Below are 70,069 nucleotides of genomic sequence, written 5' to 3'. Positions count from 1 at the left end.
CACGGAACCTTGCGGATGGAAGTGAATTTGCTATGAATGGGACCGAGGTCATCTGTGACAAGCTACTGAAGACCACCAGTCCTGTTTCTAGTGTCCTTCGAGACCCTATCCTAACAGTCTTGAAATCTCACCCTGACCCTGGGGTTCCTAATGAAGTCCCACTCCTCAGACTCCCTAAACTCAAGGACAGAAAGAACCATAATCCAGCCCCCTCTGCTCTCTCCAGGGTCCCAGGATACCAGTCGAGTGAATGCTGCTCCTGGTGAGGAGGTGATAGAGCCGAGGGCCAGGGAGACTGAGAACAAAGTCATTCAGGGTCCCAGCCTTTTTGCAGAGGAAAGAGCAGTGAAGGATATTGGAGATCCAGCTGGTGGGAGCGGAGCACCTGCAGATCCCGGCAGGTGAGGAGGGATTTGGGGATCCCCACCTGGAGAACATTCTGGAGACCGAGGACCTGAGGTTGGTCCACCAGGCCCAAGGAGGAGAGCCTGTCCGCTTCTTGACAGCAGAGGCAGCCCTCACTGCCTCGGTCTGTGCTCTCTGCCCTTCTCCCGCGACCAGTGCGGTGCTCACCATTCAGTTCAATTTCCCAGTCCGGGGATGCAGGCAAGGCCCGGTCCTCAGCTTTGTCCTGTCTAGGAGGGCTTCTTAGAAGAACAGAGCTCGGGCGGCTGTATCAGGAGGACGCAGTGGATTAACCAGGAAGGAAGAACTGGCTGGAGACAACCGGCCAGCACCTCCTGGGATCCCCAATGTCCCTTGCAGGGACTAACTAAATTAATGCTCCCTCCAGCTCTGCAGAACAAGGTGGGAGCTCCAAAGTGCTGTTCTCCACCCTGGTGCCCCTGGCCCTGGTGCTGGCTGCAGGGGCCGTAGCGATTGCGGTGGTCAGAGCCCGACACAGGAAGAATGTCGGTGAGTCCCGGGGTGCTCCCTGCCCCCCACCTCCAACCCTGAGCCTCAGTCCTGGCTCAGAGGCGCTGAGGGGAGTTGCCATGATCTGTTCCCTTTTATCAGCTCAAAGGAAGGGTCCAGGAAAGTGAGGTGGGGAATAATAAACCCACACATGCTCAAAACTTACAGCAAGTGCTGTGGTCCAAATGCCGTCATCTCTGCTGGAAGTCCATCTTCAATTGCTGCGGGTCTAAATTCAGAGGCATAGCTGCTGGGAAGAGGAGGGCAGGGTGCTGGGAAACCTGGGCTTCCAGCCTGGTGTGAGGACCAGTCAGCTGTGTGACTCGGGGTGTCCCAGTTTCATACCTCTGGTTTCCTCACGGCTCAAGACGGGGGTAAGAATAACCATCTCTGAGGACAAAACAAGGTCCTGGGCATTGCAAGTTTGCAGAGTGATGAAGAGAGGTCAGTGACTGTTGAGTCTAGATTGTCTGTGAAAAGGGACTGGGGAGGAGACTCGGGTCACTTCTAATCTGCCTTGGGTCCTAGTCAGAGACGAGCAGCAAAGAACTTGCCCCCCTTCAGCTCTCCTGTGGGGCTCCCTTGGGGACGCCCCGGCCCCCATCTCTACACCAACTCCTCTTTGCCCCCTGACAGACCGGATTTCAATCAGAAGCTACAGGACGGACATTAGCATGTCAGACTTTGAGAACTCCAGGGATTTTGGAGCCCATGACAACATGGGAGCCTCTCCAGACACTCAGGAGACAACTCTCGGAGGAAAAGACGGTACATCCCTCACTCAAGGGAATGCCCAGTCCCTGGGGAACAAGAATTAGCCCTGACTCCGCATCTGGGACGGGAATAGGAGGCCGGGGAGGGCTGACCCACCCTCCCCTGCTCTTCACACAGAGTTCGCCACCACTACCGAGGATGCCGTGGAGAAGGAAGAACCCAGGAAGGCGAAAAGGGTGAGAGCAAGGAGGGAGAAGGAGGCCTCACGTGGGTGATGAGGAAATGCAGCATGAGGGACTGCAGTTAGACATCAGGAAAAGCCACCTCAGAGTGGGGCTGGCACCAGAGTAGGGAAGGGGGTGTAAACAGTATTTGGAAAGTGCATCTTTCTGGTTGTGGTGTTGACCTGGCTGAGGCCCAGGCAGGAGGTAAGCTGTGTTTATAGGCTGTAAACTGGCAGGAGGGAGGGAGACGGCAGTGGGGGGGCAGGGGGCAGGGGGAGTGGTTGGCAGGGGATGAGGAAGGCAAATGCATTAAAGATTCAGCCACAGGGTGGGCAGGTCAAGTGTCAAACGCTGGCCATGGGACCCATAGACTCAGGTCACCACTCTCACTTGAGGGTTTGCGGGGACCAGCATTTTCCCTGGGCCTGGAAGACATTTGCTCGTGGGAGGCACTGATAGCCACTAGAGGCCCCTTCCCACCCCAACCAAGTGCCATGTTACTTGAAATCCTGCCTGCCTTTGGGTCACATGTTACCCTCTCCTCGTACTTCCCTGATCCCAAGGCACTAACGCTTGTTATCATATCTACTCTCCCTGGCGGCAGCAGAGATCCCAGCACTGGGAACAATTAGGGGAATGAGTCAGTCCTGGAGACAGCCTTCCCCTCCAGCCTGGTGTTGTGTCTCTGAACTGGTAGAGAAAGAAAAATGTAAACCTTGTAGCTGACGCCAGCCTAGGCCACCTTGGCCGTGACCGGGGGCAGGGCTTCCGGGGACTGGTCCAGGCAACAGAGGTGGTTCCACTCCATGTGTTGGAAGGAGGTAGTGAGACAGAGGGAGATATTTTTAGAAGCTGCAACTTTCCATTTCTCAAAATTAGTCCCTCTTGGTGAGCACGGTGGCCGGAATGAGGACAGTGAGTGAACAGAGTCTTGGGTTGTTTAGGCCAAGATTATGAATTTAGGATACTTAGTGCATCCCCTCCCTCCGACCCCCACCCTCTGAGCCAACGCCCCAAACACTGACCCCTCTCCTGTTGCCCCCTAGTCATCCAAGGAGGAAGCCGACATGGCCTTCACCACCTTCCTGCTCCAGACCAACAACATGGCCGCCGCCACCCAGAACGGCCCCAGAGAAGCCTAGACAGAGCCCTGGTTGCACCCATCCCTCCGCACGTGGCAATCACGTTCTGAATCACGTTGATCCTCAGGGCCCTCAGCTCCGGGCCTCCACTCCCTGCACTCACACCCCACCTAGGCTTTTCCTACCTGTCCTCAGAGGGTATGTTGGTCCCTTCTCGGTGGCATCCAAGCCTGGCTTACTTGTTCCTGTTGGGGGTGAGGTGACGTGAGGCATTCCCACCTACAGCTTATTCCTAATGAAAGAACTAAGATGTGGAAGGAGAATTACGATCTAAGGGGACCTCTCAGAAAGAAAAGGGACCACAGTGGGTGGAGAGACAATTTCAGAAAGCCATTCAGGGCTTCTCTGCACCCTTGTTTTGGGATGTCAGTGGGATTCTCCCTTCCACTCCATCCCCGAGTCTCCCAATCCCCCACTCCCTTCCATCTTCTCTTCTTCTTTCCCTCATTAAAAATACGCATTTGGATACTCACTAGATTCCACGTGCTCTGCTAGACACCGGGACACATAGGCCACAAACCCGGCTAGCAACCTTTCTAAAAACATCACTGAAAAAAAAAAAAAATCACTGAATCCCTGGAAGACACAGCATCTCTGTGTATTTACACTCACTAAAATCCCCATCAGGTATTCTCACCTCTGCCTATATTGGGAGAAACCATAAAAGGTCTGGAGTCCTGAGGCTTTGGGGATTATGTAACATGGGCATACATACAAGGAATCAAAAACACATTCTTACCATTTTACAGGTGAGAAAATTGAGGTCCTAAGAGGTGAAGAATTTTGTCCAAGGGCAAAAAATGATATACACTAGTGTCAAAGCTAGATTTCGCATCTCCTGTCTCCACATAAGAGCCTCTGCTCTCCTGATGGAGACAGAATTCTACAGGAAGGAGGAAGAGGAGGAGAAAAATGTAAATAGCGACTTTCACAAGCCCCACCTCAGGGAAGACACCCCTTTCCCTTTTTGTCACTCACAGAGACCTAATAGTGTAAGAGAATGGTCAAACACTCATAACCCCTGTATTTGAAGAGTTCTGAGTGAAAGGGGAGAAAAGAGGGGGTTTGATGGTGCCAGGGAGGGGCTGATCTCCAAAGAGCTAAGGTTTTAAGGTCTTTTTCCCTCTAAGCTCTGCACTTCAACTAGCACCTACAAGCTGGCACTCGCTAACAAATCAAAAATGTGAATTAATTAATAATTAAAGACAGTGATTGCCACCAAGGAGGCTCAGACTGCATTTGTCCCCCATACCACTTGTTTCCCAGGCAACACTTTCAGAGCAGTTTGCTGTAGTCCCACTTTTAGACACCCCAGGACATGTATCTAAACCAGAGTTCCCCCCACCTCCAATGCTGGGCTGAGGGAGGCTAGGGGACAGCTTGCAGGTGGGACCAAGATTCTCTTCAATAAGAGAACACTTTGGGGTCTACACCAGTGGCCAAGATGCCAAAGCTCTGTAATGAAAGACTCTCTATGATGGAATAAACTGAAAGCAGATATAACCAGTGCTCCTCTTAGGCATTAAAAAAAATCTTGGTACAGCATCCATGGAACACCTGACCTTAAATCTCATACCTCCCTGGGGTATCCTCCAAGATCAAGAGGCTATTAATGAAAACTCAAGTAACCAAATGAATAGACTCCTTCCATAGCCTAGAGGCTAATTAGATGATGAGTTAGGTTTTAGAATAGTTGACCCAAAGCCTCTTGGGGGACAGTGATTAGGTAAAGGACCCCCTCGTCTCCTAAGGCCATTCCTAGGTTCTGCTAAACCTTGCCATATCTTATAAGCTTCCGTGCCACCCCTAGACTCTTCTTCAGGGTGTCAGTGTGTAGAGAGTTCTCTCTTGGAGAGAGTTCTTCCTGGCCGTCTAGCCCACCTGATGTGGGATAGAACCTATGTTTCTATCTGGGCCTTGAACATAATGCTTTCCATGCTATGTGCTTCCCCAGTCTGGATAGCAAAGCATTGCAGGAGAACCAAAACTACAAGGTATGTTAGAACCCATCACTGTTTTACCCTCAGGAAGCTGCTCTCTGACCCACCAAAGAGTCATGCCTGGGGCAGAGGAATTAAGATACAGCTTCTGTGTTAATGCAACAACCTACAAGCCAGTCCTGAACTTAGGCAGTCTATCCCAGTTCCTAGGATCAAAGGCCAAGAAATGTCACTAAAGCTGCAATCTTGTATTATTCTTAACTGACGTTGTCAATAGGTGATAGCAAGTTTAGTAATATGACCTGCCCCAAATCCACCTGCTCCGCATGCAGCATGTTGGACAGAAAAACACTCCTATGAAGAAGGAAGCTGGTCTATAGCCTAAATGGGATCTCTAATAAGTTAAAAAGTCACCAATTTGCGGGAGTATATTAATTTCCTAGGGCTACTCTAGGAAGTACCACAAACTGGGTGGTTTAAAATGACTGTAATTTATTTTTTCACCATTCAGGAGTTTAGAAGTCTGAAATCAAGATGTCAGCAGTGTTGGTTCATGTCAGCAGGGAATATCTGTTCATGTCTCTCTCCTGGCTTCTTGTAGTTGCCAGCAATCCTTGGCTTGTAGACGCATCACATGCATCTACAAGGATGCATCACATCCTTGGCTTGCCTCCATCATCGCATGGCCTTCTCCTTGTGTGTTGCCCTATGTCTTCACATGCTTTCTTATAAGGACACCAGTCATTGGGTGGAGGACCCACTCTAATCCAGTTTGACCCCATCTTAATGAATTACATCTGCAAAGTTACTGTTTTTAAATGAGGTCATGTTCTGAGGTTCCAGGTGGACATGAATTTTGGAGGGACACTATTCAGCCCAATATAGGGGAGTAACAATCAACTGTGAGGTTGATAATGATAAATCAAATAACAAGGATTAGTGTCCAGCAACCACGCAGAGAACTATTTCAATATTTCTGATGGCAAGAAAACCTTCCTCAAGTTCTTGAATTATCTTGATTTTTTTCTTTTTAAAAATCCATTATGTAACAATGATTACACATTACTAAGACCCAATAGTGGTTGAGAATCTGTTTATAGCAGTTGATTTTTGTTTGCAAAGCTAAATATGTATATATATATATATATATATATATATATATATATATATAATTTGTCCAAGACTTTCCCAAGACTCAGGACGGGTCATCTCTCCTAAAAACAGCAGACAGCAGAGAGGACCTGACTATGATATGGTCTGTGAAGCTTGTCCCCAAGGCAGAGAAACAAGTAGGGCTCCCCATCCCCAAGCTTCTCTGAAGTAACTCTATGATGGAGCCTGTACAATAAAAATTATGAGATCATCTCAGAAAGACTACATATCTAGACAGGGGCACACCGAGAGAGAAGATATAAAACTAAGATCAGCGGCCCCCAGCTGGACAGGAAGCTGAAGCAGGAAGGGAAGGAAGATAGTAGAGCTGTAAAATTCAAGGAGTTCTAGAAGCTTGTAAACCTCTCCTAAGGCTGATAAAGAAGTGGGTGGCCAATCCACCCTCACTAGAGCCAAAAGTCTTTGTTTAAGTGTATGAAGCTGAATATTCTAAAATCTAGGTCTTTGCGGACAAATCACATTAAAATTCATCCAAAATTTCCACATATTTGGGTTCTAACCTTAGAACACCAACAGGAACATGACCATATTCAGGAAAGAAATTTTACCCAAACTCCACCATTTCTTGTAGCAGAAAGTCACGAGTCTGTTTACCGTAAAGGTTAACCTTCCCAAAGGCCCATTCCTGGGGAGCAGCTCCCTCTGGGATGGGCAAGCCTGTGGTCGAAGTTCTCAGAAAGAGGAAACTGCAGGATGCCTGAGCCAGGTGCCTCTACCTGGGCGGGCTCCCCAGTGAGTCCAGGGGGCAGGGGACTCTCACGGTCTGTCTTTGGGGAGAGCAGTGCTGGGTCATAGTGAGGGCCACCCAAGGATCTCAGCCCTCTGTCTGGAAAGGTCAGGAGATGGCTCTTCAGAGCCTGGCCAAGGGGAAAGTCAAAGCAGGGTGATGCGATAACCAAGCAGAGCCGTAAGACAATGTCCCCCTTGATGACAAGGGCTAGTCTCCTCGGCGCTCACACTATATTCCAGCCCTAGGTAATGCCTGCCTTCTGCAGCCCTCACAAGAACTTTATGAGAAATGTTCTCACCCCATTTGTAACAGAGGTAGGATAATAAAACCTCAGCTATTATGGAGAGTAGATGAATTTACCTGAAGGACTTAGCACAGTTCCTGATCTATCTGGTATTATTTATTCCCTCCACCCGCCGGTCACTGGGCTCTGAATTTTTTCCATTGGGTTATCCCTTCTGGCCAAGCCTTGGCACGACATGAGGCCACGGAGTCCCCTGCCTGTCGGGGCGCTGCAGCTCCTCAGAGCTTCTCCTGTGAGTGGGGGCACCAGAGCCTTCCAGCAGCTCTGTCGGTCAGAAAGGAGAAATAGGGTATAGACGGGCAAAGAAAAGCGAGGGAGAAGACAGTGAGGATGGCTAACTTTTCCCACTTGGCAATTTAGCCAGGGGTCAGCCTTCCCCTGGGGCCACACCCCCAAGACCCGGAGGCAACATCTGAAGGTAGAGACTAGACGGCCCAGGTCTGCGAGCTTTAGTCCCTCAGACTCCAAACATTCACTTCCTCCCTGGCCATCCTCAGATCCCTAATATTCGCTCTTAAGAGCCCAATGTGATGTTGTTAAGAGTTTTATTTGGGCCACACATGATGTGAAACTCCCTCCTACACGCTCTTATCCCACACATCCCTGCACTACCTGGCAGACGCAGCCACAGCCCAGCCGACCCCTCGTCTTCATAGACACATTCACACACACAGCACGTTCACACTCACAGCCACGCACCCACACGCTCACAAGCACACACCACACACACACACTCACAACCACACATACATTCACACATCACACACACACATCATTACTCCACACACGCGCTCACACACTAACATCACACATAACACACTCCCGCACTGCTCCTCCCACTGTCACACACTCACACATTCCGGTCACATACCACTCACGCTCACACATCACACACCTCACACTGTCACACCCACAGTCACACACACACACACATTTCATTCATTCATTTATTCTGTCTCCCTCCAAGGCATCCCAGGCCTCGGGCCTGGCAATGCCAGAGCCCAGCTGTGCACCAGCTGCAGGGCTGGGAAGAGGCCTGAGTATAGGGAAAGGTGGAGGCTGACGGAAGACCCCCTAGAGTCACCCACTTGAACCAGAGCCCGGAGGCTGCTCTCGACACCTCGGCGGGGGCGGGGAAGATATCACAGCTGCAGCTGCTCTGGGCTGGTGGGGACCCAGCGCCCCGCCACCCACACTTCCTCTGCACCTGCTCCGAGCCTCACGCCCCACTTCCACTGCGGATGTTGTCTTCTGTGTTTTGGAGAGCGTGTGACAGACCTGTGTTGTGGGGGCAGGTGGGGCCTCCTGGAAAGGTATGGGGACAGCCAGAGTCCCCTGTGGGCACAGGAGGCTGCAGCGCCTGGAGGTGGGGGCCCTGGGAACCAACCTGTGGACAGGGATGAATCATCCAGGGATGAATGCTGAATCCTCCGATCAGTAGCATCCTCCACGCCTCCGCATGAGGGGCCCTAGAGACACCTGCCTGACCATGGCTTCTGCGGGGCCTCAGGCACACTGTGGGAGGGAGGCAGGGCAGGCACCATCCCATTTTATCCGTGGAAGAACTGAGGCCCACGCTAGAAAGTGCCAAGCCAGCAAGAGAATCCAGGGTTCTGACTGGAGCCCAAAGCTCCTTCCATGATGACTCTCAGTGTCCCGGCCACTGGCCCTCACCCTCGACCGTCAGGGTCCTGAAGGGTAGCTCTGCCAGGCTGCTGTGGCTCTAGGCAGAGTTGCCGTGTGACCTGTCACACCCTTTCCGGGCATTGCCCTTGTGGTCACTGGACTGTACCTGGGCCGCCGTGAGAGGGCAGCACCTTAGGGAAAGAGTCGGGGAAGATGAAGGGTGGCTGATCTGAGCTGCAGTTAAGACCCCAGGAATGATGTTCTGTGGGAGAGAATGCCAGTGATCATCTAGTCCCACCTTCATTTCCTAGATAGAGAAATGCAGGCTCAGAGAAAGGTAGTGAATTGCTCAAAATCCACAGTTGGTATTTCCACATAGTAGGTCTCCCAAAGCATTTGTCAAATGAGTTCAAGGGCTACAACCAGCACCTTCTGACTTCAAGCCCAAGCTTCTGTCCATACAGCTGTCCTCAGATGCAGAAAATTGGTAAGGAGGCTCTTTTATCCTGAAGACAGGCATAAGGGGAATGACTGTGGCGCACATAAAGCATGGGAGGACCCTCCAAGGCAAAGAAATAGCAGAACTGGTAGTTTCTAATAGTCTTTAGAAGCTGCCTCGAGGCACTTTGAACCCTGGTGACCTATTCTCACTGAACACAACATGTTTTCTCAGTTCCTGACTTCCTCTTTGGTTTGCTGGTATATTCTTTTTCATCTAAAACTAGCAAATAAGATAGGTTGTCATTTCCTCATTTTCAAGCCGTACGCCTTGTGGGGGCCAGAAATCTCTTTCAAGCATCAAACACTGAAGGGCTCCTGGGTGAGCAGTGGGTCTCTGTCCCCCTCTCCAGGGGCTCTTGGATGGGACCTTGGTCTGGAAGGAGCCATGGACCTCTGGTTTTGGTCGCTTTACTTCCTGCCAGGTAAGTGTTGTGGGGAAACACACTGGACGTTGTATGAGGGCTTAATTGGCCACAGGTAGGGGAGTTGCTGTGCATCTCCAGCTCTGAAGTTTCTGGATGGATTTAGTTGTAAACCGGTACCTAGGGCAGGACATGGATGGAGGCCCTCCCCACTCCCAGTTAGTGCACCTCCCTCTACTCCAGACATACCTCCTGCTCGCTCAGGAGTTGACTGGTAAGGGCTGAAGGGCCACCTCTCCAGACATATCGGCCTGTTAATATGGAATCTCAAAGCAAGTGCCTCCTAAGTTCTTTCTTCTCACTTCTACATTCTCTTTCTCTGGATCTCTTTAACGCCTGAATTTTCAAAGTTCCAATGTAAATGAAGTCTCCCTAACCCATTTGGTAGCCCTAATCCATTTCCTGAGCTCCATATCTCAAGTTATAGCTGTCTCCTGGGCACTCCCACTTCCATATCCCATCAAGATCAGAAAGGCAACAGGCCTAACACCTAACCTCAAATTCCTCACTGGTCACCACCCAAATCAGCTACTCTCTCTGTCTTAACTATCCCTGATATCAGCTGTAAAATGCCAAAATAGCTTTTTACCACCTCTTCCTATTTATCCCCAACCAGACTTTGACCTAATCAATGGCCAATTCACGTAGTTTCTAGATTCACATTTACAAGGATGAGAAGCCATGGCAGCCCCTACTAGAGACATAACAGAGGGAATGGACAGGAAGACCACAGGATCACCTCTTAACTATCTCTCCCACTTCCTCCAACCTGACCAGCCTGTAGCTCCAGATCAACCTTCCTTCATCTTGACTGTGATCATAGGATCATCCTTTCCAACAACCTTCCATGGCTCCCACTGCCTACTGAATCGAACTCCTTAAATACAAACTCCTCTCTTGGCCTCCCCCCTTTTTTTTTTTTTTTGGTGGTATGTGGGCCTCTCACTGCTGTGGTCTCTCCCGTTGTGGAGCACAGGCTCCGGACGCGCAGGCTCAGCGGCCATGGCTCACGGGCCCAGCCGCTCCGTGGCATGTGGGACCCTCCCGCACCGGGGCACGAACCCGTGTCCCCTGCATCGGCAGGCGGACTCTCAACCACTGCGCCATCAGGGAAGCCCTTGGCCTCCCCTTTTATACTCTGAGCTTATCATACTCCCCTGTACTTTCCTAACCTCCAGCCAATGGGACGCCTCTTTGAACACGTTCTAGACTTTCCTGCCACCATGCCCTTGCTCATGCCATTCCTGCTGCCGGGAATAGCCTTCCACTCACCTCCACCATTTATGGGTCCTTCAAATCCCATCTCAACCTCCACTTTCTCATACATGTTCCACAGGCCCCTCTTCTGAACCCCAGTAGCTGACCCCATTCTACCTTGTATTGTAGCTCAAGGTGTGTCCACCTTATTTTATTGATTCAATGGTAAGCTTCTTGGGGGTCAAAGTTGTTTTTTATTCATACTTGCTTTCTTTGTAATGGCTGGAGTTAGGAAGAAAGTCAGATCTTTGAATCAAATATTGGAAATCCCTAAAAACCCAAGGGAATGAAGTTTTAATGAAACAGACTCTGTGAGAGGTGGTAGGACATAGGTGATCACAGTGGATGGTTAACTAAACTTAGACCTGAGAGGGAAGAGGGATTGGGTAGACGTGGAAAATGTCTAGGAGTGAAGGGTACCTAAATTGTACCCCTGCAGTCTGTCCTGAGCAATACGACCCTTCTAGCCAGAGGTGTCCTTGCTCTGGGCCTGGTCCTTCTCCACTTGTGCCCATCTCCACAGGGTGAGGCGTTCAAGGCCCAAAAGGATGTGCCTACTCCAAGCCCACACCCACACCCCCTCTTCTAGACCTCAAACTCCCTGTCCAAATGTCTCTGGAACCACCTTCAATGACTGTGTGAGATTCTATCCTGGGTCTTCTGTCCTAGGGTGACCCCTTGACCTATAAAAGGGTGGCTACAGGTGGCTGTTTGGGAAGGAGATGGATGGAGCTTGTACACGCAAGCTGGGTCATCCCCCATGTATATACCAGGACCATTGTGGAGTGGGCAGGAGCCAGGGATGAGAACAGAAAGGAGAGAGGCCAGAGGATAGAGGCAGGAAACTTGGAGCCATTTTTCCCTGCACAGCCATGTATTAGAGTGGACATCCAAGGAGTGTGTAAATTGGTCAAGATAGGGGGATAATTTATTCAACAGTTTTTTAGCCTGATAATTAACTTTAAAATATTTAGACGTATGATATTTGGGTCTTATTTGTATTCCTGCCCCAGGTCCTGCAAATGTGGGGGTGGTCCTGATCCCAGAGCCCAGTGCATGAGGCACAGACTATAGGCCACATCGCCTGGGGCCCTAAGTGGAGTTCCGTAATAAAGCAAGGCAGTAGCATAGGGTATACACTTTCAAACTTTTTTTACCTTGACCCATAATAATAATGATACATACACTTGATGCTGTGACCCAGTACATATACGCATACCTAAAATTTATTCTTGATTCTTTAATATGGGGATGACTTTGGGGCTTCAGCACTTGGACAGATGTTGGTGCTATTTTTGGAGATGGGAACAGCTTGTGAAGGAACAGGCTTTGGAAGAGAAATCAAGAGGGTTTTGTTTGTTTGTTTTTGCCATTTAAGTCTGGAAAATATCTTATATGTTTGAGTGAAGTGCAAGAGCAGGTGTCAAAAAGGCAAGTCTGGAGCCCAGAGGTAAAGACAAGACTGGAGATCCATATTATGGTGAGATCTATATAGAGCTGGTATTAAAAGCCATGAAAGTAAATGAGCTAGTGTGGGGGGAAGCAAGGAGGACAGAGAAGAGAACAGGCCCAGCGTCAGGCCCAATGCTGATAGAGAAGGGGAAGGAAGGAAGGAAGGAGGAGGAGAACTAAAGTGAACAGATAAGGAGAGATAAGTCAGGAGATTGCAAAGGAACAGTCATTGAGAGTGTAATGTCGGGGAAGCCAGGAGAGGAAAGCATTTCAAGGCAGGAAGGCTCAATTCCACCAAATGCTCCCAGGAGAGCAAGAAAAAAAAGGATAAAGAAGTGACCATCCAACATGGCAACAAGGAAAGTTTTGGTGACCTTGACCGGAGCAGTTTCAGCAGAATACTGGAGCCATAATTCTGACAGGTATAGGTGGAAGAGGAATCGGGAGATGGAGGAGTGGATTCAGTGATTTTGAGAAAGTGAACAGAAGAGGGGTGGCAGCTGAAGGGGAGGGGAGAAGTCGACCAAGGGTTTTTCCAATATGGGCCATATCAGGGCGTGTGTGTAAGCCATGCAATGCTGGAGGAGAAGAACCAGTGAGACAGACAGAGAAAGGAGGTGATCGCAGAAGACATGCTCTAAAGAAGGCGATGGCATGGATTCAGGATAAAGGTGACAGGACTGGCTTTTGAGAGGAGGGGGACACTCCATCCACAGCGACAGGGCCAAGGGCAGACAGCGGGCCCAGACACACACAGGTTAGTGTGGGCAGAAGTGGGAAGGAGCATAGGATGCTTCCCATCCTTTTAAAAAAATCCACGCTCCATTGGATAAACATAAAACTCTCAGGTCAGCTCCCTTCTTCCAGAGATTCTGCTGTGACTTGAGTTGATAGGGTCCTCATCGATTTTCCCACCTAGAAAATCACTGCTACACGGAATCCAAAGTCTGTTCCCAGAGCACTGCCACCAGCCAAGGCCTTGGGGGCCTTTACCTTATTTTGCATTATGAAAACAAGATTTTTTCCATGTTTCAAATTGGATATTTATATCCAACTATATGTTGAGAGTGACTTTTTAAGCTACATATATCCCTTTCCCCTACCATCACCACTGAAAATCAAATCACCAACTTAAAGATTAATGACACTTAGTTAGCAGTCTCTCTAAAATGTCAATATTAAACAGCTTGGTTCCTTTAGATACCTTCTCCCACCCCTTTCTTTTTTCCCCTGAATCATTTGGAAATGTAGTTAAGGGGTCCAGAATTGCAAAAATTCAAGGGCACCTGGGATGCTTATCTAAGAATGCAGATCCATAGGCCCCATCCTAAGCAGATATAATCACATTGCTTAAGGGCAGGACCAGGTTATCTGTATCCTAGCAAGTTCCCCCAAAGGAGTCTTATGCACACTGTGCCTAAGTTCTAAACCTGGAGGTTATATCTATCTTTTTTTCTACTTGGGAAATCTGCTTTTGGTTAGAAGCTACTATGAACTCCAAGGAGAATGGCATCTGGTCATTTTCATCTCACCCATTAGTGCTTCCTTGGGACCAGAGTTCAGTGTGCCCAGCAGCTTTCCTTGTGCTTCATCCATCCAAAGTTTGCACGATAAGGATGTCTTAGTCAGCTCCAGCTGCTGTAACAAAATACCATAGACTGCGTAGCTTAAATAACAGACATTTATTTCTCACAGTTCTGGAAACTAGAAGTCCTAGATCAAGGTGCTGGCAGACATGATTCTCTGTGAGGGCCCTCTTCCTGGTTTGCAGCCATCTCCCTGTGTGCTCACATGGTCTCTTCTTGTGCACATGGAGAGAACAAGGACACTAATCCCATTATGAGGGCTGCATCCTCATGACCTCATCTAACCCTACTTACCTTCCAAAGGCCCCACCTCGTAATACCATCACTTTGGGGGTTGGAGTTTCAACACATGAATTTTGGGGAGATACAAACATACAGTCCATAACAGAGGATCTGGGCAAGCCAGGGGGTTACCAGCAGCTCATCGCTGAGCAGAGAGAGGCCACTGGAGGCATCTGCACAGGTGATGACCCCTCTCTGCTCTGTCTTGCGCCTGCCCATTTTACAGCATCTCACCCTTGAGAAAGCAGCAGGCATGCCCTTTTCTGGTTGGGTTGGTCCAAAAATGTTTGCATGCTCATTCTCAGGTGCTGGGCTTTACACACAGGTATGGTCCTTCTGGACATACAGGGATTCACCTATCCCCTTGGTTGCGTGTTTGTCCTTTGATGGGTCACCCTTCCACTGGCACATTCCAGTCACAGGGCTACCTCACACGTCTGTTTCCAGGGGATTTAAAGCAGTGTTGGGTTATTCATGAAGGGTTTCCATGTCAGATCATACGTGTCTGGTGGGCCCCTCTTCTCCCCACCACACTTACCAGCTACACTTTCAGATCTTAACATACTCCTGTAAATGTCCCCAGCTAGTCCCTCTCTAGCCTCCTCTACCCCCATCTCATGTTCCCATGGTTGTTTCTGTTGTCCATGTTCTTCCCTCTCCCCAGAACATCCTCCTCGACTCTCTCTGCTCATCTAGGAGGCTCCAGTCCCACTTCTTTCCTTGACTCCTTGGAGTTATTCTTTTTTTTTTTTTTTTTTAAGAGAATTTACTTTTGGCTGCATCAGGTCTTCGTTGCTGTGCGTGGGCTTTCCCTAGCTGCGGTGAGTTGGGAATTACTCTTTGTTGCAGTGCACGGGCTTCTCACTGTGGTGGCTTCTCTTGTTGCGGAGCATGCATTCTAGGTGCATGGGCTTCAGTAGTTGTGGCACACAGTCTCAGTAGTTGTGGCATACGGGCTTAGTTGCTTGCAGCATGTGGGATCCTCCCTGATCAGGGCTCGAACCAGTGTCCCCTGCATTGGCAGGTGGATTCTTAACCACTGTACCACCAGGGAAGTCCTAGAGCTACTCTTAATGTTTGCTCTATGGATGAATTTCAGGAAGTTTGTGAACATCCCTCCCCACCTCATGAACATGCCATGTTCTCTCTCCTGTCCCAGCCTTTTTGGGGGTGGTTCTCACCGTCTAGAAGGGTCTCTCCTCCACCCTAGTCCACAGCCCCCTCCCCCCACACACATTTCATCCTCCGAATTGTCTTCCCAGAAATATACAGACACTTATTGGGACCCACTTAGCTGACAATTAATCATACTTGGACTTACTTTCTTCTCCAGCTTAGACCTGCCTTCTCTCAGCCAAAGCATAAGCTTTTTGATGTCAGGGACTCAGAAACCACACCTTTTATTCCACCCTGCTCCACACCACCCCCAATGCACATACAATGCGCACACACACTCAAATATACCCTTGTTTCCTTCTGTGTTCCCTTCCTCAGTGAAGACAGCACCATCATTCTCTGAGTTGCCGTCCACACCCAGTCCTTCAGGTCACAACTTACACACCACGTCTTCCAGAAAGCCTTCCTCAAATTATATCATCCTCTGTGGCAGACTGGATCAGGCGCCCCTGCTTGCTGCTCCCAAGGAGTTCTGTGTATCTACGCCATGGGATTTACTATACTCTGCTGTCACATAGTGGCCGTCCATTTGTATCATTCAATAAATGATGCGTTCTGTGAGGGAGGGATGCCAGGCACCTTATCACATGAAAGGCATTCAACTGATACTTGTTGAATTATTGAATAAAAAGACTGGAGGTGAATGGTTGTTTTGATTGGTTGGATGGATCTGAGCAAAACAGAACTAGACAGAAAACCTGTTGGAGCAAATTGTACCGTGCCTCCCGACACCACCCTGAAGTCACTCAGGGATCATGGGCTGGTTGGGGGGATCACTGTGGCACATTCTCTCCCCCTGGAGTGGGGTAGTGGCTTTGACTGTATTTTCAGGGGGTTGATGTCTGGGTCCATATGGGTTCAGGTTTGGTAACAAGGCTGAGGACTACATTAAGGCTTGGGCTGGGGAGAGACTCAGCCTTGGGCATAGGGCTAGGGATGGACATAGAGCTGGGCCAAGAATATAAATAGGGTTGGGGATGGGAAGAGGCTGAGGATGCAGCCAGGGCTAGAGATCATGAGAGGGCTGAGGCTGAGGGTTGGCTGAGGCTTGGGCTGCTAATGGGGATGGAGTTGGAAGTAGGGATGAGTATGAGGCTGGGCTGGGGCCTGGGTTGGAAACAGGGCTGGAGTCGGGGATGGGGCTGGGGCTGGGGCTTCCTCTACATTAACTCCCTCTCCCTGCAGTAGCTGGAGCCCTGAGGGTCGTTCCAGAAGTAAAGGTGGAGGGAATGCTGGGAGGATCCGTTGTCATCGAGTGCCCGCTTCCTGAAATGCATGTGAGGATATATCTGTGCCGGACAATTGTTGCGTCTGGAGGATGCGCCACCGTGGTGTCCAACAGGAACTTCGTCAAGAAGGAATTCAAGAATCGAGTCACACTGGAGCTGTGTCCAGACAGGAATCTGTTCCTGGTGGAGATGACAGAGCTGGTCGAGAGTGACAGCGGGGTCTATGCCTGTGGGGCAGGCATGGACACAGACCGGGGCAAGACCCAGCAGATCACCCTGTCTGTTCACAGTGGTAGGTGCCCCACACGATGGAGGCTCTGGCCACCCAGAAAACGTTTCCACTCAGGAAGGCTGGGACAACAATGGGACTGCAGCAGTCCCCACACTCTTACACTATTCCCATATTAGCAAGTCCAGTAGGAACTGGGATCTGTAGAGTTGAAACCTCATAGAGTCAATGAACTTCACGGTCCACCAAATTTTCTATCCAAACTGTATGAAAGGGACAGGATAGGTGCTCTCCTTGTGTGGTATTTTACTCATCCTACCCAGGGCACAAGGCGAGTGTGGGGTGAGATTGAGGAGGGGCTCTGAGACTGAAGGAAATTGGAAGCAAAAGGACATAATTATTACCATAATTGTCCCATGAGAGATATCAGGGATAAATATAAAGGAAAGACAATCATTTTTCACAGTTGATGGCCAAATTTGTTACTTTATGATCTGATCCTTTCTTTATTTCTCCCGAATCCTTCCTTTTTTCTTTTCTCCACTGACTTCCTCAGACATACACAGCACTAATTCAACAACCTAGATTCCCAATGGTCTCTGATGGTTTTGCAGGGAATGCCGACGGGGTTAGGGTGAAAGAGGATTTCTGTCAGGGAAGCCCCCAGCCTGGTTATTTTTCTTTTCCCTGCCCTCATCCCCTCACTGCCATCTGCCCTAGCTGAGTCAGCCTCAGCTCATAGCAGCGGTCCCTTCCCCAGGCCTCAGTCTCGTCCTAGAGACCACCAATGGACTCCTCTTGCCTCCGGTAGATTACGGGCCTTTCTGGGAAGAAGAGCCACTGCCTGAGCCTCCAGCATGGTTCAACAGACTTCTCCAAATGCGCATGCCTCTTTGGTTCCAGATGCCTGAACATGCCAGCTCTTTGGAATTCATATCCAAAGGTCAGTTCCCCAAAGGTAGGGTAGGGGAGGTGGGGGAGATTCTATGGCATTGTGAAAATGGAGGAGGGGGTATATGTTCAGCTCGTAGGATGGTTGGCAGAGCAGAGCTGCGTCTCAGATGTGTATTTCCCTGCCTTAGGAGGGGGTACCTCCCTGAGATCTGCATTCCAAGTCTTTCAAGCCCATCCTTCAGCCCGTACACTTGGCACTAGTTGCAGAAATGACCCAACACCACCAGGTGGCACCACATGTAATGAAGTTTGTGCTCCATTCACAAAATCTAGCTCTTTTATGAATGACTGCGGGGAAACCAAGACTGGGCAGACGTTTCCCAGCCAGAGGTCCTCCTGCTTCCTGCTCCCCATAGGGCTGTCTTCCATTTGCTGGCATACTGATTTAACAGCTCTATTTTACAATAACAAGATCAATCACGATTATACTAATGATACTTTTACATTTCTATACCATTTTCCTGTCTTAAATGCATTTTGACATGCAATAGTTACATCACATCCTCACATCTGCCCTGTGAGGTAGATACATTAATTGACTATTGTTACACTAAAAGACTGCCGGCCATTGAGAGAGGGATCGTGTAACTGAGCTCACTGTATACTCAAGGTTGTGACTGACAGGTGTGGGATGGGGGAGAATAGACAAGCACATAGATACAGCACAAGGCAGAGTGGGAATTGAACTACAAACAAGGTTTTGTCCATGCTTAGAGGAGCGCAAGCTCTTCTGCCTGGGAAGTCAGGGAAGACTTCCTGTAGGAAATGGAGTTTGAAGCAAATATAGACAGGACGTACTAGATGCAGATGGCATGCTCAGGAGGCATTTCAGGTGACAAGGACCGTGAGAACAAAGGTAGTCTAGGTAAAAGGGAAGCATGTGCTCTGGAAAGAAATGGTTGGCCCAAGGCTGCTGGAGACTAGAGTTTCTTCCTGCTGTCTTCTGTAGTAACCACACCAGCTCAAAGGACCGAGGCCCCTCCAGCACACCATGCCTCCCCCACCACCTCAATCACCCACCGCCCTCGAGTTTACAGGGCATCTTCAGTAGCAACTGCCCAGCCCGCCACCCTCCTGCCATCTGCCACAGCCTCAAAAACCTCAGCACAGGAGGAACTGCTCAGGCTCCAGACGGCTAGCTACAACCACCAAACCAGGCTTCACAGGCAGAGGTAAGAGGCCTGCACCGTCCAGGGCGAGAATTCTGTTAACAAAGGGACAAACTTGTGAGCTACCTCCAAAAAAGTTGGCCACTTGCGTGCTGCCTTAACCCCCTCCCTTCCTGACCTCTCCCTTCTCTCTCCCCCTCCTTCCCTCCTCAGATCACTCAACCACGGCCCAGGCCCCGTGTCTGGGATGGAAGATCAAGGCTTCTACATCCTGACCCCCACCATCCTGGGTCTCATCCTGCTGGCACTTCTGGGGCTGGTGGCGAAGAGGGTCATTCAAAGGAGGAAAGGTGAGGGCGCCAGGCTAAGTTTCGGAGAGCCGAGCTTCCCCCAAATCCCAGCGCATTCAGATCACTCTGACCTCCCGGGGACACTCAGGAGCTTTAGATGAGCAGCCTGGGGTGTGGGGAACGTGGCACGGGGCTCAATGGTCTGGAAATGGGGGCGGGGAGGAGCGCGGCCTGGGCCCTTTGGTCTTCAGTAAGCACCCACATGTCAGACATTGCCAAACACCAGGGAAACAGACAGCCTTTAGTTTTCTAAGACTGGGAGGGGGTGCCCATGGGCCTCTGACGCCCTCTTCCTCTCTCCTTCCCTGTGGCTTTACCGAGAAGCTCTCTCCAGACGGGTCCGCCGACTGGCCGTGAGGATGCGCGCCCTGGAGGCCTCACAGCGGCCCCTGTCACAGCGGCCACGCGTGTCACAGCGGCCACGCGTGTCGCAGCGGCCACGCACCCAAAACAACGTCTACAGCGCCTGCCCTCGGCGCCCTCGGGGGGTGGACGCTGCTGGTGAGCAGGCGGGCAGATGGGGGAGAGCGGGACAGGTCGCGGGGAGAGGGAGGCGGGCTGGGGGAGAGCGGGGCGGGCCGGGCGTGCGAGCTGGAGCAGCAGACACTGCGCGGCGCGGAAGGTGAGCCAGAAAAACCCGCCTCCAGAACAGCCGCGTGCAGCGCGGCCCGCTCCTCCTCCCCAGGGTTTCCGGCAGAGCTGCGGGTGGGGCTGGATCCTCGGCCCCGCCCTCATGTCGGCCCTCCCGGTTCCTATTAGGTGAAGGGGCGGCACCTCTCCCAGGCCCCGGAGCATTGGCGCCCCCAGCCCCGCCGCAGGTAAGCTCCGCCCCGTCCCCTGATTGGCAGCTGCGGCCCTAATGGGCGGCCCCAGACCTGGGCTTGGACCCGAGCGCAGTCGGTGGAGCTTCGGCTTAGCTGGAGGGCGGGGGCTTTCGCAGCGGCTCCCCGGGCCCTGAGTCTGGGAACTAGTATCAGTTTCCTCCTTTGATGGTGTGAGTAGGCGACTACGCAACGATTGTGGTAGACTTAGTTACACGGCTTTTAGCCAAGCATTTCTCATGGGATAAATGGGAGCTTAGTAGAGGATAATAGATGGTACCTCTACAAATACGTGAAGGGCTTTCATGTGGAAAAGAGTTGATTTCTAGGAGATCTTAAGGGGGTGGAAGTTACCCAGTTTCACCTTAATATGAGGAAGTACTTTCTAGTAAGCCCTCGAAGATGAGAGGAGGTTGTTTACCCATCACTGAAGGCAGTTAAGCCTGGCCTAGAGACGTAGATAAGATTCAACACTTTGGATGAAGAATATTCCTCTTGAAATCTAGGTTTGGACATAGGGAACTCATCTTTCTTTTTTTTTTCTTCTCATCTTTCTATTGATGGCCATTCGGCAGATGTGTGAAAAACCTGTAAACTATTCATTTTATTCTCTAAACCATTTTATTCTCTAAAGCAGCCTACCATAGCAGAAACATTATTACTTCAGGAACCAGTAAAAACTAAGTGTGGCAAGTTTCCCTGATTTAATTAGGGGGTAGGCTAAGCTAATGCAGCAAACCCTAAACCACGGCCCACAACCTGGAAGCCTATTTTCCTCTCAAGCAAAGGCAGGTAGCCAGGAGGAGGTGGCCTGAGCCATGGGGTCATCCAGGGACTCAAATGCCTTCTGCCTGTTGCTGCACCATCCCCTGGAGTCTTGCCGCGTCCATCCGTCCGTGGTCAATGCTCAATCACCAGCACCATGTCTGCATCCCAGCGCATGGGAGGAAGAAAGAGAAAGTTGCTTTTTTAAGAACATGACCCTGAAATTTCACACATCACTTCTACCTGCATCCCACTGGGCACAGTTTAGTCACGTGGTCACACCTGCCTTCAAGGGAGGCTGAATAATGTATCCCTGGCTCGGTAACCATGCCTTGCTACAAAGGGGAGAGTGATGCCTGGCAACAAGCAACAGCTCTGCCCCCGTCATGCCCAGCTTCTTGAGCTTGCCCTCAGCCCTGCTGGAGAAGGTTCACAGTAGCTTAGGTAGGTCCAGCGGTGCCCATCTATTCTACACTTACCTCAGCCCTTTTCTCTGGAACTGCTCTGTGACCACACATGCCCTCACCTGGCCCAGTACCTTGCTCAAATTTTACCCTTCTTCCCTGCTTGAAACTCACATTCCCACTCTCAGGGATAAAAATCTTGATGGAGCAAGTTGACAACAAGGTGCCTATGATTAATGACTGAGTATTTTAAGCCTTCACAGGGAGTGACTTTTTAAAATTTTTTAAGCCAAATAAATCTCAAATGATGAACTGTAACAGGCAGTGGGAGATAATATTTTTGAAGCAAGCTGCTGCTCATTCCCTCTCTGGTAAAGTACAGAAAGTAACAGCTCCTTTCAGTGAGCACTTACTCAGTGCCTACTATGTTCAGGGGGCTGAACTTCTGGTTCTCAGCGCTTGTGTCAAAAATGTGTGACTTTCCCTACTGCAGCCTTCCTGGGTGGATGTTACAATAGTTGTGCCGTGTTAGAGTCATGGCATAGCCCTGCCCTCCGAGAACTGATCCGTCCTGAAGGCAGATGGTCCTGAACTTTCTTTCTGGGGAAGTGGAGTTCCACATGGCCTGCCACCTTCCTCTGCTTCACCAGCCGGCTCCTTCCTGGAATGCACTGTCATGTCACGTCACAAGCTCTCCATGGAATAAAAGCCCTATGGAGGTGCAGAGGATGACTCATGCTACTTCTGATAACTCCCTGAGAAGATGCATATTTATTCCACAAGTCACATCGTCTAATCCCAGAGGGGAAACTCCTCCGGCAGCTGGTTCTCCTTCAGACCCGTGCTTAGTCACATGATTTTAGTCTGAGCCCCGTTTAAGGCATTTCCTGTCACATTAGATCTAAGTGTTTTCCAGTTATTTGGGGTTGAGACGCCACCCTGAAAATCCCCAGGGCTGAGCCACCTGATGGAGCTCAACCACCTCTGTGTTTTGCCTTCTAGAAGACAGCAACCACATGCATGCTTCCCCCCCACCCCACCCCATTGCCTGCTGTCAATGCTACAATCACCCTACCCAGATCCAGTGATGCTTCTCCGGTTGTTCCCAGGTGTCGGAAACTCCCTGGCTCCATGCCCCATCTGTGAAGATCAGCTGTGAATATGTGAGCTTCTACCACCAGCCTGCTGCCAAGATGGAGGACACGCATTCCGATGACTACGTCAATATTCCCTGCCTGACTCAGCTCTCCAGCTGTCCCCCTGGGCCCAGACCTTGGTGCCAATGAGTCTTGTCTCTATGCTGGTTTCCAACACCCGCTCCATCCGTTTTCAGAACCCTCATTACTCCCACGTCCCACCTTGAGTCTCATCCCTGTCTTGTTTGCCCTGAGCACTGCTCAGTCCCCCCTCCCCCAGTTCTTCCTGGACACTTTTGCAGCCCCCTGTGGTTTTCAGGTGGGCTCCGGGAATGCAGAGCATTTGTCCTGATGCCACTTGCTTCCTTTCCAAGCCATGCAACAGGCTGTGGGATTTGCAGAGTGTCTTTGATCACACGGTCTTTGCTGCCCTGGATCTAGACCACATGGCCTTGGACTGGAGCCTAGGCATAGCTGTTGCTTTGAAAGCCCTTCTCGGTCTTGGGTTTCCCACCAGTAGAAGGTGCCTGAACTTCTTTGTGAGGACATGCTTCAGCCCTGAGCTAGGAAGGAACCTTGTTATGAAACACCCCTTACAACCTCTTTGCCCAGATCTTAGGGCCGGCATTTACTAGTGATCTTCTATTTGTCTGGAGTCCTATGGTCTGGAGTCCTATGAGGGCAATTTATTTTGATGTGATGAAGAGTTGTAAATTTTCAGAACCATGCTTGTTAGTGATGGTGATATATGTGGATACCCTCTTTATTCTAAGTCTTCCTCCCTTGATGCACCTAAGTACCCTGACTCCAGCATTCGCCCTCTTTCAGAAATAGAATAGTTTTTGTCATCTATTTATCCTTCTTCCATGCACTGAAATGTGTGCACTTATCTTAGCCTTGGTCTATTTGAGCTATCCAAAGCCATTACATCTCTCTGCTTTCAGAAATGCACCTCCTCTCTTTGCCAGTCCTGGTGGCTTATAGCCAGGTGGGGTAGAACAAGGATATGGGATTCCTGGAAGGCCAGTTGTTCTGCAAGAGAACTCACGTCATGGAAGAAGAGACATCCCACCTCCTACGTACATTCATCCTCTTGAGTGTTCTGTACAAGGGCAGAGTTAGGCAGACATTATATGTTTGGATTGCAGTCAACTACAAAGTTCAGTCAAAGCTTGAGACTAGAGAATGTCCCGTCTTGCTTTTAGGAAGAAGGCCTTTCCCAGACACACAACTCAGCTTCTCTGGGCACTGGTCCAGTGATAGAAAGGAAAGGTTCCCGAGGTGCCTGCTTTTTATGAGCAGGGAATGTCATCACAGATGGGATAACACATAATCCTAACCCTAACCTAACCCTAAATTATATTCGCACCACCATCACACCTGTCATCCAGGTATGATGACACCATCCACGAGGTCAGCTTGACGCTGGCACCCTCCCAAGTGGCAGATAAGGGACGAGTGAGTAGGATAAGAAAGAGAGTACCCAACGGGCAGGGATGGTGGGAGAGAGGTGGGCAGTGTGGGCAAGAAATGCAGTGTTTAGGGAGGGTCTGCTTTGTTCTGGGCACCCCCCTGCATTATATCTTTTATCATTTATATTTCAAACCAGTGCCCTCACCCTCGTCCCAGTGCTCTGCGTATGACCCCTGCAGGTGTCATGACAATGTCATTTCCATGCCCTAAAGTTCAACTTCACATCCCAACATCCCTCATTGTTCCTCAACAATTCAAAGACAGGTTAAAAAAAATCCAATTAAGCATTTACTGAGCACCCATCCTCTACCCCACGTGGTGGCAAAGATTGTGGAGGATCAGAGAGAAGCGTGGGGCACTGTCCTTGCTGCCTTCACAGAACTTTCATTCTGACAAATAAATAAGGCATCGGTTAAAACACTGATAGGAATTAAATAGTGTTGTAATAAATATAGGAATCTGCTTTGTAGGTTATTCGCAGCACCCGAGGGAACCTTCCACAACTGTTGTTGGGGTCCCTTAAAGAATGAAGTCTTTGAGGATAAGCCTGTGCCAAGGATGGGGCCCATTGTCAAGGATGTGAAGCACCCAGAGAACATCATGGGGAGGAACGCTTGTTTGAAATGACACAGAGAACGAGGAGGGTATCCTGGCCTAGGCCTTCAGACCTGGTAGAAGTTCTCCATCCAGGTCAAGAGAATGTCCACTTCTCCAAAGGCTTTGGTCACAGCTGCTTCTCTGTCCAACTAAAGGGAAAGGAGAGTTGAAGATCTGTCATGTTAGCCACAAGAATAGGTTTCCTTCCGACACCTGAACCCGGTCTGACTCCAAATCATGAGCTGAGTCCCCTTTGGGATGGCCTCTGACAAAGTCACCTACCCATCAGTTACTCCCCGTCTAAGAGTGTCGTCTGCTTCGGAGGTGAGGACAGATGGGTTGGTGAGTGGCAACGGTTAAGGAGCAAGGGAAAAGCATCTGGAGTCCCTGACACTAAGAATCAGAATCCCAGCGCAGGGTGGATCCTGTCCACCCCCTGAGCCCACTGTGCAGGTGAGGAAACTGAGGCCCGGGTGGCCCCTTTCCCTTGTATATTATTGCTCTTCACCATTTATTTATAAACTGGGGTATCTGTTCCTCAAAAAGTGATCAAAATTGTATTTGCTTTGCGGGGGAGCTGGGTATGAAATTCGGATTTTCTTTGTTGTCTTAATTTAGGAAAAGCCAACATAATTCCCGTAATTCTTTTTCACAGACTAGACCCTTTGAACATCATGGAAAACACGCAATGTGTGTTGTGCTCGGGGGTTCTCCCTTCCTTCCCCCTCACTTCTGACTCCAATCGCCCACCTCAAGTACCCAGAAAACTCTCACCTGGGAATGTCCTTGGTAGTGAAATCGTCTTGTAGGGAAATATAATAGCACTTTAACTTGAAAACTGGCAGAAAACTAGGCTGCCATTTGTGGTATTTATGCAGAGGACATGGCAACTGACGCAGCTACAGCTGTGCTAAGCCCGGTGGCTTTGGGGCCAGCCAGGTGGAGTCAGCTGCACTGGATTCTGGCACTCGGTCCCTGAGGAACAACCGTGTGACACTTCAGGCTAGTCTACTTCCAGCTGGGCACCTCTCCCTTCCTGGCTTTGATTACCTGTTTAAATGCTCGCTGGAACAGCAGAAACCGTCTGTGTGCACTCTCACTGATGGAAAACATCTCCTTTTCCTGCTGGATAACAGAAAAAAAGTGTGCCAAGTGTCGGGTAGGAGCGGAGGCAAGCTGCCTCCCACTGCTTCCTAATGACGCCGGAGGGGTGCCCAAGGCCTAAGAGGACAACTCCAAATCCCGCGTCCCCAAGGTAGCCAATGCTGAACTCCCACCATGCAGCAGGGACTGTGTCCTTTAATTCTCACAGTAGTCTTGCCACGTAGGGGTGATTATCAGCATTTTATAGATAAGAAAACCAAAGCTCAGAGTGGTGGACCACCTTGCCAATGGACACCCAGTTGGTTAGAAGCAGACCTTGATTTGAGCACAGAACTGCTGGTGCCCAGAGCCTGTGCTCTTTTCCATGACACCTGCAGCTCCCTGTCGTGGAATAAAAGCCAGGGCCAAATAAGGGAAGACGAGTCTTCTGAAAACGTAGCATTTCCTGTGGGCCTCAGTCCCAGCTTTGTTCTACTCACACTGGGTTGCAGTTTGGACACGATGACAATAAAGTTGTTGGCCAGGGTAGAGAATGACTTCAGGATCCTGAATTCAACTGCCTTATCGCGGTAGTTTTTGAAGACAGTGTTCAAGTAGAACTCCAGCAGGGCATGGATGAGGTAGCAGCTTTCAGCCTCCTGGGGAGGGGTGGGGTCATTGCGGAGCCAAGGCCTCTGCCCACCCCAGCCCTGGATGAACCACTCACGTGCCATGCAAGGCAAGATAAGCACAGTAGAGGCAGCAATCCTCTAGGAGATGCTGATAAATGTTAGATCTTAAGGAGCCTCCAGGCCCCTTTGTTTGACAGGAGGAACCGCAGACCCAGAAAGGAGGGACTCACCCAGGGTCCCATGGCTGGTCAGTAGCAGACACAGCCTAGCCCCCAGGACTCCTGACTCCCATCTGGTTAGTATTCTTTCTTCTATACCACATGGCCTCTCTAATAGCTCTGGGCGGTGATGGACCTTGAAAAGCACCAGATCTTGATTGGTTGAGAGTTGGCAGGGAAAAGGCTTGGAAGGAGAGGAAATGAGGAGAAAAGAAAACTAAGTATCCCTGAGCACAGGGATTGCACACTGGCCCTCTGAAGTGCCACAGAGGGAAGCTCAGCATCTCTCAGGGATCAGGGCTCAGTCGTCTCTGCTCACTGCCTAGATGCGTGATGAGTAACAGGTGAGAAAAAAGTAGGGGCATAGAAGTGGCCTAAGCACATGCTCACTGGGCCGACAAAAGCGAAAGAGAAATCTAGATTGATGGCAACTCTGGCTAAATGGAGACAGAGGTTTACAAGCCTCAATCCCCGCCCCTCTCCTCATGCCACATGTTCACATACCCCAGATACTGAGATGACAACCCCAGATATTACTTCTCTGGCTCACTACCAAGCCGTGTCCTGTGCAGGCTCAGCCCAGGGCAGAAGTGAAGTCCTCTGTCAGCCTCCCCTAGACAACCCCTCAGCGTCACCCGTAGAAGACCAGCCACCCAGAGGAGGCACCATCCTTCCCCAGCATCTGATTACCGAGGCATTCTGCAGAACCTCCTTCCGCAGCAGCTGGACGCCCGTGATATTATCCTGAGCTTGCTTTGGGAAAAGAAAGAACAGATGTCTCCAGGTTGGGGGTCAGCATAGAAACCGACCTTGCAAATACACGCTGCTTCCCCAGACCCCTAAATCTATCCAGTCTGTGAGATCTCAGAGGCCAGAGGGAGGACCCAGGAAAGGCCATGCTGAACTGGCCCCTGGGGTAGGGGTACAAGGTTCCAGGCCCAGAAAATCACCAATCTTGGCCCCCAGGGGCAGACGGAATCCCAGGAGCTCTTAGAGCTTTGACGAGGGACCTGTTTGATCCCTTTGGTCACTTGAGGCAGGAAGAAATAAGCTCATGTGGTTTAAGAACCACAAGGAATGGGATGTTACCCCCATATTCTGGGGCAGGTCGGGGGGCTGCCCTTGGAGCTTCCCCTGCAGCCCACCACTCATCCCAGTTCTTGAGTGTTGAGCCAAAGAATGCTTGAGAGGAAGGAGTTTTAGAGCTCCTTTGTCCCACCTCCTCATTGTGCAAATAAGGAAACTGATGGGGGCGAAGGTAGGGGTTGCTGTACGGGTTGGTTTCAAGGTCAAGATCATACATAGGTGCCCTGTCTCCAATGCGGCACCCTCCCCTCTTCCCTAGCTGCGTCATCAACTCCTTCTTTCTGCCTTGCATGTGGATTGTCCTTTAAGGACTACATGTCACAAGCTCTATTAACCATTCTTTCCCAGCTCAGCATTAAACATTCTTCGACCTTTACTCAAGGCCTAAGCAGGTGGGAACAGGATAGTAGGAGCTGGCAAAGCAGTAGGTGAAAACTCTGGTGGGTCTCGAAGGATTTCCCATGACTTCCCATTGGTGGAGTCTCATGTAACCCTGGGACATAGATGAAGCTCAAATGAATCGGGCTCCCTTCTTTATTCCTCGTGGGCTGTGTTTCTTTTCCTACAGACTGGCCACATCTTTCTGAGTCTCAGTTTCCCCAAGGGCAAGAGGAAATGTAGACTTGTGATACGTCTGATTTCACTAAGTTCCTAGATAGGAAAATGATGATCATGCTGCAAAAGGCTCCACAATCATAAAATATTCTCCTCTGCCTAGAATCACCCCCACGGCTGGCTTCAGAACAGCGCTTCACTCACCACAATGTCCTTCATGGCCTGGAAGGCTTCCCACAGTTCCTGAAGAACTACCCCTTCTACTTGGCAGGGCCCAAATTGGAATTCTTGGCCCCGGACCCCTGGCCCCTGGCTCCAGAAAAGCAGGATCAGACTCAGGCAGGGAAGGGCAGCCATGCGCACAGGAGAGCCCATCTGCAGCAGAGGAAGGACCAGGGCGATCCTGCTGGAAGAAGGGGTACACCCCAGAGTAATGCTCCTTGGCTCTGCCTTGGCCAGCCTCGGGGACACACAGATGGGAAACCTGAAACTAGAGTGGGTTCCCGGTGTTAGAATAATTCAAACATGTGGCCTTGCTGAGGTGCCCTGGGGTGGCGCAAGGTTCTTTCTGCCACTCGGTCTCATACCCATTGATCTGGCTTCCCCACTATCTGTGCCACCACCACCCCCTCCCGCCAATCCATGTCACACACACACCCCTGCACCTCCTTCCTTGCTCTGTTACAGTCAACTCTAGTCAACAACCTGCTAGTCAGAATTTGACCAAAAAGAGTGAAGAAATGAGGAGTGCCATTTCTTCACTCTTTTACAATGTGCCAAAGAACTCCTATAGGGAGCCCAAACTCAGCAGGATAGAGAGCTTAACTAGGCGTTTGCCTGTCTGAGTTCTGCCCTTAAGTCACCGGGCACACGTGGACAGGTCTTTCTCCCCTCTTCCAGGAGAAGGCCACCTCCGACTCATGAGGAGCCGTGGGTTTAATCCTGACCCACAGGGAAGGACTAGCTGATTGATAGGTTACGGTCACATACTCACTATGCCACCTCAACTGACGGACTGGCTCTTGACTCTAAGAATTAAATTTTCAGGTAACTGAACAAGTGGAGGAATCAGATTTCCAGAGGAATCACCTTTAAAACCTTCCACTGAAAGACTCTGTGAAGAGCCCCAAGCCAGAGGAAGGGAACCCCATTGTCTGTCTATCATAATGTATGCAGAGATTTCTTCTCCCTAATTTCTTTGTCCTTTGCTTTTCTTCCTTCCTTCTTTCCTCAGAGCTCAGTCCCTCCCTCCCTTTCTTTCTCCTGGCCCTGGTCTCACACCTGAGGATGCTCAGTCTTCCACCCCTAAACTGGTCAGGAAGCGGGGAGAAGGCCTGTCTCTGGAGTGCCTGCCAACACATGGGCCAGAGAAGTGGGCCCAGAACCAGCACCCATTGTCCTGTCATGCAGCTCTGTGCTTCAGCCTCTCACTCAGAGTCTTTCCATACCCTTCTTTCAAATTCCACAGGATCTGCAGCCTGTCTTGCAAATTCATCTCTAGGCCTCATAATCCTCCTGGCCTTCCTCTCCTCCAACCTAAATTCTTCTGGGTGTTAAACCCGAGAAAGCAGCTCAGCCTCACGGTATATCTCACCCTTACATAAACACTGGAAAAGTTGACTTCTGCCATCCCCCAGCTCCCATTCCCAGTAGGGCTGCGGTCAGTGTAAGGCTTCAAAACCAAGTACTCAAGACTCTCCCATCACTCACCTCAGGTCCTAGAAGTGATGCTTGAGGGTTTGCTGTTTAGAGGTGGCTGGTTCCTGCTGTAGAGGAAGAGGGTTGGGCAGGCACCCCTACCATTCAGCGATCAGGGTGCAACTGTGAATGGAAGGCTACTGTTCCAGCTATGGAAGCAGCTTCAAAAGTAAAGGTGCACAGGCAAGCCAGGCTTTGTGGAGCTTCCTATATATGGGGGCTGCGGGGGAGGGGCAGAGGAAGAAGTGGGAGGTGGAGAAAGGGAAATTGGTCATGCTTTCCTAGAGAATTGCTTCACTGCCTAGTCACCCTTCACTCTGAGACAATGGGGCAATGGAGAAAGCAGCCTCTGAGGTGAGGTGATACCTGGGTCTGAGTTCTAGCTCTGCCACTGTCGGTGTGCCAGGGGCAGGGTGTCTAGCTACCTCAAGCCTCAGTTTCTGCATCCATAAAATTAAAACAAGCAAACAAACAAAAACCCATCCCGCCACCCTCAGAGGGCAGGCGTGAGGAGTAAATGCGAAAGTGCCACAGAGGTGCTTTGTAACCCCTATACACAGGCAAACCAATTATTACTGTACAGAATACACTAGTCTCCTTACTGCTAAAATCACTCAATAATTAAGCCCTGTTTAATGATGCAACCGTAACCCAGAGGCCAAGGATGGCCAAGATATGCTTCTCCTTTAATCGGTCAGGGACAAGAATTTTAGGAGTGTTTCCTGACATACAGCCACCCAGGTGTATAATCACTCAACCAAAATGTGCCTCTTCTCAGGTTCAAGTAGAATAAGGAAGCTGCTGTGCATGGCCAGGTCTGGAAGGCTGGGAGCCCTGGTGTGCTAGCCTCAGCGGTGCTGCTCTGCCTGGGGTTACCCAGGGGATGCGTCAGTGCAGCATCAGGAACACCAGTGCCATCGAGAGACCTGGCCTCGGGCTTCCCTGGTGGCGCAGTGGTTGAGAGTCCGCTTGCCGATGCAGGGGACGCGGGTTCGTGCCCCGGTCCGGGAAGATCCCACATGCCGTGGAGCGACTGGGCCCGTGAGCCATGGCCGCTGAGCCTGCGCGTCCGGAGCCTGTGCTCCACAATGGGAGAGGCCACAACAGTGAGAGGCCCGCGTACCACAAAAAAAAAAAAAAAAAAAAGAGAGACCTGGTCACGTGTCCAACTAGCAAGGCACTCAGCCTTCAGTTCTCTGGTTGTAGAATGAGGGGCAGACTGGAGCAGTGTTCCCAAAGCATGTTCCACAGAATCTAGTCCTGAAGGATGCTTGTCTGCAAGACTCTCCATGAAACTAGGGATTTCACTGTCAGTAAATTAGAGAAGGCTGGCATGTGCTAGCCCCTCTTGGAAACCTATAGTACCCTGTAGAGGCAGGGGGCCAGGCGTGGGTTTAACTTTCTTTAACCCAGCCTGACCCTAGGAAACACAGTTTGAGAAACATTGGACGCTGAATGAGGAATTGGCAAACTACCGGCCAAGAATAAGCTAAGAATGGCTTAGCCCAGTGACAGAAGGATAGTTTTTATATTTTTTAATGATTGAAAACAAATCAAAAGAAGAACATGTGTTTTGTGACACATAAAAGTGTGTGAATTAAAATTTCAGTGTCCATAAATAAATTTTTATTGGGACACAGCCAAGCCCATTTGTTTACATGTGGTCTAGGGTTGCTTTCGTGCTACAGTGACAAGGATGAGTAGGTCTGAGGCCATATGGCCCACAAAGTTGAAAATATTTACTCTCTGGCCCTTTGCAGAGAGAGGTTGCCAAGCCCTGCTCTGAATTACCTTCTTTCACAAACATTCTAAGAGTTTCCTTAAACCTGGGTCCAGGCAAAGCCATGGGAGTAGAAATGTGATGTGAGGGGCAGGATAACTTGCTCCGGCTCCGGGGAGAAAGAACAGGGGACCCTGGGAGGAGCAGGCTTTCCAACCTCTCCAGGTGGCGGACCCTTAATCTCTCTGGCACCAGCATCCCTTCCCTCCATCACACTCACAGTGTTGTTTGTTTTCTTTAGTAAATCAAATACATGATGCAATCCCCAGCCAGCAGGTTGGCCAGCTGCCACTGCTGCTACAGGTACCATGCGTGAGTCCTTTGATCCTGGAAGACCTGAGTCTTGTCCTCTAGTCCTAGGCAGGGGCCCACATCACCCACCCTTTTTCCTTTCAGTGTCTAGGTCATTACTAAAAATCCCTGACTATGATGGGAAGAAGATGCCAAGAGACATTTATGAGACAAAGTAAGAGTATTGTGGTAATAGATGACAGGGAGGCAAGAGAGGGCTGGAGAGGCTAGACAGGTGAGCTGAGAGGAAAAGTGAGCCCCTAGGCCAGCTGCAATCCTAGACAACTGTCTACCGGTCGGCAGGAGGGTGGGAGGGATGAGCTGTTAGCAGAGCAGGCTAGGACAGAGGCATGAGGTCATGGAGACAGCTCAGCAGGCTCCAGAATATCCACCTGGGGTCATGAGCTGCTCATACTGTCTAAGGAAGGAGTAATATAATACAGACGTTCCAGGCAAACACGTGTCTGCCTCTCAGGCTTGGCTGAGCTTATCGTAGCAAGACTCCCCAGGGAAGGGAGAGCATGGGGAGAACCCAAAGACCTTGGTCCCACGACAACTGAGATCACTGGTTATGAGTTCGCGTTTTGCATGCATGCAGACCTGGGCCCCAAACATGATGAGCCCCTAGGAGGTCTCTGAGTCTTCTCTTCCTCAACTGTAAAACCGAGTCTTCATAGGGCCACAAGGACCCAATGAGGTAGAGCCTTGCTACTCAAAGTGTAGTCTGTGCTCCAGCAAAACAGCAAGATCTGCAAGCTCATTAGAAATGCAAAATCTCAGACCCTTCCCCCAAAGCTACTGAACCAGAAGGTGCACTTTAAAAACTCTCGAGATGATGCTTATGTATATTAAAATTTGAGAAGCATTTACATAAAACACACGAAGGACCATCCGGTATCTTCCACATGGTAAATGCTTAACAAATGGGGGCTTCAAGTGAAGGAGAAGGAACTAGAGCAGTGATTCTCAGTGGAGCAATTTTGCCCCCAGGGGACATTTGACAATGTCTGGAGACATTTTACAGTGCACAGGACCGTGCACAGGACAACCCTCACCACAGAGAATTGTGTGATTCCCAAAGCCAACAGAGCTGAGGCTAAAAAATCCTGGACTAGGGGAGAGTAGTGGCTGTGGGGAAAGAGCTGATGTAGGCGCAGAGAAGGATTAGAAGGGTACCCTTCTTGGGGGACAGGGTGAAGCAGTGGACTGATGAAATGATCAGGAGAGGGGACAAATCAAGATAGCAACTTGGAAGGCAGTGACCGAAGGCTCCTGGGTGGGAGCAGATGGGCGAGGCCTGGCTCCCTGGCTCACCACCATTCCCCCCATGCCCCTTTCCCAGAGAAGCTCGATGTCTCAGACTTTGAGAGGCTGGAGAAAGGGAGGCTGATCCCTTAGTCCAGGTCCATGTTTTTTCATCCAAACTCCATCCTGGATCAGACTAAGACGAGGGGCTCTTCTAATCTCTCTGGAAACTTGGAGAATTTCCTTCCCAATAATATTGGACAGGAGGAAAGGTCCTCTGAGGATAAACTTTGATTTACAAGGCCACTTTCTTCCCTGAATACACCTTATTGGATTGAGGAGGATTATTCTGTTACTCTCAGGCCACGCCTGTCACATATGTATGTGTATATGTATGTATGCATTTCACGTATGTCATATCATGTCTGCAGTCTGAATTTTACCTTTGAGAAGTAACTCTGTTCCCACTCCACATCCTCTACAAATTCTCCTAAACCTATATATAGAGAAAAGGACTGAACCAGGACGGAGAACGTTCCCTTCTCCACTCCTGGGTGAGGCCGTGAAGAGCTCACTCCTAAACCTGAATACCCCCTCCTTCTCTGATTAATGGAAATGCCCTGCGGGAGAGAAGTGATGAGAACGTGAATCAGCATTTCCTGAGTGCCAAGAGATAAAAGAAAGTTACATCACCATTTTTCTTCCCGTGAGCTGATTTAATCTTCACTCTAAAATGGATTGTTATCTCCTTATTTGGCTGGGAAACTCACACACTGATAGATGTGGGATTTCTCGGCTTTTGTTAGTCCTTTTCCCTGTTTCAGCTGCCGCCGTTCCAGGAGCAGAGATGAGGGGTGGGTGTCCACTGGTTGGCCCCCTTAGGCTGGCACTCTGCCGTTCCACCTTGTCCTCTGTCACTAGTGTAATAAATGATTTCTTATTACAGGCATTTCAAAGGATGAGAGCGAAAACAAACATAGATCATTCTTACATCTGTACAGCATGCTCAGATGAACAAAGTACCCCCAAGTGAAATTTCTCATTTGATATTCACTGTCACAAGTATGTTATGAGAAAGAGGATAGATATTATTAACTGTCCTTTGCAGATTAGAAAGCTAAGTATCAGAAAAGTCAAATAATCTTCCCTAGGTCACATAAATAAATGACAGAATCAGAACTAGAGTGCAGGTCTTCTGGCTCTCAGTCCAGTGTTCTTTCCTCTGTTCCACCCTTCATCAACTTCTCAATCTTGCATGTATTCACACATTTAATGAACAAACATTTGAGTGTCAGAAAAGTCTATACAAAAGATGAATGACTATGATAACAATTTATAAAATGTCCAGAAAAGACACAGCTATAGAGACAGAAAATATAGTACTGGCTGCCTAGGGCTTGGAGTTGGGGACTGGGTGGATAGAAGGATTGGGGGTGATTGCTAATGAGTACAAGGTTTCTTTGAGGGGTAAGGAAAAATGTTCTAATATTAGATTATAGTGATGCAGTCTGTGAATATACTAAAGCCCACTGAATTGTACACTTTAAACAGTGAACTCTATGGTATGCAAATTATATCTCAATAAAGCTGTTAAAAAAAAGAATTAAGACCCGGTACTTGTGCTCTAATGAGTCAGTAGAGTGGATACACTTGCAGACAGATCAATTGCAACACGAGTCACGGGAATGTGTTAACACCACTAACAGAAGGATGGAACCAATGGAAACATAAATGTGAGGCAGAATCTCGGTGAGGTGTGTATTGGATGGTGCTGGAAGTGGTTGAGAAGCTTTCTAGTGGAGGTGACATTTGACTTAAGGCTTGAAGCCTGAGTAGGAGTTTGCCAGCAAAAATAAAGGGAGGGCACCTGCTGGAGACCACTGTGACCTCCACTAATTCTGTGGCCACACAGCTGCTGTAGGGGACCAAGGAGAAGAAGGTTCTGGAAGTTGCTGGAAGAAGGAGGATAACTGTTCCTTTGCTTGAAAGTTAAGGGAAATCAATGGACAACAGCAATTTAAATACAGCTGCAGGGTATGTAAGGTAACCTAGTGTTACTGAGCCTTGGGAGCTACAGACAGGAATGGAGAAGTGGGGTGAAGGACTTGGGTCTCGGCTTTCTAAGCAAAGACTTTGGCCAGTCACAAGAAAGAGAAGCACAAGAGACATGCAGTTCTGAAAGCTGCAACTGCCTCCCAGGAGTCAGGCTCTTGTACCCTCCCACAGCCTGCAGAGCATCAACTTTTGGGTCCAAAGAGCAAGAGTATTTTAAATAAGTACACGGCAGTGCACAGGGTTGGGGAAAATGATAGTGACAGAGTCTCCTGAGTAGATCCAGGTGATGAATCATGGTCCATGTCCCCTGTGCCAATCTGTGTCTCACATATTCAAGGTTGCTTTTTTTTTTTTTTTAAGGTTGCTTTTTCTAACAGATTTTTTTTTGAAAGGAAGAAAGGAAAAAAATAAAGGAAAGAAAGAAAGAAAGAAAGAGAAAGAGAGAGAGAGAGAGGGAGAGGGAGGGAGGGAGGGAGGGAGAAAAGGAGGAAGAGAGGGAAAAGGCTTCAGTGGGAATGCGATGTATCCCATCCCAAGTCATTCAACAGCATCAATGCTCCCGAAATAGCGCCTCCGCCTACCTCCTAGCCAAATTCATTCTCTAGACCTACAAGGAAATTTTTAGAGTCCTGGACAGCAGCAGTCACTCTAGTCCTGTGCTCTTTTCTGATGGCACCGTTGTCATCGCTCCCTGTGCCCTGGTTGTCTTGTCCACCAGGCCATGAACTCCCTAGGCACCAGTTCTGAGTTTTCTCCCTCTCAGAATGGCCCTCAGAACCTGGCACATGGCAGGTGCTCAGTGAGCATTTGTTGAATAAGTGCATTTCATATGACTGATCCCCAAATCTAATTATGTACAGGCCCCAATAGCCTCCTGGGCTGTTTATAAACAGGTCTTTGCCAAGTGTTGACCAGTTTGCTCAGGCAACAACCATTGGATTGGGAGACACGGTCTTGAATCCCATGGTCTTATTAAACACCTGGACCAGCTTTGCATGTGTCCATAGTATGAGAGTAAAAACTCATGAAATTGTACTATAACCACCCATCTGATTGTAGAATCCCAGGGAAACAGAGTCTGTGATTAGGCCAGCACAAGAGAGAGTCCTGGGTCTGTGAATAAGAAACTCTTAGTCCCATCCTAGAGCTTCCATACTGCTGCCTTCATGCTTTCTCTGTGCCACCCACACCATTCTGCCAAAGGGAGAGATGTCCCTATTTCATCTGTCTTATAGACTCTCTTCCATTCTCATCCCTCTTTACAACAGAATGCACACTACTCCAGAAGATCCTTCTAAATACACAACTCTGATCGTATTACTCCTGAACCCCTAAAATTATCTTTGGTTTCAGGTAAGGAAAGCTCCCCCCAGACCATTGCTCTTTTTTCCATTTCTGTATCCATCAGTGCTTAGCACAGAAGCTTCAACATTTTAGCTTGTTTTTTAATCAATTCTTTTTTCTTTTTTTTTTGCGGTACGCGGGCCTCTCACTGTTGCGGCCTCTCCCGTTGCAGAGCACAGGTTCCAGACGCGCAGGCTCAGCAGCCATGGCTCACGGGCCCAGCCGCTCCGCGTCATGTGGAATCTTCCCGGACTGGGACACGAACCCGCATCCCCTGCATCGGCAGGCGGACTCTCAACCACTGCGCCACCAGGGAAGCCCAAATTCTTAATTTCAAAGCCACGTAAATGGAATGCATTTAAGGGAGAGGATAAATTAAATTTATTTTTACTTTTATGTGATCTTCAACTGGTTATTTCTATGGGTAAGAGTCCATGTAATAGGATGCTATTCAACCACTAAATATAATTTGTCTTTACATTCTTCAAAAAAACCTTTTATAACATTTTAGGCTTAAAAACCAGGTTACAGAATGACATATGCAGTATGGTCCCATTTTTGTAAACAGTACAATGAGCATATGTACATGTTGAAAATGATCTAGAAATATAAATACCAAGATGTTAACAGGAATCTTTGAGTGGTGAGATCATGAGTGTTTTCCTTTTCTAGAGCTTATCTGTATTTTCCAAGTTTCTACAAGTTTAATACAAGGGTAAGGTTTTTAAAAAGTTACTTAAAATTTAAATAAATCATTAGTCTCACCATTGCCCACAGAAAATTATTGAAATTCCTGTTGTGGAAGTACACATTCTCTGAGACCTGGCCTACTCACACCTCTGCCCATGATGCTCCCAGCCAAACTGGGCTGCTCACCTCCAACTCCTGCCTCTGCTCTGCTGTTCACAGAATCTGGGACACGCTTACCACGTGCCAAACACTAACCACCATCTGTTGCCTCGACATAGAAAGATGAAGTGATATATTGTTGACTGTCAAAAACAGATTGCATGTATATATGTGTTCACATACATGCATATACACATGTATAATATGTGTGTGTATACACACACACACATATATCCTGCTAATGATACTTATTTTGAAGGAGTAAGATTACAGGCTGGATAGATTTTCTTTTCATCTTCAGACTATTTTGTATAACTGGTGTAAAAAGAATGCACCAAACACTATTTGAGAGTGAAAGAGACATTTGCATTAAAATTTTACCTGTTTTTAAAGGTTTCTTCCTTGAAGCTATTGTAAAAGCTTCAAGGGATTTTTATCACCCTTGAACACCACAGGGATTTGAATTTCTTTTGTGGCACTGAATCTCATCTTTCCCCTTCCCTTGTCCCTCTCCCTCTCTGCCTCTGTCTCCACCTCCACCCCCTTTCCCCTGGTCTAGGACCTTGGGAGGGCAAAGGAACAGATATGATCTTCTCTTTTCCTCACATTGCTCAGCACAGCAGAATAGGTTATTAAAGAAATAAGCAAATAGTAAGATACTCGATATGAAAAGTATTCAGAATGATTCAGAGTCTGCATTTTGGTGGGTCATCTCATCACATGAATAAGGAAGTGGAAATCTCTGGAAGTATTCTAGGTGGGATATCCACTGAGAAGTATGGTAGACGTTGCAGTTGTCCCTCACATTTACAGTTTCCTTCTTCTTAGGAGACAGGAAAATTGCACTTCCCTGCCCCATGGAAGCTCAGCATGGCCACGGGACTATTTTGACCAGTGAAATATAAGTGGAAGAGTCAGGTGTCCTTTCAGGTGGAAGCATTTAAAACCCAGTACACAGTTCTCCATGCTCTCTCCTATCCTGCCTGTGTTGGGATGGCAGCATTAAGGGATGGAAGTGTTTCCTTCGCCTGTGTCTCTGAGTACCAATGATGAGCAGATTGCCCATGCTAACACATATCAGACATGTAATATAAGTGAGAAATATTTTTTGTCGTAATAAGCCACTGAGAAAGGTTAAGGTATTGTCTGCTACTGCAGTATAACATAGCCTAACCTAATACAGAAGGAATGTTAGAGGAGAGAGGGATTTAAACACTTTCAAAGTCCCTTTCAACCCTCAGAAAATGAATGTAGACTCTGCTGTAGACAAAACTGTTATTCTACATGCTATTTAGACAACTCATTATAAATCACAGAGAGTCTCAAAATTCTTCTTTGATGCAAAGTACTGCTTTCTCCTTGAATACAATGAAAACTATGCATTCGGCAGGAGGAGGTCAGGTTACGGCATGATGCTGACCACTTTGGGATCCAGGAATTGGCTGCTCAGTCACTCAGGAGTCACATAAAGGGGAAACAGCTCTGGAATGAAGCATGGATGGAAGTCTGAAATCCTTGTCTGCAAGAGAGAGCCCTGTGCTCTTGGCAGGAGTGATGGAGAGGACCCTTCTACTCACAGGTGCCAGTAAAAAGTTTTGGACAAGCCAACAGACACACACACACACTCACACACACCACACACTACATGGATTTTAAAACTTTCAAAGCAAGGCAGGCTAAGGCCCAGCAGGTCTGAACATGTCCCAGAATGTGAGAAAGTAGAGATTGTGTCCCTGAAAACGCTTACATATGGTACCGGAAATGAGAAACGATTTGGGTTCTTAACCCAAAATAGATTTTTTTGGTTCCTCATCTTCAGCCCTAGCCCACAGGTAAATGATCAAATCCAGGGAATTATCAAAAGTCAGAGAGCTGGTGAAGAGTAGAAGCTGCTTCCAGCAATAGCAAGTGGGGCTCTCTCCACTCAGACTCTGACTTTAACTTCCAAAACGTATCCTCTTGGAAAATGTTATTACTCATGAAAATGAAGAGAGGGTGTTTCCCTCTGTGGACTAGTTCCTGCCTAGAAGTCACCACCTCTCTTCCCAGGCCAGAGACATGGCCCCACCAGAAAGCTGATCTAATGGATCTAATTGCTTGATCCTGGTTGAATGAATTCTGCTTTCCCACAATTAGATGAGAATAAAAATAACCTGGAATAACAGAATCTGAAAGTCCACATTTCATTAACCTGGGATGAAAAGTTAGAAATTAAAAATCTCAAAGTGCTGTGGTCCCCAGTGCTGATATAAAGCTAGCAGGCTCTTGCAGGGCTCCACTCTCTAGAGTGTTTTGAGAATTCCCAAAGGGGTGTTTCTCACATCTTTGTCCAGGAACCATCCATGCCACCAGAGCTGGTTGAGCCAACGATGGCAAGCTCCAAGGGCTGCCCCAGGGACGGTGAGAATGGAACTCTCCTCACCAGGTTCTCAGCGCCAATTTGCACCAGCCAAAAAATGTTGCAAGGTCATATTCACCCCCAATAGGATGTTTGGGCCCAAGGTATTACAGAGTTCAGTGAAGCAATTTTTCCAGTTTACAGTCAGAGACTTTCTTGGTCCCAGGATGCCCACATACCTCCAGAGTGATGGGTTTGGGCAGCTTCTGGTAGCATGGGACTGGAATTCATCATTTCTTAGCAGCGTGTGGGGGAATGGTTAGGGGTAGGTCTCCGCACTAGTCCAGTAAGCCAGCCAGCCTGTTGTGTAGTACGTTACTAAATACTTCCACAATTTGCTATTCACAAAAACCCTGTGAAACAGAGCATACATCATTATCTCCATTTTAACAATGAGGAAGCCAAGGCAAAGAGGAAAACTTCACTAAACAGTGATTTGCCTAAGCTCGTAGAGCTAGAAAATGGGACTACCTAGACTTGACCCCAGGTCTCTGACTCCAAGCCTGGGTGGATGGGAGGCAGTACAGTGCACCGGAAAGCATGCAGCCGTGGAGCCACGCTTTGTGTGTGGACCCCTGGCTCTGAGACTTAGAGCTGTGTGGCCATGGGTAAGTCACTGGATTCCTCTATGCTTCAGTTTCCTCATTTGGAAAGTGAGAATAGCACTACCCGCCTCCGAGGTATTTGTGAGAATTAAATGAGAAAATACATGCAAGGTACATAGAAGACAGCCTGACACATTCGGAAGCATGAAAAAGAGTTAGCTATTCTTAGAATACTATTAATAGTATTTTTATATATTACCATGGCACATTTAATGCCTTTTATTAATGAAAAGAGCTTGATACAGCTACAAAAAAACATTTAACCTCTAACTATATGAGCTTCTGTTTAGGAAAAAATTTTAAAGTGCTCATAATAGTATTCCATATGGAAACAGTAGAATATGCCAGAATATACTATGGCCCATTCCAGTTTTTATCAATCTGTTTAGAGAACCTGTGAAGTTGCTTTGAAATGATAAATAGAAGGGTGGGAGAAATAGATGAAGGGGATTATGAGGTACAAACTTCCAGTTATAAAATAAGTAAGTCATGGGGATGTAATGTACAGAATAGGGGATATAATCAACAATATTGTAATAATATTGTATGGTGACAGAAGGTAACTAGGCTTATTGTGGGGATCATTTCATGATATATATAAATATTGAATCCCTGAGTTGTACACCTAAATCTAATATAATAGTGTATGTCAGTTATACGTCAATAAAAAAGGAAAAAAATTTAGAAAACTTAACAAAAATAATAGTCCAGCCCCAAGAGAAGTCACATGAGAATATAGGAAAACGTCAAGACCAGAATTCATTGAGTGGTCTCTTTTTTGATTAACAATTGTAATGAAAGTAAATGAGAACTAAATCGTTTCCTAAGAAGCCAAATCATTTTGTCCTAAAATCATTATACCTTAACTATTTCTACTTTCCTGTAAAGTTTGTTGATCTGAAATGTTTCTATTTCATCTTCATTTTTATTTTTTATAAATTTATTTATTTATTTTATTTATTTTGTTTTTGGCTGTGTTGGGTCTTTGTTGCTGCGTGCAGGCTTTCTCTAGTTGTGGCGAGAGGAGGCTATACTCTTCGTTGCAGTGCACGGGCTTCTCATTGCAGTGTCTTCTCTTGTTGCGGAGCATGGGCTCTAGGCGCACGGGCTTCAGTAGTTGTGACACACAGGCTCAGTAGTTGTGGTGCACGGCCTTAGTTGCTCTGCGACATGTGGGATCTTCCCGGACCAGGGCTTGAACCCGTGTCCCCTGCATTGGCAGGCGGATTCTTAACCATTGCGCCACCAGGGAAGCCCTTCATTTTTAAAATAATAGCTTTATTGAAATAGAATTCACCCTTTTATAATTCACTGAAAAGTGTACAATTCAGTGGGTTTTGGTATATTCACAGAATTGTGCAATCAGCACCATTATCTAATTTCAGAACATTTTCATTACCCCAGAAAGAAACCTCATAACCATTAGGATCACACCACACTCTCTCTCCCCTTAGTCCCTGGAAAAAACTGGTTTTCTTTCTGTCCCTATGGTTTTGCCTATTCTAAACGTTCCCCGACATTGTATTTGAAAAGTTATAAAGATAATTTCAAGTTTAGGATATTATCGTCCTCTGAGGTGGATTTATATTTGCTTCTGGAAGGAGGGTAGGGGATTGGTAATTCCACATTAGTTTAATCCAATCACAGAATGAGATAATTCGAAGCTGATTTTCTGTCCCTGTTAGGGGATCACCATGGGTTACCATGACACCTGGGGGTAGCACTTTGGGATCGCAATGGGAAGCTTGGCAGGGAGGTTACTAGGACCCCTCATCAGCAGGCTCAAGCACCCATTCCTATTACCCTGATCCTGGAAATTTGTGGCAAATTGGGGACATCTTCTGTTTCCCAACCTTTCATCAACTTTTCTGAATTTGGATGACCTTTCTCAGGGAAAAGCAGTACCCAGTGCTGGGCTCACTTCTCTGGATTTCCCTCTCCCAAATCTTGGCCCTGGAATTATGTCTGTTTTGTTACCTCTTCAAAACCTTCAAACAGTATTTTTTTCATGTTTCCTGATTTTTCCAGCTGTTCTTGAATTCTTCTCAGTGAGAAGACTCATCTAAAAGCCAGCAGCTGTTTCTTCTTTCAGGCAAAACAGACAAAAAGGAAGATTCTTCCACATATTCCCCAGCTCCCCAACAGCTCAGAAAAACCAATGTCTTCTGCCACCGACAGGAAAGACACACCTGCTGGGTACATCTGTGAGGATGGAATGAGATAACACAGACAAAGTGCTTAGTGAGTTTTGTAATAACCATGTTTCCCCCTTTGTTCCAGCCTCGATAAATCTCAGAGCCAAATCTTGATCCTTCTAGCAAGTTATGATCCAGAACCTTATGACATGTCCTTTGTGGAACAACCTTAGCTCAACCTCATTGTATTATCTGTGTTCCAAATGTTTCCTCTATTTTCCTTAAATCCTGCAGTATTGCATGTATCCTTATAAGCCACCCTCGATCACTTTGATAGGAGGTGGGACATAAATAAATAAGTTAAATAAAGGTATTTTGAACTGCCATACGCTATACGTGTGAGAATATTGATATTAGCACAGGACAGAACCACATCCCTGGGGTAGCAGGACTTCAGGTCCTTTGTCTTTTTATGCCACTCACTAACATCCTTGCTCATCCTTCGTGGTCTAATTCAAGGATCCCTCCTTCAGAAAGCCTTCCCTCATCTCCCCACATAGAGGTCTTTCCTTAATTACATTGAGTCTTATGTTGCTGGCAGTGACTTGTCCTACCAACCTCACTCTCTTTATATGCCTCTAACCTCCACAAAGCCTAGAAAGAGAAATTACCTCAAATTGAATTATTTTTAAAGAACTTTACTGATATACAAGTGTCATGCGATAAACTGCACATTTAAAATGTACAATATGACAAGTTATAGCATATGTGTACAACTGGAAACCATCACCATCATCAAGATAATGAACATATTCATCACAGTTTAACCATTTGTTTGTTGGTAGACATTCAGGTTGTTTCAAATTTGGGGCTATTAAAAATAAACCTTCCATGAACATTTATGTACAAGTCTTTTCATGAACATATGCTTTCTTTTCTCTTGGATAAATACCTAGGAATGGAATGACTGGGTCATATGGCAGCTGTTTCTTCAACTTCTTCAAAAACTGCCAAACTATTTTCAAAGTGGTTGTATCATTGTATATTCCCAACAGCCCATATGAGTTTCATTTCCTCCACACCTTTCCCTAGCATATGATATGGTCAGTCTTTTTTTTTTTTTTTTGGCAGTATGTGGGCCTCTCACTGTTGTGGCCTCTCCCGTTGCGGAGCACAGGCTCTAGACGCGCAGGCTCAGCGGCCATGGCTCACGGGCCCAGCCGCTCCACGGTATGTGGGATCCTCCCGGACCGGGGCACGAACCCGTGTCCCTTGCATCGGCAGGCGGACTCTCAACCACTGCGCCACCAGGGAAGCCCGGTCAGTCTTTTTAATTTTAGCCATTCTAACAGGTATAGTGTGGTATCTCACTGTGGGTTTTTTGTTTGTTTGTTTGTTTGTTTTGAATTTTATTTATTTTTTTATACAGCACGTTCTTATGAGTTATCCATTTTTATATATATTAGTGTATATATGTCAATCCCAATCTCCCAAATCATCACACCACCACCCCTCCACCCTGCCGCTTTCCCCCCTTGGTGCCCATATGTTTGTTCTGTACATCTGTGTCTCAATTTCTACCCTGCAAAACAATTCATCTGTACCATTTTTCTAGGTTCCACATATGTGAGTTAATATATGATATGTGTTTTTCTCTCTTACTTCACTCTGTATTACAGTCTGTAGGTCCATCCACATCTCTATAAATGACCCAATTTTTTTCCTTTTTATGGCTAATACTCCATTGTATATATATACCACATCTCCTTTATCCATTCATCTGTCAATGGGCAATGAGGTTGATTCCATGACCTGGCTATTGTAAATAGTGCTGTAATGAATATTGGGGTGCATGTGTCTTTTTGAATTATGGTTTTCTCTGGGTATATGCCCAGTAGTGGGATTGCTGGATCATATGGTAATTCTATTTTTAGTTTTTTAAGGAACCTCCATACTGTTCTCCAGAGTGGCTGTATCAATTTACATTCCCACCAACAGTGCAAGAGGGTTCCCTTTTCTCCACATCCCCTCCAGCATTTGTTGTTTGTAGATTTTCTGATGACGCTCATTCTAACTGGTGTGATGTGATACGTCATTGTAGTTTTGATTTGCTTTTCTCTAATAATTAGTGATGTTGAGCAACTTTTCATGTGCCTCTTGGCCATCTGTATGTCTTCTTTGGAGAAATGTCTATTTAGGTCTTCTGCCCATTTTTGGATTGGGTTGTTTGTTTTTTAATATTGAGCTGCGTGAGCTGTTTATATATTTTGGAAATTAATCCTTTGTCCGTTGATTTGTTTGCAAATATTTTCTCCCATTCTGAGGGTTGCCTTTTTGTCTTGTTTGTAGTTTCCTTTGCTTCGCAAAAGCTTTTAAGTTTCATTAGGCCCCATTAGTTTATTTTTGTTTTTATTTCCATTATTCTAGGAGGTGGATCAAAAAAGATCTTGCTGTGATTTATGTCAAAGAGTGTTCTTCCTATGTTTTCCTCTAAGAGTTTGATAGTGTCTGGTCTTACATTTAGGTCTCTAATTCATTTTGAATTTATTTTTGTGTATGGTGTTAGGGAGTGTTCTAATTTCATTATTTTACATGTAGCTGTCCAGTTTTCTCAGCACCACTTATTGAAGAGACTGTCTTTTCTCCATTGTATATCCTTGCCTCCTTTCTCATGGATTAGTTGACCATAGGTACGTGGGTTTACCTCTGGGCTTTCTGTCCTGTTCCATTGATCTATATTTCTGCTTTTGTACCAGTACAATAGTGTCTTCATTACTGTAGCTTTGTAGTATAGTCTGAAGTCAAGGAGTCTGATTCCTCCAGCTCCATTTTTTTCCCTCAAGACTGCTTTGGCTATTTGGGGTCTTTTGTGTCTCCATACAACTTTTAAGACTTTTTGTTCTAGTTCTGTAAAAAATGTCATTGGTAATTTGATAGGGATTGCATTGAATCTGTAGATTGCTTTGGGCAGTATAGTCATTTTCACAATATTGATTCTTCCAATCCAAGAATATGGTATATCTCTTCATCTGTTGGTATCATCTTTAATTTCTTTCATCAGTGTCTTATAGTTTTCTGCATACAGGTCTTTTGTCTCCCTAGGTAGATTTCTTCCTAGGTATTTTATTCCTTTTGTTGCAATGGTAAATGGGAGCATTTCTCTCTCAGAATTTTCATTGTTAGTGTATAGGAATGCAAGAGATTTCTGTGCATTAATTTTGTATCCTGCAAATTTACCAAATTCATTCATTAGCTCTAGTAGTTTTCTGGTGGCATCTTTAGGGTTCTCTATGTAGAGTATCATGTCATCTGCAAACAGTGACCATTTTATTTCTTCTTTTCCAATTTGTATTCCTTTGATTTCTTTTTCTTCTCTGATTGCCATGGCTAGGACTTCCAAAACTATGTTGAATAATAGTGGTAGGACTGGACATCCTTGTCTCATTCCTGATCTTAGAGGAAATGCTTTCAGTTTTTCACCATTGAGAATGATGCTTTCTGTGAGTTTGTCATATATGGCCTTTATTATGTTGAGGTAGGTTCCATCTATGCCCACTTTCTGGAGAGTTCTTATCATAAATGGGTGTTGAATTTTGTCGAAAGCTTTTTCTGCATCTATTGAGATGATCATATGGTTTTTATTTTTCAACTTGCTAATATGGTCTATCACATTGATTGATTTGCATACATTGTAGAATCCTTGCATCCCTGGGATAAATCCCACTTGATCATGGTGTATGATCCTTTTAATGTGTTGTTGGATTCTGTTTGCTAGTATTTTGTTGAGGATTTTTGCATCTATATTCATCAGTGATATTGGTCTGTAATTTTCTTTTTTTGTAGTATCTTTGTCTGGTTTTGGTATCAGGGTGATGGTGGCCTCATAGAATGAGTTTGAGAGTATGCCTCCCTCTGCAATTTTTTGGAAGTGTTTGAGAAGAATGGGTGTTAACTCTTTTCTAAATGTTTGATAGAATTCACCTGTGAAGCCATCTGGTCCTGGACTTTTTGTTTGTTAAACATTTCTTGCATCGTGTCGACCTTTGCCTCCCTTGTTTTTCCGAGGTCCTGGATCATCTTCACTATCATTATTCTGAATTCTTTTTCTGGAAGGTTGCCTATCTCCACTTCATTTAGTTGTTTTTCTGGGGTTTTATCTTGTTCCTTCATCTGGTACATAGCCCTCTGCCTTTTCATCTTGTCTATCTTTCTGTGAATGTGGTTTTTGTTCCACATGCTGCAGGATTGTAGTTCTTTCTTCTGCTGTCTGCCCTCTGGGGATTGAGGCTATCTAAGAGGCTTGTGCAAGCTTTCTGATGGGAGGGACTGGTGGTGGGTAGAGCTGGCTGTTGCTCTGGTGGGCAGAGCTCAGTAAAACTTTATTCCACTTGTCTGCTCATGGTTGGGGCTGGTTTCCCTCCTTGTTGGTTGTTTGGCCTGAGGCGACCCAACACTGGAGCCTCCAGGGTCTCTTTGGTGAGGCTAATGGCGGACTCTGGGAGGGCTCACACCAAGGAGTACTTCCCAGAACTTCTGCTGCCTGTGTCCTTGTCCTCACTGTGAGACGCAGCCACCCCCTGCCTCTGCAAGAGACCTTCCAACACTAGGAGGTAGGTCTGGTTCAGTCTCCTGTGGGGTCACTGCTCCTTCTCCTAGGTCCCGAAGCACACACTACTTTGTGTGTGCCCTCCAAGTGTGCAGTGTCTGTTTCCCCAAGTCCTGTCAAAGTCCTACAATCAAACCCTGCTAGCCTTCAAAGTCTGATTCTCTAGGAATTCCTCCTCCTGTTGCCAGACACCCAGGTTGGGAAGCCTGATGTGGAGCTCAGAACCTTCACTCCAGTGGGTGGACTTCTGTGGTGTCAGTGTTCTCCAGTTTGTGAGCCGCCCACCCAGCAGTTGTGGGGTTTGATTTTATTGTGAGTGCGCCCCTCCTACTGTCTCATTGTGGCTTCTCCTTTGTCTTTGGATGTGGAGTATCTTTTTTGGTGAGTTCCCGTGTCTTCCTGTCGATGACTGTTCAGCAGTTAGTTGTGATTCCGGTGCTCTTGCAAGAGGGAATGAGAGCACGTCCTTCTACTCTGCCATCTTCAACTCTCTCTCACTGTGGTTTTAATTTGCATATGCTTAATGACAAACAATATTGAGCATCTTTTCATGTGCTTCTCTTATTTTTGCATATATTTATCTTCTTTGGTGTCCATTCAAATCTCTTGCCCAATTTTTAATTGGGTTGTTTTCTTATATTTGAGTTTTGAGTATTCTTTATATTTTCTGGACCCACATCCCTTATTATATATAGGGATTTGCAAATATTTACTCCCAGACTATGGGTTGTCTTTTCATTTTCTTAGGTGTCTTTTTAAGAGCAGAAGTGTTTAACTTTAGTGAAGTCCGATTTATCAATTTGGTTTTTTATGGATTCTCCTTTTGGTGTTGTATCTAAGACATCTTTGGCTAACTCAAAGTCAGAAGGATTTTTTCCTCAGATTTTCTTTGAGAAATTTTATAGTTGTAGATTTTACATTTAGATTGATGGTCCATTTTGAGTTAACATGTATATATGAAGTAAAATATAGATCCAAGTTTGTTTTTGTCTATACAATATCCAATTATTTTAGCACCATTTCTTGAAAGATTATTCTATCTCTACTAAATTACCTCTGCACTATTGTAGAAAATCAATTGCCCCTAGTTGTGTGGGTCTTTTTCTGGACTTTCCGTTCTGTTCTATTGATCTATTTGCTTTTACACCAATGCCACACTGCCTTCATTGCCATTGCTTTATATAAGTCTTGAAATCTAATAATATTAATCCTCCAACTTTGTTCTTTTTCAAAGTTATTTTGGCTATTTTAGGTCTGTTGCTTTTTAATATGAATTTTAAAGTGGATTTGTCCGTTTCTACCTTTAAAAAAAGGCTACTGAAATTTATATTGTGATTGCATTGAACTTATAGATCAATTTGGGGGAAATTGACATAATAATATTGAGACCTATGAATATAGTACATCATTCCATTATTACATAATCTTCCATTTCTCCCAGCAATGGTTTACAGTTTTCAGTGTAGAGCTGTTTTACATTTTTTGTTCTTGATTTATCTCCAAGGATTTCAAACTTTTTGATGTTATTTTAAATAGTATTTTTTTAAATTTCAAGTTCCAATTGTGTGTTGATGGTGCATGGAAATACAGTTGATCTTTGTATATTGATCTTATATCCTGCTACCAAATGAAACTTTCTTATTAGTTCTACTAGCTTTTCATAAATCCATTGGATATTTCTCCCTGGATAGGCATGTCATCTATGAATAAAGACTGTCGTACTTCTTCATTTCCAATCTGGGCGATTTTTACTTCTTCTTTAATTGAATTGAGATTTAGTGATCTTGGAAGTACAGGGACCTGAGTCTTAATGCCAACTCTGCCATAACTCACTGTGTAACCTTGGACAACTCACTTTCCCTCTCTGAACCTCAGTTACCCTGTAAAGTGATCTGTAAATTCTTGCCCACCTCTAATGTTCAGTGAGACAAATAATGTACTCTGAAAGGTATTAGCACTCTGGTTTTAATCCACAGCTTCCTGCCTCCTTCCTGCCTCAGAGGGTAGGTCTCTGAGTCCTACCCTCTTCCCGTTAAGTGACTGATTCATTGTGCTCCTGACGGTTGGGTTGAACGGGAGAGTGTTCAACCTGCCAACCTTCCAGTGAATTAGGGGTGCGGCCCTATTAGTTCATTCTTTCACCAACTGTTGTTCTGCTGCCTCCTGTTGGCAAGGCCCAGTCTGCAGGGTGTGTTATCTATTTTCTAGCAAAAGCCAAAGCCATTAATTCATGAAAAAATTAACTAAGGGCCACACACGTAGAGAAGCCAATTTCATTTAGATTTTTTTTGTTTTTAATTTTTAAAAATGCATTCCATTCTCCTGCTTTTGAATTCAGTCCTTATCAATAAAGTAATTTTTCCTGAGATAGGGTAGGCTAAAAAGCTGAAAAGACACAGTCCTGTCCTGCAGGAACTCAAGAGTCCAGCAGGGGAATGGTCCGTTTGCTCTCCATCTGTATGGAAGAAGAACGGGCAGACAAAATTATACTGGACCATGTTGGAGAAGGCATGAATCCTTGAAAACAGGGAATTGGGTCAATCCCAAGGCACGGTGGAAATGAGAGATACAGCAGACTTTTTTTACCCTTTTTAGTCACCCTGCAACTAGATCTCATTCCTAAGTTTAGGGGATGCTCTTCCTTCTGAGCCCACCCCCCAACAGAGGGAAGGCTTGTCCAGTCTCCCTGGCATCTAGGGCATCACCTAGGTCTTTCCAATCAGATATGCTCACCTAAAATTCTAAATCCAAAACTGATGTTACAGGAACCATGCAAACCCCTCTGGTAATTAAGGCAGCAGTAGCTACATCTGATCTCCTGAAACAGCGATAGCACATCCAGTTTCTAGAGTTCAGAATCATCTGTCCCAACTCTTTCATTCTACGAATGCAGTGTGGAGTAAATGAAGACCAACCAAATGAGAACAGGCAAAGGCTATTTTTTCAGAGCTTGTTATAGAAAGGGAGTCAGCCACCATCACATGTTTTGGCAGAGACTCAAAGGCCTGCAGAAGTGGGAAAGCTTTACAGGAGAAAACAAAGAAGCCATCAGGTATGCCTTGCTTGGAGGCTGCTGGTGTGGGGAAGCCATCGGTAGGTTAACTAGAAGCAGAGCATCCTATACGATTGGTTAGGGGCGCATTATTTGGCCTTTTCTGGTTCATGCTAGGCTGGAAGTGGGGACAAAAATTAGGGAAGCTGTCGGTTTTTAATCAATTCCTGACCCTTTGGATCCAGTGGCTACAAGAGTTATTGTTCGGCTTCATGAGCTGGTTGCTAGAGACTGTGGTCTGATTTCATACAAGTCTGACTTACAGATAGCAGACTGGCTTCCTAGGCTGTTTACTGCAGATAATGGATTGGTTTCCTGGGCTGGTTGCTGCAGACTGTGGATCAGAGTTCTACTTTTATACATGGTCTAGCCATTGTCTATTACTACATGCAATCTCTTATCAGAAACTGAGGCCCAGAGAAGTAGAGTGGTCTAAGATTCTTAATCCAAGGTCTAAGAGCTAAGAGTAATCAGAACGGATAGGTCAACCTGAGATTTAGCATATTTATCTTACCACCTCCAAAGGAACTTGTTCTGCTTGTTGAGGAAACAACGTTCAGATCCATGGAAAAATGAAGTTCAGTACAGATGTTACAGAGATAAGTTGCACCAGGAAGTTAATAGTTAGTGCTACAGCTTGGCAGGAAGGCTCATCACTTTCCCCTTCAGGCAGAAGCACTGCTATATCCAGAGCCTCTATTGATCAAGTGCCCTCTACGTACTGGGCATTCCAGCCAGGCAGCAAAGTGAAGTAGTTAAATGCACGGTTCTCCAGGCTGCCTACTCTATCATATTTTACCCTCACCATTACTAGCTGTAAACTTGAACAAGATACTTTACCCTTCTGGTCTTCAGTTTCCTCATCTGTAAAATGGGGATAACAAGGACACCTAGCTCATCGTGCTCTTGTGTAAATTAAATGAGCAGGCCCTTGCAACACACTTAAAACAGTACCTGATACTTAACGTGTGCTTGTGCAAGTTAGATATGACAATCTTGTTTAGTCTTCACATCAATTCAGCGTGATAAGTAGTATAATCCTACTTTGCAGGTGAAGAAACTAAGGATAGTACTGTCACTGGTCCAAATAGTGAGTGTCCGAATCAGGATTTTCACTCATGTCTCTATGAAGCCCAAACTTATTATCCCTTCCCACTGAGCTTCTGAACACTAGATGCCACTTTTGGGAAAGAAGACAGTAGAGTGGGAAAGCATAGAGGGCCGTGGTAGCAGGATGTCCGGACTCAAAGCTTGGTTCTGCCCTTGCACAAATTACCATCTCTGAGCACATTTTCCCTTGCAAACTGGTAATAATAACCTACCTCACAGGATTGTTTTAAGGATTAAATAAGATAATGTATGTGAAGCTTCCAGAACAGTGCCTGGCACATGAGAAGTACTTAATAAATGACAACGATCATTTTCACTGTTAGAATTGAAAGTGACAATTGTAAACTATTCTTTAGAGTCTGTCCCTTAACGGCCCACCTTCATGAAGTTTTGTCTTAGTCTCCAAACTGGTTTGACTCTCCACTGCTGAATTCCCCATTGTTGGTACTGTGGTAGGTCAAGCAGAGACCAGAAAAATGACTTGGAGGAGGAGAAGGGTCCTGCAGGGGAGAGGAATAAACAGTCAAGGAGTGGTTACATGGTAATGTGGAGTTCCAAAAGACCAAGGCTTCCCATGGCCCAGAGTCTCAGAAGAATCAGAAATGCTTCCCAGAAAACGAAGGGAGGAGCTTCATCCTCAGTTCTGTGGGTCAACCTGAGATACGCCCTCAGCATGTCTCATGTTGGTTCTAATTTTAACACTGAGATCAGTGAAGTTGACTTTGCAACTGTGCCTTGAGAGTTAAAGCTGAGTCGTTCGTCAGACTGGTCAGGGAAACCAGAAGACAGGCAACTGGAAAATCTGATAGAAGAAGGGTGATCATAATGGAGAGTATAAAAGCAAAAATGCCCTGTTTCAAAGGAACATAAAAGACCATCTCTTCCATCATCCTGAAAAGTAGGTGTTATCATCTTGTTTTCCAGAGGTTCCTAGGTTAAATTTTACAGCCCAAATCAATCAGGTAATCAGAATTGAATCATGATTTGAATCCAAGATAAAAGATCTGGAGAAAAACACACCTAGGGATTTCCCTGGTGGTGCAGTGGTTAAGACTCTGCCTGCCAATGTAGGGGACACAGGTTCGATCCCTAGTCTGGGAAGATCCCACATGCCATGGAGCAACTAAGCCTGTGAGCCACAACTACTGAGGCTGCGCTCTACAGCCTGCGCTCTAGAGCCCACGAGCCGCAACTACTGAGCCCGTGTGCCACAACTACTGAAGCCCACGCGCCTAGACCCCGTGCTCAGCAACAAGAGAAGCCACCTCAGTGAGAAACAAGAAGCCCGCGCACCGCAACGAAGAGTAGCCCCCGCTCGCCACAACTAGAGAAAGCCTGCGTGCAGCAACAAAGACCCAACGCCGCCAAAAATAAATAAAAAATTTTAAAAAACCACCTAAATATTTCAGAATGGTTATCTATGGGTGATAGGATTATGAGTGATTTTCATTTTCTTCTTTATATTTTTTGTATTTTCCAAAATTTCTCTACTGGGTAGTTGTTACTTAATAATGAGAAAAAAATCAATAAAATTATTTAAACTTCATCAGGGCTGAGGATGAGGGCTGGGAGCAGAAACCAGAAGCAGTGGGAAAGCTCACTATAGGAGCATCAGTCTGCTGTTTCTGAAACTGTGGAAACTAAACTGCTAAGCTGAGGTGCTATTCAGAGTGAGCTGGGGAGGAAGGAGGCAAGCAGTCCAGGCCAGAATTGTGGCTCCTTCAAGCCCAGGGAAGCTCAGCATGAAAGGGACCTGGAACGAGAACACTGACTTAATCGTTGTTTCCAAACTCAAAGACTTAATCCAGGAGCAACCTATACCATGAGGCTGGCCAGAATCCAAAATGGAAGGACCTCAAAAGAGGGCTCATGCACCTCCCTGGGCAGGGCTCGGGAAGTACACTTTGCCCCTGTGCATTCTTAGCCCTTATAATAGAGCTTCCTGCCCATTATACTTTGTGTTGCAATGAAGACCTCTGACACAGAAGTATGAGAGCCTGAAATGAGAAGGAAAACAGTGGTACAGAGAGGAGAGTGCTCAACACCAGCAAGGAGGAAGCAGAGAGGACTGATGCCCTTCACCCAGTCACAGTCCTTTTATGTGGAGGGCAGAGTCATGGGATCAGAGCTGTGGGTGATTTAGGAGATAGAGCTGGGGATGCATTTGGTAGGGGAGAGAAGGCCCAGGTTCTCACTGGCATCTTCCTTCCCCAAAGAAGCAAGAGGTCCCTACGTAATATGAGATTCAAGCTCATCCCCACCTGTGTTTCTACTCCTGAAGCATTTTCAAACTCCAAGCAGATATCATACGGAGAAAACTTTATTTGTAAAAATACATTCTGGACCCAGAGGATTCCATAAATGGAAGATACACAAGTCTAGGGTTTGGGAGTTGAGTAGGGGTGGTCAGTAATTGTAAGACAAGCCTGTAATTTCACATCAGAAGTTCTTCTTCCACAACCCACGCTTAGTAGCCATTGGTTCAGTTTTAAGTATCTCTTAAAGCACTGGTGGTCAGTAAACATGTCCTTAATTTAATAAAATTCTAGCCACTCCTCTAGAATTTAGAAGGTTTGTTTACTCTATGAAAAACCTGCTCTAGTTGGGTTATAAATATAATCTGTGAATTGTTTTTAAAAGTCTCATCTTCAAATATAAAAATAAATAAGTTAAATAGCAAAAATAAATATATTAACTAATAAATACACCCAACAGTAAAAAAGATCTTATTAAAATCTGATAAAACTCTAGATTAAGAATAGGAACACATGAAGATAATCACAATAAGGAAACAAATAATAAATAAATAATATACACAGTGACCAGCACTAAATTATAAAACAAAGAGATGCTGGTTTGGGGTCATGTCTCCTGGGTACTGAGGGCTGGGAGCCTGGGCCCAGAATACTCTCAGAAGTATCACTTTCTTCCTAGTCCATCTCCTCCATCCAGCTCAGGAGAATGTCTAGCTCCCCCAAAGCCTTCACCACTGCTGCCTGAGGCTGAAGCTGGAAGATACCAAGTGAAGTGGTGAGCAACTCATAAAGAGACAATGTGGGCTCCAAGGTTAATCCTCTCCTTTCACTGGTAGGTCTATTGGAGATTGTAAACAGAGCATCGTTTTCAAAATGAAGAGCTCGAGAGACATTATGGAACCTCAAGATCTCACAAGAGGGAGGAAAAATCATTGATTCCAATCACCCTAGTCTTACATAGAGAAACTGAGGCCCGGGGGGTAGCAGAATTGGGACTACAACTCAAGCCTCTTGAATCACAGAGATCAAAGTAATTAGGCTGTTTTTTAAAGAAAGGTGTGTGTCTGTGTGTGTGTGTGTGTGTATGTGTGTGTGTGTATGGGTTGCCTACTGTGCATCCTTCAATGGAACAAATATTTATTGTGCTAAGTAAGCATTGGGCTGGCTAGGGACTCAGAAATGAATGACACCGTCACTACCCACAGGGAATTCACAGTTGAGTGAGGGAGACAGGCAGAAGCAGGCAATTAAAATGTAGTGTGGTAAATAGATGATGGAGCCCCCACAGGATGACTGGAGCACTTAACTCTGAGAGAAGTAGCCAGTGCCTTCCTGGAGGTGATGCCTAGGCTGAGTCTTAAAGGATGAGTAGGAATTAGTGAGTGTGGAGCAGACTCCGGCCTTCCTGGCAGATGTATAAAGGCATTGAGGTGAGAAACAGCATGGCATGGGCATGCATGAAATTGTGAGTGATTATTTTTGAGGGTATGTACAAGTGTGTGAATGTCGGAAAACTATCGCCTCTAGTTTGTGTAGCTGGAAAGTTCAGATGTCTCTGGAGTGACTTGATGGAATCATGGCTATTCCTTCTTGACTCCCAGAGCATCTTGCAGAGACAGCACCCTTCTAGAGCCTGAATGGGTATCCCCTGGGTTAAAGAAGAGGGACAGTCCACATGACCTCAGAGGGCCATTAACCTGAGGGCTGTAACATTTCTTTGAGTATGAACATCTATCACACCCATCTATGATCTCAGTTCTAAAAACACACTCATCCCAACCAAGGCCAAAACTGCATATACCTCTTCGAAGTGGCTCATAAGCTGGCTGTATTTCTCCATTGCTTCCTCCCCACTAGGGCATGTCATATGGGCATGCTGAAAAGAATACCAAAGAATGATAGATTTTATTAAAGATTCTGATTTTCTGCCCTTGCCATTGACACGAAGTAGGTGGAAGTTCTATCCTTTCACCTATAGAAGTCTTTTCAGACCTCCTTATTTAGGGTCATTAAACTGATCACCAGCTAGAAGAGGAAGCATATAGAGCTCATTGTTTCTTTTTAGAAACAGGCAGCACTGAAAGAGTTTGTGATCACTGTATCCCATCTGGCCTACACCCCCCAACCCAGTTCTAGTCTAGCTCCCTCCAGAGAGCCCCCATGGGAAAGAGAATTGGATTCCTAGGTCCTATCTTGAGATCGAGTCCGGTTGTCTGCTGATTATCTGCCTGGACTCAGTATGCACTAGTATGCCGCAGGATAACTCACCTACAGAAGAAGCATAATTTCATGGATACTAGGAAGTTATCAGTGACATCAAATAGGTAGCACTTTATAGTTCTGTAGACATTTTGCATGGAGCTTGTATTCAAAAGTAAATATAACTGAGTTCTTATTACCTAGTCACATGGCTCAACACAGATTATTAGAACTCTTGGACTCAGTTCTTCCATCCATTAAATGGGGCTAAGAATGAGCCTGATTGCTAAGTCATTGAAGCTATGTGCTGACGTGGATCCTTTTACCCAAGACCCTTAGTCACACAGAGACAGAGGTCCTTCTTGATGGTAAGAAAAGAGTTGGCGAGACCGCTGATCTTCTGGAGGATACGGTGGTCAGGGGTCTGTTAGTTTTTGAATACCCTGTCCAGGTAGAGTCTCAGTATATGGCGGAGGCGGCAGCACTGACCTGCAGGCTACAAAGAAGACTGGCGTGTTGGTGGGTGGAGGGTGTCCAGGGACAAGGGTGATGGAGATTCCCCCGACTCATATTTCCTCCCAGAAATCATACAGACCAAGCATGTACCTTTGTGTCTTGCAAAGGCTGAGTCTTCCTCAAGATTCTGAGGTCAATGATTTCATCTTTGGGTTGCTAAACAGAGGAAGGCAAGATGAAAAAGTACCGGTCAGTAACTGTTGCCAGGATCTTAGACCTCCAGACCTCCCATCCCCTCCCTGCCATGGCACAGTGGGCAGAGTCTCTCTCCAAAACACTTTTGAATTATGAACTACAGATATTTCCTGGGAACACATCCTCCTGGTAAGGAGTCCCCAGTCTGCCTCTTTTTGTGATCCCACTGCTGGGAGACAGAGAAAAATAAGTAGAAAAGTGGGGAGGCAGTCACAAAGCGAAAGGTGGGGTCCCTCCCTCACATAGCACTCTGTCCTGTATCTCTGAAAATCCACTTCGAATTGCCTGAAGACTTGTGGTGATCACACAGCTTCCCAAATGGAGTGTCTTCAACCTGGCAGAAGGTGTCCAGAAGACATAAAACACAGCAGAAAGAAGGCAGAGGGGAAGACCAGAGCCTTTCATTCTGGAGACCACAGGAGATTCTGGAGCCAGATTCTGGAGACCACAGGAGCTAAGAATTCAAAGGAAAGAGCATGACTTATTGATTTCCCCGTCTCATGCCTTAAGAAGCCAATCCTGTCACTAGGGACATGCCTCCCCCAGTCCCCGATGTCCCCTGGTGAAACTTAATAGCTTCATCTGACTTCAGATGGTCTGGCACATTCATCCAACTTACTAAGAAAAAGAGAAGAGAAGGCTTCAGGTGCTTGTTCAGGGTCTGAGTATGAGTTGGTGCTACAGGTCCTGGCTCCTTTATTCTCTCCGCATCCCAGCCCCATCGTTATTGCCCAGCAGGAAAGGCCTGGAGCAGCAGGCACTTGCAATGAGTAGATAGAGGATGACATTTCAGGGAAAATGTCAGAACTTGTTTTTGCGAGTTGATGTATATAGTCTTCCCTTCCAGAATGCCAATGTAGCTCACCCTTCTGGTCCCCTTAGACCCACAGAGGGACTGGGGGAAAACTGAACCTCATAGAAGCTGTTGCCAAGCCACCAAAAACATTTTGGGGAAATTGTCTGGATTTTACGTCCATCCCCAGGGCAGAGGAACTTAGCTCTATTTGGCATTTGTCTGAGATCAGATTGGTTATTTGAGGATAGTAGATTTATTTCAGCCCCGAAGACAAATAGAAAGTCGATGATTTCATAACAGTCCTTCTGCCGGGGAAAGGCAAGTTCTGATGGGCAATCTGCCTAATTCCACCTAACACTTCTCCACCCTCCTGGGGTACCTGGACTCCACAGCGCCCTCTGCAGGAAGGCAGCAGTCAGGCATACCTGGGACTAATCCAAGAGTATGCGTTTTCCTAGCCTTGTAACTGAGGCTGAGGATCAAGTAAGCCATCCCAAAAGAAAGAGGAAAAAGGTGGGAAGGAACTCATCCCTTCTTGGGATGAGGCTTGCTCTGTAAGAGGGCACTTTCTAGTAGTTGCTGAGTTTTAAGGTAAAATGATAATGCGCTGAGATTAGGGAGAGGAGAGTGAAACACTCACCTCAGGCACAAATTTTAAGGAGACAAAAGTCTCAGTAATCAAGATAAATAATATTTTAATGCAGTAGCAAAATTAATGAAAACAATCCATGATGAACAGAAGATTAACAATTTAAATAAAGACAGAATCTGACAGGGTCATGCTGAGCCATATGGAAACCCAGGACAAAAGGGGAAATGAGTGCCCCTATCTGTCTATCTATCTATCTATACATCATCTATCTAGCCATCTATATCTACATATGTTTATCCATCCGTCTATATCTATCTATGTATCTATATCCATATCTATGTTTTTATGTATCAGAAGTATATGATGAAAATATTAGTGATGAGTTCTCTTCCCTTAAAACCAGGAAAGTAAAATTATAATAAATTCTGTTTGGGACATAAATAACATACTTAAACTTAAAAATAATGTGAGTTGTAATGCAGCTAATTATCAAATTTTCAATAATTTTCAACTACCTTAATGTCTTGGGAAAATAATACACATAAAATAATAAAAACATATGCTGAAGAGTACGAATGAAACTATTTACAGAACAGAAGTAGACTCACAGATGTAGAAAACAAACTTATGGTTACCAGGGTGTAAGGGGAGGAGGGATAAATTGGGAGATTGGGATTGACCTATACTCAATACTATACATAAAATAGATAACGAATAAGGACCTACTGTACAGCACAGGGAACTCTACTCAATACTCCGTAATGGCCTATATGGGAAAAGAATCTAAAAAAGAGTGGATATATGTATATGTATAACTGAGCCATTTTGCTGTACACCTAAAACTAAAACAACATTGTAAATCAACTATACTCCAATAAAAATTTTAAAAAAGCATATATAGAGAGGTGTACATCTTTCCTGTTTGCCTTAGGTTCCAGGATGCCTTGGTACAGCACTGGTAATCGTTACCGCTTACTGATTTTTTTCCTACGTTCCAATCAATAGGCTCGGTATACTTTACATTCATATTCACCTGGGATACTGCCACATGTAGGAAAAAGGAATAAACAAACCAAACCCTCAGAGAGAACTCTGGGTTTGAGAGCTAGGTCCAAATGCCTGCTCTACAAGTCCCCATCGGTGTAGGTTGTCCCAGTTTTCCCAAGACTAGGGGGGGATCCAGGGCATAGCACTTTAACTTTTTTTTTTTTTCCTCGGGACACGGGCCTCTCACTGTTGTGGCCTCTCCCGTCGCGGAGCACAGGCTCCGGACGCGCAGGCCCAGCGGCCGTGGCTCACGGGCCCAGCCGCTCCGCGGCATGTGGGATCCTCCCGGACCGGGGCACGAACCCGTGTCCCCTGCATCGGCAGGCGGACTCTCAACCACTGCGCCACCAGGGAAGCCCATGAATTGCAATTTTTTGAGTTACATATCTGTATCTCCCCCTGGCCTGAGAGCTCCTTGTTCAACTTCGTGCTCCCAACACTCACTGGTTCCTGGTAGGTGCTCAGCAAACACTTGATGACTATTGAATGAACATGTTGATTTCAAATTGTTCCTTCTTTATATTGTATCCTAAAACCACAGGATCTCAGGCTTAGCTGTACCTGAAAATGGAGACATACAAACCAATCAGTAATTACCAAATGGCCTAAAATTAGAGCAAGAGAGGAGAATGGGGACACAAGAGTGAAAGATAAGCTGGTTGGAGGTCAGAAGTAAGATTGGTCATGTTAGGGAGTTAGGACTTCATCCAAAAGCAAGGCGTTATGAAAGCTTTTAGCAAGGAGCAATGAGATTAGAGAGGCACACTTGAAAATGGACTTGAGGCAGGTAAGACTGGAGACGGGGAATCCAGCCATTGAAGTAGTCCCAGAAAGAGATTTAACCTTGGCTTGAGCTAGTAGCAGCAGAGAGAGAGAGAGAGAGAGAGAGAGAGAGACGTGTGTGGACTTGAGAGAATCTAAATACATTTTTTAAATGTTTGGAGACTGATTAAATGTGTAGGTTAGGGAGAGGAGGAATCAAGGATAGTAAAAATATTGCTAGGTTGAACCACATGCAATTTCCATCTGTGTAGGTCAAGGTTGGTCTGATATTACAAACGAACTTATCTATGAAACAAACAGACTCACAGACATAGACAACATACTTGATTGTCAAGAGAAAAGGGCAGGGTGGGAGAAGAATGGGATTGGAAAGTTGGGACTAGCAGATGCAAACTATTATATATAGGATTGATAAATAACAAGGTCCTACTGTATAGCACAGGGAACTATATTCAACATCAATAAACCATAATGGAAAAGAATAGGAAAAAGTATATATATATCTGAATCACTTTGCTGCATACCAGAAACTAACACAACATTGTAAATCAACTGTAATTCAATAAAATAAAAATTAAAAATTAAGACTGGTCTGATATTGGCCTTGTCTTATAATTCAACCTAATAACTATTATAATGATAATGTAGAGCGTATCCTAAGCCTAGTACCTGGACTTAGATATTAAATGCTCTATACATTATAATCATAATATATATAACATATGTTATATATATATTAATACATATATATTATACTTATTGTCATGTAATTCTCATAAAATTCCACTAAGAATATAAGCTTTTTGAGGGCAAGAATTTTGTCTGTCTTATCTACCCCTATATTACACATGCCTGGAATGGAGCCCAGCTCATAGTAAGCTTTTAATAAGTATGTGTTGGATAAATTATTACCTCTTTGAGGCAGGTCTTATAACCCAGTTTTCTGATGAAGAAACTTAAGCTTAGAGGTTGAATGGTTTTCCCAAGTTCCCCCAGCCAGTAAATGACAGATCTTCCTCAAAAAACAGTATCTCTTTCTACTGTTATTACTGATGTGTGAGTACTAAGGCCCAGGGAAGCAACATGGAGATCAAGGAGACAGTTGGTGGCAGGATGGAGACATCAACCTAGGTCTCCTAATTTGGAATTTATTACTCTTTGTGTTAAATTGTGTGTCCTCGGAGGCAAGGAGGCCCAGGAAAAGTAAGGGGAATATGCCAAGGGACAGGATTCCCAGTTCTACTTCTGGCCCTATGTGCAAGGGAGAGACCTGACAAGATGTTCAGTTAAAAGAACAGATCACCCATCTCATCTGTCTGAGAACCTTCCAGACACTGAATCCACAATAATAGAAACAATCTTTCTCATTCTATCATGTGCCATCATCCCTCCCAGGATTCCTGAATCACTGGGATAATCCATCCTATCGTAGATAATACCAGCTGCTTGAGGACCTGTCTCACAGGCGATAAACAGGATGGGTGTTGTTACCCAGTTTATGAAACAAGCAAGGAACTGTTGCAACCCATCCTCAAGTCCTGAAATCAGAAGGTTTTCAAACTTCCCAATACAATGAAATTCACTTTTTCTTGGAGCATTAATATTAATCATATCATTCTAAGAACATGTTGGCTCAGTATTGCAAATAATTGCTGGAAATAATTGCAAATTATTGCCACACCTTCTGTAACATGACCCCCTTAAGTTGTCACATAAGAAGAAAAGTGAAATAGAGTTTTGTTGTGAATCTCTTCCCTTTGCAAGCTGGCCCCTGCCTGCTGGTACAATCCCAGATCCTTTAGAGAAGACAGTGGCCTGCAGTGCATGCGTTTCATAATTTAATTTGTGGGGGGCCCAGGGGCACCCCTGCCACAATATCACTCCTCTAGTATTAGAGCTAGAAGTGACTTCAAGGACATCTAGTCCAATTCCCTCATTCCACAAATGGGGAAACTATGGTTCAGATAGGTTAAGTAGCTTGCCCAAGGTCACTCAGCTGGCAAAAGACTCAGAAGTTGAAATCAATCAAGTAATCTTTCCAATAAATGACACTTTTAACCCATTATGAACTATTCTTCTAGAGTAAGTAGCATCCCTTGAAGATGAGACCAAGAGAGAAGCTTTTCCCATCATAACTCTGGCAGAAGAAATGACTCTTCTATGGAAAGAACATAGAGGGGGTTGACTGGACACCAAATGGGACTGAGAGCCAGGACACCCAGTTCTAATATTTAAATATAAGCATAGTTATGCAAATCTTTAAGCTCGAAAGTAGAATTTTATTACTCCTTGTGTCTGATAGAATAGATTTTAAGTCGTTCTTTCCATAAACATTTACTAACTAAATGCCTGCTATCTGCAAGACACTGCTGAAGGCTGTGAGGATTAGTGATGCCTCAGGGGATCTCTGGTCCCTGGCTGCTTATAGCCTCGATGAGGGGATAAGCACGTGCTTGCAGAACCACAGACAAAGTCAACACTTCTGCATGAGCAGAGGGTACGTGCTGAGGAGCACAGAGGAGGGAGGATAACACCGAGGAGGGTTTGAGCTGAACCTTTAAACGGACAAAGACTCTGGAGAGAGGTAGGGAGGAGGAGTGAAGTCCGGCAAATGGCGTTCAGGACAGGGATGAGGGGGCAGCAAAGCTCACAAGGTATTTGAGGACAGGCAAATGAACTAGCAGTGGCAGATCAGGTTGGAAATACGGCCGCATCATCAAGGAGCAAGCATATCATGCCAAGGAATGTGAATTTAGACTAGAAACCTAAGTTCTAGCTCTGAATTCAGCTTCATCCTACTGTGTGGTCTTGGGGAAATCACTTCCCTTCTCTGGGCCTCAGTTTCCTCATCTGCGAATTGCGGGGAAATAAATTAAATGACTTCTTAAGTCTCCTTCAGCTGGACCTTTTGATTCTGTAATTCTTTGTTTTTGCCCTGAGGCAATAGGGAGCCATGAAGGGTCTTATAGTGGGAGAGAGACACAGTAACAGCTGTGCACTAAGCAGGAGATTTTCAAGGGCGGCGCAGTGCATAGCACATTGTCCGTGCTCAAATGGAATGGTTGGGGATGATGCGGCTCTGGTAGAGAAATGAGGGTACATTTCATGAGCACATCAATCTAACTTTAAGAAGTAGGGTTTCAAAACTAGGGGTCAGCATGTAATCAGTGCCTGTGTAGTTGAAAAGATAAGCTGGGCAGAGGAGAGAGAAAACGAATTCTTTCTTATGAAATGAAATTGGCTTCTTAACCAAGCCATTTTGCGGCAGGAAACAATTTTCTAAAAACCAAGAAAAAAAACCCAGCCACTCCTCTTCTCCCACAGCAAGCCCTGAGTTGGCAGTTTAGGGTTTTCCCTGTCTATGATGACATCACATTTGCTGGCATCTGGGCTTCCTGCCCAGATGCATCACTTTGCAGGGAAGCACGTAGCCATTAGGGTTCTGCTGGAGGAAGACCTCAGCTCCCATTCTCGGGCCTGCAATATTAGAAGCTTCGCCCCACCTGAGGCCCCTGCTACCCCCTTGCAGGGTGGGGATGGGCAGCGCAGCCGATTCCCTCAGAAGCAGTGCATTTTCAGTTCCGTCTCCTCAAAGCTGACAGAATGAGTGACATCATTTCCCTTTCCTGCTTTTTCCATCTTGTCTGTTTAATCAGCCCGACTTGTTGCCATCCTCTCTCCTGGTATTTCCTCTGACGTACCTGGGTCCCCCAGAGTTAGCTAACCCCTCCCGTCCCCTGTCTACAAAGTGGGAGCCACTGGGAAAACCCTCTCCTGGACATAAAGTCTGGGAACAAAACTCCAGACATGAACTTGAATTAAGTTTTCTCACCTAGGAGAATAAGGATGTACTCAATTCTTTTCCTTTTAATTGCACGAACGAGCGTGGAGTCTCCTGTGTGCAGGCACTGAGCTGGATGACCCAAGAATGCCAGAAGGAACAGGCTTGGTCTCTTGGGACCTCTCAGGGTACCTCAGAGCATGGTGAGGGGAACAGATGTTCTAATGTAGGAGTTCCCAATCTGGCAGAAGGCAGATGGGAAAAAGCCACATCTTATCTTTGCAATAACCTCTAATCAAAATTTAACTTTTTTTTTTAATTAAAAGGATAGGAAACAAATACAGACCGCAATAGTATTAATGGTGCCTGTGACTTTGTCACTGATACAAATCACAGATATTTTGTATCCCATTATGGTCATTTCAGATATCTCAACATATTTACAATCTTCATGACTTAGAAATGTCAGTAATTTGCACCTCACTGCTAGATCTTAATTAGTGCATTAATAAAGAAGCACATTTATTATATAATACCCATGGTCATTTCCATATTTTGATAGCTGTATTTTAATAAAATTGGTTTCTTTTGCAATCCTATATATTTTATTTTATGCATTTAGAAACATTATTCTGAGGAGGGTCCATAGGCTTTGCTGGTGTGCCATGGCACATGAAAGGTTAATAGCCCTTGCTCTAATGGCAGACGCAAAGGCCCAGGGGTATTGCAACCATATCTTCCCAATTGTGACATGCAGTCTGAGAAGAATGAGGCTGTTTATAGGGATGATGGGAGTGTTTGTTACCAGGACTTCCCTGGAACAATTCTGGGTCTGTGTTCATCATAGGCATTGGGGGAAGGGAGTGCTGAGATGACTTCTGAGGGATAAGGAGTATCTCTGGGAAGGTTTCTTGGAGAAAGTTCAGTTTGAGCAACACTTTGAAGAACTAATAATTTATGAGCTTTGGGGATGGAGAGACTGTGTCAGGAGCAGAAGGACCCTTGCTCCTTAGAGTAAGAAAAGCTGCAACAAAATTCCTGAGACCAGAGAGCCAGTTGGTACCTGGAGGATGGTGCTCCTGTGGGTGTTGGGTAGGGAAGGGAGGTAGGTAATTTAAAAAAAGGTTGAAAAGAGTCAAAATGCAATGAACTGTGAGCATCAATCTGAGGACGTTCCACTCTGAAACTTTTCATTTCTGAAGAATCAGTGAGTGTTTTCCTTTGGTAAGCTGCTCAGGATCTAGATACCATCACATGCATCCCAGGAACTCAACAGAATTGCTTACTGATGTGTTTCCCTAACTAAATTCAAGGCACTTTTTCATGTGCTGGTTCCCTGAAGAGAGACTGAGCTCTCTGACTGCCAACAACTCTCATACAAGACACCACTTCTAGCCACCCAGGCATAATACCACCACCCCAGGTGTGACCACAGAGGGATGTCGTCTGCACCCTGCCTCAGGGGTGCCTCATGTAGAGTACACCTGCTCTCCTTGGGCTAGGTGTGAGGGATGTTTTAGAGATGTCGAGTAGGTGAGAAAGAGGAGGAAAAGTTGGTACTTCTTGAGTTCTTTCTCCCCACCCACAGGGCCGCAGGACCACATGGCTCCCAAGAGAGCGGGGGTCCAGGTTAGCGCGATAGCCAAAGGGCTGGTAGCCCAGGAGTGGAATGGGAGGCACTAATGCTTCAGGCTTCAGGACATAGAGTTAAGGACCGTAAAACAACAATTGGGCAAAATCGAAACCCAAGCCAGGGAGGCCAGACAGAGGGGAAAACTGAATCTTTGCTATGGGCTAGAGACGGGGACATTAGCAAGGAATGTCCTGGAGGATAAGAGGAAGCCAGAGAGATTCCTAAAGCCAAACGGCAAAGCCGTAGGCTTACTCCAAGAGGCCAAGAATGAGCTGCCTAGAGGACAGCTGGGGTTGCCTTTGTGGCATGCATGCATTCATTCATTCAAAGAATATTTATTTACTGAGTGCAGCCATTCACAAAGTAGCTGTCCTGAGGAGCTCAGTCTGGAGAGAGGAGATGGAAGCAAGATGTCTCTGACTTGTCAAAAACTGGAAAATCACTCTGGGTCCCAGGAACACAAATGACGATGGGGGTGGAGGTGAATAGGAAGAAGCAGGAGGAAGACTGTTTCTGCCCTGGTGGTGGGACTATGGTTCTCGGGAAGTTAAGTCTAGGCTGGGGTAGAGCTAGGAGAGCAGCAGAATGTGGCCACAGGCTCTTCTGTTGTTCGCTTATAGCACTTACCACATGCCAGGCACTAAGTACTTCGTGAAATATTAACTCACTTGATCTTCAGGCAACCCTTAAGGTAGGGATGATTTTTCCCTTCATTTTCCAAAATAAGGAAACTGAGGCATAGAGTCTTCTTAGAGTGTCTAGAAAGTGACCAGAGAGAGACATCCAGACCAAAGGCGTGCTAAGTCAAACTTATCTCCTGGTATGAAAGCTGGATTTTGAACCCTCACCCGGTCCTGGTGCCTGGATCAAGCCTGTGCCTGCACAGAAAATGTCTCTTTCACAACATTCAGTCTCCACTGACGGTGGTTCCATGGTAGAGGCCTGAGACTGGGCTAACTGAATATCTTTCCGTAACAGAACTGCAAGTATATACTATCTCTAGAACTCATAATGTCTTTTTAAGAATATATCCTCCCCGAAACTCCTTGAGCAAACATGATTTGCTGACCCCTGAGTCTATCTCCAGGAATGATCAGTTGGCTTCTGCCACCGAGCAGAGGCATTTGTTCACAGCTGCAGGGGACATCAAGTGATTTGGATGCAACAGGGATTGTGCTAGGCGTGAACAAAGCAAGGTTCAGATAGAGTCAAGGGAAGAGTTTCACACTGGCCTGAGTCTGTGACAGAGGGAGGGCGCGGGCAGAAGAGCCTTCAGGGGGTGGGCTGAGTAGCAGGAGAATCAGGAAGGCTGCCTGGAGCCTGGCCGCACAGAAACTGCAAGCACCCCTGTGAGGGGGCTCAGCTGAGAGCCTCCTGGAAGTGCGGACCCAGAAAGCGGCACAGTTTGCCTTGTCTCACTTGCTAGTTTAAAAAACATGTAAGAGGAAGGCTTTCCCAAAACAACAGTGTTTTATGGGAAATAAGATTAGAAAAGTTGAAAATCACTAAATAGTAACAACCATCATTTTAATGAGCACCTACTCTACACCTACTACACAGCTACTATAAATGGTACCTTGAATCCTTATAACAATCCATGAGGCAGCTATCTCCTTAATTTGTGCCCATGTGGAAAGGGAGGCTCAGGTTCAGTATATTGCCCAAGATCACACAATAAGTGGCAGGACCAGGATTTCACACAAACCTATCCTCTTATCCATTTGGCCAAACTTCTGGGCAAGTCCGTGTTTCTAAAAGACAGGCTGCCCTGAGCCTGTGTGGCTGTCAGTGATCTGCTCTGGAAGATGGAAGGGGGATAGAATGTCCTCCAGGAGGAGCCCAGGCTCGTCTGGGCCCGGAATATCCTGTGACACATTCAGAAGTCAGCCTCTGCTTCTTTGCTCTGTGTTGGTCCATAAATTTGTGTGTAACTTCACAGACTTGCTGCTGACAAGTCCAGGCCCCTTTTTATGCACCTGGGTTTAAAGATCTGTGTTGCTGGCATGCAGTGTAGCAACTTGGGCTCTGGGTTAGAGAGCTTGGCCCAAACAAAGCAAGGAGGGAGCACTGGAGCCAGGAAGATCAGACCAGGGTTCACTTTCTGGACCTGCTGTCCCTCAGCTATGTGACCTCAGGCAAGTCCTCCCACTTCCCCGAGCCTCAGATGCCTCTGCTGGTCCCATGGGGATGAGACCTACAACCTCCTCAGCTCCTCTGAGACTTAAGTGAGGTCATATACATAAAGTACAAGCATGGTCCTGCCACAAGCTATGGATTCCCTCCCCTTGCACCTGAGCGGTGGAAGATGAGCCCTAGATTTCTCAAGGGCTCCTCCTAGGGGCTAATCAAGGACTCAGAAGGTATGGTTTGGGAGTGAATCTTATACTTGGTTCCTTAGCAGGTATTTATGAAGCACCAGCTCTGTGAAAACAAGAACAAAAAATAACAACACCAAGAACAAAAAACACAACTCTGTACCAGGCCCTCTGTGGACTCTACACAAGAGCCAGGACACATTCTTCAAGTCCAGAAGGAGAGCAAGGACAGGTAGACGAGCGAAGTGGTGAAAGTGAAGTGAGCAGGCAGGAGATATGGGGGTGGGGCTTCTTCCCCGTCAATAGTGCTTCTTCCCCCTCCCTCTCCTGCCCTATATCCTCCTCCTCTACTTTACAACCATTGATACAACACATTTATTTCCTGCAGGTACAGCTCCTTATGCCAGTAAAGCTCCTCTTCTCTTGTCCACCATGCATTCAAGGTGGGGTAGAACACCTGCGTTGGGTATTGTTAAAAGATAAACGGATACATATTAAACATTTTTTACCATTTTATTTGGGCCAAAATCTATTGGAATCTGCAGCACCAAACCGGAAGTGGTTAGGAGCTCTCTGCGATCAGAAGCCTGGAAGGACATAGATAGAGAAGGTGAGGAAGCAAAGAAAGGAAGCTATTCGACTGGCTACAGCTTAAAGCCTAGTTTGGTGTTTGTGATTGGTCCTTAGCATTTTGATTTCATAACCTTGAGGCGTTTACGTGCTTAGATTTTGGTTTGCTTACACAGACCCACCAGGGCATTACAGCCACCTAAGGGTAACGATCTCCTTGTTTAATTAAACAAATCCCAGTTCCACAACTAACTGCGTGACCCTCAGCGTGCTGCCGAACCTCGCTAAGCTTCCGACCTCATCATCTGTGTAACTGGGTTGTTAATAACCTTTCCCGTAGAGGATTATCGTGAGGAGGAAAGGAGAAAACGAAAGAAGCTTTCACCTCGGTGCCTGGCGCATAATAAGTGCTCAACACCTGTACACTGTTGTTGACATTAAAGTTCATCCTGGAATCGGGTTGCCGGGATTGGAAGCCTGGCTCTGCTGCTTATGAGCTGTGTGACTTCAGGTGTTAACTTCTGTGCCCAGGATCTTCCTTAAGGTTTAATGATCTGTATTGCTAACATTCAAACAGGGGGCCTTTTTCATTTTATTTCATTCTCTTTTATAGGACTGTCATGAAAATTAAATGAAATATATATTCATAATATATTACATTATGTATATTTCTTAGACGACTGTCTGGCATGTGGAAAGCACTGTATGAATGTTTGCTGTTATTATCGTTTTAATGCATCCAGATCACGTGTTCATGAAATGTGAATTTAACAACTTACTAAGTGCCAGGCAGTGAAGAAACTGAACTATCCTCATGAAGCTTACATTTGAGTGGAGAAACAGATAATAATAAAATAGGATGCTGGGGAAGCAGGAAAGGGGTATAAGATGGGCTGAAGGTGGAAATGGGGATCTTTTTTTATATACAAATTTATTTATTTTATTTATTTATTTTTGGCTGAGAATGAGTTTGTAAATTGGTAACTAATTGGTAAAGAACAGAGCTTATTAAAAAAATCAATCAGTACAATACGCACTACAGAATACCACTTAGATCACATCACAGACACGGGATAGACAAGTTCACAATAAATTAGGGGGAAACTCACCCTCTGACCCGCTAACTCAGTGATAAACTGAGATTACTTCCCTGTTTCCCTTTAGAAGCTTTCACGTCCGAGCAGAATCTTTGGAGGTGGTTTCTGGGGAATACTGAGTCCATCTCCCCAGATTGCCAGCATTCTGACTGAAGGCACATTTCCTTTCTATCAACATTTGTGAGTATTGATTTTGTAGAGCAGTGGGACCCAATTTCAATAACAGAGAGACAGAGAGAAAAGACAGAAACACAGAAAAAGAGAGATCAGAAATGGAGTGGTAGCAAGAAGGAGTCATGATCAAAGCCCTATGTTCATCCTCTTGATCATTATGTGGAGGACAGGGTGCTGGATGGAGTCCAGTTTGAAACCCTCGGCACTAACTCACTTTGGGACTCTGGGTAAATTTTTATTCCTCTCTAGGTCTCAGTTTCCCCATCTGTTTCTGTTCTTTAAGGCCCTTTTAATTCTAATAGTCACCATTCATGGTTCCTTCTCCCTGGATCAGAAGACACTTCCACTAATTGGTAAAGAACAGAGTTTATTATAAAAAATCAATCAGTACAATATGCACTACAGAATACCACTTAGATCACATCACAGACACGGGATAGACAAGTTCACAATAAATTAGGGGGAAACTCACCCTCTCCCCACAGGATGGCCCACAGGACCTTCTGACAGACATATTTCATATAAATATGACAGTAGACTGCTTGGATACTTTCAGGTGGAATCAGACAGCTTGGGCCCAGCCAGTGAGACTTGTAGCTACAGGGAAAGATGTGCTCAAACCTAGATTTTTCCCCTACAATACCTCAGCCCCAAAGAAGAGAATTCCAAATGGGCAGGAAGGTTTCCTCAAAAAGACCCAATTTGCATAAAAATGGAGCCTTCCCTATGTCCCTCCCCTTCAAAGATGGCTGTCTCCAACTGGAAACCTCTCAGGGGCTGTTCATCCCCCAAACTTAGATTTCTTGTCTTTAGGCAGCAGAAGTTCCTTGATGATTCTTGTCAATCCAAGCTAGCAAGACGTC

The 70,069-nt window shown here is 46.2% G+C and overlaps 5 protein-coding genes across 14 annotated transcripts in view; 2 read left to right on the top strand and 3 right to left on the bottom strand.

Annotated features, from left to right (window-relative positions):
• The window catches only part of PIGR (polymeric immunoglobulin receptor), a 10,427-nt gene extending 5,620 nt beyond the window's left edge, over positions 1-4,807 (top strand). Inside the window, exons 6-10 of the mRNA XM_089908835.1 lie at positions 227-401; positions 794-915; positions 1,552-1,683; positions 1,807-1,865; positions 2,900-4,807. Coding sequence (XP_089764961.1) covers positions 227-401; positions 794-915; positions 1,552-1,683; positions 1,807-1,865; positions 2,900-2,995 — 584 coding nt within the window. The 3' untranslated portion in view covers positions 2,996-4,807. The remainder of the gene's footprint in view (positions 1-226; positions 402-793; positions 916-1,551; positions 1,684-1,806; positions 1,866-2,899) is intronic.
• A 4,732-nt stretch (positions 4,808-9,539) lies between these two features.
• On the top strand, positions 9,540-23,293 carry FCMR (Fc mu receptor). Of its 6 annotated transcripts, none has more exons than XM_022593572.3 (9): positions 9,540-9,691; positions 15,030-15,089; positions 16,633-16,965; positions 17,663-17,845; positions 18,806-19,028; positions 19,179-19,315; positions 19,640-19,816; positions 20,075-20,133; positions 22,415-23,293. In XM_022593572.3, the coding sequence occupies exons 1-9, from the start codon at positions 9,655-9,657 to the stop codon at positions 22,589-22,591; spliced, it is 1,386 nt and encodes a 461-aa protein (XP_022449280.2). In that variant the 5' UTR covers positions 9,540-9,654; the 3' UTR covers positions 22,592-23,293. The 6 variants fall into 6 exon arrangements, with proteins under 6 accessions (XP_022449280.2, XP_022449279.2, XP_022449283.2 ...); XM_022593571.3 differs by having other exon boundaries at positions 9,541-9,691; positions 16,630-16,965; XM_022593573.3 differs by having other exon boundaries at positions 9,543-9,691; positions 16,630-16,965; positions 17,714-17,845.
• IL24 (interleukin 24) lies at positions 20,723-29,963 on the bottom strand. Of its 5 annotated transcripts, none has more exons than XM_022593580.3 (8): positions 29,796-29,963; positions 28,290-28,575; positions 27,135-27,197; positions 26,095-26,253; positions 25,562-25,633; positions 24,583-24,660; positions 22,381-22,445; positions 20,723-21,062 (listed from the first exon to the last, which is right to left on the bottom strand). In XM_022593580.3, the coding sequence occupies exons 2-8, from the start codon at positions 28,458-28,460 to the stop codon at positions 21,044-21,046; spliced, it is 627 nt and encodes a 208-aa protein (XP_022449288.2). In that variant the 5' UTR covers positions 28,461-28,575; positions 29,796-29,963; the 3' UTR covers positions 20,723-21,043. The 5 variants fall into 5 exon arrangements, with proteins under 5 accessions (XP_022449288.2, XP_022449287.2, XP_022449286.2 ...); XM_022593579.3 differs by having other exon boundaries at positions 20,724-21,062; positions 25,562-25,636; positions 28,290-28,491; positions 29,796-29,962; XM_022593578.3 differs by having other exon boundaries at positions 20,724-21,062; positions 25,562-25,636; positions 28,290-28,488; positions 29,796-29,962.
• Positions 29,964-54,105: 24,142 nt separating this feature from the next.
• On the bottom strand, positions 54,106-57,696 carry IL20 (interleukin 20). Its single transcript, XM_089908784.1, is given in 5 exon segments — positions 54,106-54,261; positions 55,310-55,384; positions 56,051-56,203; positions 56,314-56,379; positions 56,668-57,696. Coding segments are annotated over 5 exon segments (528 nt in total). The 5' UTR covers positions 56,824-57,696; the 3' UTR covers positions 54,106-54,183.
• An 11,978-nt stretch (positions 57,697-69,674) lies between these two features.
• The window catches only part of IL19 (interleukin 19), a 7,063-nt gene continuing 6,668 nt past the window's right edge, over positions 69,675-70,069 (bottom strand). The window contains exon 5 of the mRNA XM_022593285.3: positions 69,675-70,069. This exon is cut by the window's right edge and continues 42 nt beyond it. Within this exon, the coding sequence (XP_022448993.1) occupies positions 70,016-70,069 (54 nt within the window). The 3' untranslated portion in view covers positions 69,675-70,015.

The sequence above is a fragment of the Delphinapterus leucas genome, chromosome 1 (assembly GCF_059928025.1).
Source record: "Delphinapterus leucas isolate spDelLeu-1000000601 "Yukka" chromosome 1, BTC_Dleu_Yukka2, whole genome shotgun sequence".
NCBI lineage: Eukaryota > Metazoa > Chordata > Mammalia > Artiodactyla > Monodontidae > Delphinapterus > Delphinapterus leucas.
The sequence above is the reverse complement of the archived record's forward strand: the minus strand, read 5'-3'. Positions and strand labels throughout refer to the sequence as shown.

What these genes read in the sequence shown, in the direction of transcription:
- FCMR (XM_022593571.3), top strand. Translation starts at nt 9,655, where the DNA reads ATGGACCTCTGGTTTTGGTCGCTTTACTTCCTGCCAG. An exon ending in CACCCTGTCTGTTCACAGTG is followed by an intron (nt 16,966 to 17,662) that starts GTAGGTGCCCCA and finishes TCCCTTCCCCAG; the next exon opens with GCCTCAGTCTCGTCCTAGAG. An exon ending in CGCCCCCAGCCCCGCCGCAG is followed by an intron (nt 20,134 to 22,414) that starts GTAAGCTCCGCC and finishes GGTTGTTCCCAG; the next exon opens with GTGTCGGAAACTCCCTGGCT.
- IL24 (XM_022593579.3), bottom strand. Translation starts at nt 28,460, where the DNA reads ATGGGCTCTCCTGTGCGCATGGCTGCCCTTCCCTGCCTGAGTCTGATC. An exon ending in AGGCCATGAAGGACATTGTG is followed by an intron (nt 27,198 to 28,289) that starts GTGAGTGAAGCG and finishes CTTTTCCCAAAG; the next exon opens with CAAGCTCAGGATAATATCAC. An exon ending in TGTCCAAACTGCAACCCAGT is followed by an intron (nt 25,637 to 26,094) that starts GTGAGTAGAACA and finishes TCTGTTATCCAG; the next exon opens with CAGGAAAAGGAGATGTTTTC.